Below are 72,089 nucleotides of genomic sequence, written 5' to 3'. Positions count from 1 at the left end.
ATTCAATACGTGTGTAACGCCCCAATTTTCGGGAATTCTGTGAATGTTGGCATAGGCTTAATTATGTTATTGGGCCTCTAGAAGGCCCAAGCTTAAGATAGAACCCGGCAATTTTAGTTAATTTTTGTTTCATAAGAAAAATGGGGTGAAATTATGAAATAGGACCTATGTGAAAATGTTTGAAAATGCTATAGGCTAAATTGAAGTGGCCAAATAAATAGGAGTGCAAAATAGAAGGATTTACATGACAAACCTCCCATTTTACATGAAGTGGCCAGCCATTATGTTGTTGTAGACAATATGAGCACTTGATATCCATAATTCATGGTACAAATTGATAATGGGTTAGGTAAATGTTCCATGATAATGGATTAGGTAAATATTCCATGATAATGGGTTAGGTAAATGTTCCATGATAATGGGTTACGTAAATGTTCCATGATGGGAATTTCATGTCTTTTGTATTAAAGAATTAAATGGATGAAATATGAAATTTTATTAAAAGAAAAAGGGGTGAAAAGAACAAAGTTTTGTCCATCTTAGTTCATCATAGCCGAAAGTTAGAGAAGAGAAAGGAGGGGAGAAAGCTCTTGAATGTTCGGTCACTTGGGGAAGAAAATTGAAGGTAAGTTCATGGTAGTTTGCTTCTATCTTGATGTTCATGAGTTCTTCTTGATTCTACCTTAACTCTTGAAGCATATTTTGATTTTTAGTTGTGTTTTGAGCATTTAGTCATGAATTAAATGAAGGAAATGGTTGTTGTTTCATGTTCTTTTGATGAAAAATGGAAGATAGGTGAAGTTGAGCCAAACAAATGAGCATGCATGTGCCTTAGATGCTAAAGGGAAAAATCGGCTAACATGTTGTGCTTTAAAATGATGAAATGGAGATTATACTTAAGTAAAATCATAGATATGTGATGATTGATTGGTGATATACATGTTTAAATAACATGCATGCAAGTTATGTGTGAAAGAGTGATTTGGTAATAAATCGCTTGGGACAAAGAGCGAGAACGTGACTTTGGAAAATCACCATAAATTGTGAGAGATGAATTAGAAGCTGAATAAATTATGTAATTAAAGCTTGTTGAGTCTAGTTTCAAATGAAATAAACGAGAACATATTTTGAATTCTGTACAATGAGAAATTTGATTCGTAATGAAGAGTGGTCGATTAGTCAAGCAAGTGAAACATGCGAAACTTTGAGAAAAATCGGTATTGATTGGCCAAACCAAAAATTCTAAAATTTTATGGATATAATATATATGAGTTTATTTTCAGGAAAAATTAACGGCACTTGAATGATTTAGTATTTGTTGCTCGGGAAGGCGACTTGCGGTGAAATTATGATTATGTGGTAAACATTGACAAAAATTTGTTAATGAGTTGGTTATTGATTTCTTATAAGCTTACTATGATCTGTAGGTGTGGTTGGCCGAATATTGTAAGGGGTTAATACGTAGTTTGTATTTGAATAGTTAGATTAACGTGTTAGTAATCCAATTGTAGGCGGTTCGTGTGTGGGTCTCGTCAGCATATCGTCACAAACAGGTGTGTAACTAACACCCTCTCATAGACTAGATTGGCAAAAGCGAAAAGCGAAATGCTTAGAAAAGTCGGTATTTTGGGAATTTTTGATGAAAAGAATGCTCGTAAGATAGTTGGGTTTGAATATTTGGTAATCTAAAGTAATAAACTGCAATATGCGGGATTTCGTACATTTTGATAATTTGGGCTTAATGGGCCAAAGATCGGGTTCATGGGCCAACGAGCCCAATTCGTAAGTATCTTGTGATAAGTGTTACGATAGTACGTAAATAGTTAGGTTATGCATGAAAACCCTAAAAGCAGCTAAATTACTATAATACCCATATGTATGGAAAATTACTGTTATACCCTTAGGTCCAACATTACCGTTATACCCCTAGGGTTAATTTTGACTGAAAAGCATGACGATCTGATTCTGTATGATGTATGCCATGATCATATATCTGTTGCATGGGGACATGGGTTATATTATGGAGGAAGCATCCTGGTGGCTATGCCACGATTATCTGATCTGGTGGCTCTGCCACATATATCTGATACGGTGGCTCGCCACAATATTCAGATCTGGTGACTTCGTCACAATATCCGCGACCTCATTGCGATTTCGAAGTGTGTAGCGGTTGGGTGGGTCGAGTTGTCTCCCACACGGTGTAAGGTTGGTACGGGGTGTATACGGTTGGATATGGTTGGGTTTACGCATAAACATGTAAATCATTACGCTACATTTTGGGCCTATGGGCTTTATTCAATACGCTCAGGCTAAGGCCAACTTATTCTATTTCGTGGTTTGAACCGATATAGGCTATGGTTGGGTTAATTTACACTGAGTTTCCCCAAACTCACCCTTTTATTTCCATCCACGCAAGTAATCCCCAACCATAGTGGGCTTGGAGTCGTGAGGAATTGAGTGGCCACCCGCTCAAAGTTTGATTTTCTTCTAGTGAATGGACATCTTTTTATTTACGTTTGAGGTTTTGGGCTTTTAAATGTAATAAGGTCTGCTTATTTATTTTGATGGTTTTATATGTTTTATTAAGATAGGTAATATTTATATTTAACTGTTGAAATTGGATAGCTTTAGGGCACATTTTCAAAAGCAAGAATTGATTTCAAAATAACACGAAAACAAGCAAAGCTTCCATAATGAAGATATTTTCCAAAATTAATCACTTTTCCTAAAAAGGACTTAATCAAATCAGTTTCCTAGAAATATACATGACGTTAAGGTATGGCAATGGTGGTTTGCATGTCTAGGATTGGATCCGAAGGGAGTTTGGTACTTAAGCAGTCCGATGGACTCACCTCCTCTTTTCCGGTTTCCTACCTGGTGCACAGCTTCCATTCACTTTAACCTATAATGAAATCATCTTTTAAAACACTCAGTAAGTTTTCTTTCTGGATCGGAAATGTTTTGAATGCTTCGATGTGGCATGTCGGATCCGACCCTAACGTCTGGGCCGGGTAAGGGGTGCTACATTTAGTGGTATCAGAGCCTAGGTTGCAACAACTCGGCTGTAGAATGGGTTTACAAAAAAAAAACAAAGATTTTCAAAAACAAAAAAATTTTATAAAGATTGCGAAAAACGCGATTTTCAAAATTTAGATCTTTAGAAGGTGGCATTTTGAATCTCCGGCCCAAGCCTGTAAGTATTACTCTGAACTTTTCTAAATATTTTCCTGAATTATCTGTCTATACTGAAATCCTGCTAGGATACTCTAGATAGGATGATCTGAAACCATAGGAAAATCGATAAGAGATCAAAGCGTAGCTAGACTTGATTCTGCGAAAACAAACTCGAACTCTTCATGCGATTCATAAAATATCGTAATAAACACTGGAATATTAATTGATGCATAAAAATTCGTAATCAAGATAATACGATATGAGTACAAGAGGCCGTGGACGGAGCCAAGGAAGTGCTCGAGCGATGTAATACCCTGAAAATTTTTACAGTAAGATATTATCCTTGATATAGTAAAATAAGGAAATAAAGTGACAAAAAGGGAAATTTTGAGTTATGTCAATATTGAGAAGTATATTATGATATATTAATTCAAGAAATGACTAAATTGTAAAAGTGAGAAAAGTTTTGTTGCACAAGAGTAAATATTCATAATTTGAGGGGTTAAAGTGTAAATATGAAAAATTTGAAGGACCAATAGTGTAAATAATTTAAGAGTGGAATGATCTAGAAACTAAGGAAAATGGATGAATTAGGACCAAATTGAATAGATGAAGAACTATGAGGGACTAAATTGCAATTTTACCAAATTAAATGATGACTCAAGGATAGAATTTTAAAAGATAATGAAGGGCAAAATGGTGAATTGGAAGAGAGAAATCTAGAAAGTAATAATGATGCTAGAGATATTTTGATATTTTATAATTATTTAATTAGATAAATATTATTTTATTAATACTTTAATAAGATATTTTATTATTATTTTATTAGTATATAAAGAAAGAAAGATGAGAAATTCTCATCCATATTTTCCCATGCACTAACGTGAGAATTTCTGAAGGGTACTTATTAGTATATAAACTGTACTTATTGGCTAAACCAAAAATTCTGAAATTTTTATGGTAAGAATATATATGAGTCTATATTCATGGAAAATTATCGGATATTAATTTGGAATTCTATAGATCCAGATATAAATAATTTAGTGACTATGATGCAGATAGACGACTTGAATATTCATAAAAGTAAATAATAAAAATTATGGATAATGTTACTTACAAGTGTGTTATCTACATTAAGGATGTGGAATGGAGAGGAGGAGGAGGAAAATATGTATGAATATTCATCTAGCATGGCTAATTTGCATATTTTAGGCTCAGGACTAAATTGAATAAAAGTAAAACTTTATGGACAATTTTGTAAACATGTCAGAAATGACCAAATTGCATGAAATGGATTATTTTATTATTTAAATTACAAAATTGAATGAAATTATTAATTTAGTTCAAGATCAGGGGAAAACATGTTTTAGGGATTAAATTGAAAAGTGTTGAAATTATGAAAAATTCTGATATTTTAGAGAATTCATGGATTGTTATCAATATATATGAGAATAATAGCTAGAAATAAGGATTAAATTGCAAGAATTTTATTTTCCTGACCCTAAAGATGAAATCGTCATTAATTAAAAGTTTAGGGGCAAAATGGTAATTTTGCCTAGAGCATTAGTTAAATGCATTAGAATATGAAATGAATGAAAATGATGACCAAATTTATTTATAAAGATCCGGACGACTCAAATATGAGACTTGATCATGGAAAAGAAAAGATATCAGATTAATGAAATTATAAACACAAACAAGCAATGAGGTAAGTTCCTGTAACTTGAATTATATTCTTAAATGCTTGAGATTGTATGTTACTTATGTGAATATGATTTGAATGTTCATTGTATGAAAATTTATGAAACATTGATAAATTTGATAAAAGGAGAAGAAATCTTGGTTGAATGAAAGGAAAATTCGATGGATCTCTGAAAAGGAATTGACGGTAAAAAGGATCTAGCCCGGACGGGTGATCCTATCCTGATATAGCCCTCCCGAAGAATATGTGTAAAACGAATTTAGCCCGGACGGGTAATCCGAATTAGGGTCGAATTTAGCCTGGACTAGTAATCAGATCCAAGCTCATTAGAGTAATTGTCGTTGCGAGGATTTAGCACGGGTGGTAATCCCGACAATACTCTATGAGTTTATATTACTGAGGACTTAGCACGGATGGTAATCCCACTGTAAGGATGAGGTTCATGAGTGTGCTCTCTAATATGAAATGTGTAAGACCATGGTTGAAAGATACCATGGCAACGTGACATGAAAAGAATAAGACCATGGTTGAAAGATACCATGGCAACATGACAGAAAATGAGTAAGACCATAGTTGAAAGACACTATGGCATCACGTCAAATATAAATAAGACCGTGGATGGGAGACGCTATAACATCTCATTGAACAATTGATATTCGTAAAATGTATCGGATGACGAATGGTTATATGAAATGGTTGTGTGAAATGTTTACAAGAACTGGTCATATGGAAATATATGTACAAAAGCGTTATATGAAATAATTATGAAAATGGATAAACGAAATAAGTATAAGTACATGGATTATAATTTATGTTAAGTTTGATATAAGTCATTACGAATAAATATACATAAAATATATGGAAATGATGGAGCATAAAATATTGATATAATGAAATGAATGGTATATGTTTGTGAAGAAAGCGGTAAGAGCATGATATGTTTCATGACATGTACATATATGATTATCTTTGATATGTTGATACAAGGAAATTATGTAATTGAGACTATTATTAAACTCAAGTGCGACATGTCGAGAAAATAGATATATCAATGTTGAATTTATATGAGATATGTGCAAGTATACTAACAATGTTGTTGTTTGATGCTTATACAAGTGCCAAACTGTTGATTGAATGGTAATATATTTATTTTATATGATGCATCGAATCGGTAAGTATTTTAATTTTTTTAAGTGATCTGCAAATGGTAGTAATGCTCCGAAACCCTGTTCTGGCAGCGGATACGGGTTAGGGGTGTTACAAGCGAGATCTTCGTATTCAAGACATATACCGGCGGGGGATGCACCGGTACCACTGACAACAGAGGTAGAGTCTCATGACCGCGGTGCCGGGGATGATGCCCTATCACAGGCAATGTTTCGTGTTCTGGAAAGGGTTGTCGGGGCAAGTGCGGGCAATGGAGTTCGGGGATCTATTTCTAAACAACTTCGGGCCAACGGAGCGGAGATCTTTAGGGGTGTGACTGGTATCGCCTCGAATGTGGCAGAATATTGATTGGAGACCACAGAACAGATTATGGACAACTTGGACTGTTCTGAGGAGATTGTGAGTGGAGTATCTGTATTAAGTCCTTTGGGTCACTTTCGGTTAGGGTAGACAAAGCGTATAGGGATGTACCCTTAAAAACTCAAGGTAGGATTTTCCCTGGAGATCTGATGGAGTTACCGTTTGGAGAGTTTGATCTCATTTTGGGAATAGACTGGCTTGTTAAGTATAAAGCAACCCTGGATTGTGCTGCTAAACGAATAGTGTTAAGGCCTACAAAGGATGAGGAGGTTATGGTGATAGGTGAGCGAAGGGATTATTTGTCCAATGTGGTGTCGGCATTAAGAGCCGAGAAGTGGATTCGAAAAGGTTGTGAGGCCTATTTGGCATTTGTAAGTCAGTCGAAAGAGGAGGGACTGACAGTGGATAAGGTTAGGACCGTAAAGGAGTTCCAAGATGTTTTTCTGGAGGAGCTTCCAAGATTGCCTCCGAACCGAGAAGTGGAGTTTGGAATCGACTTATTGCCTGGAACGGCCCCACTGTCTATCGCACCGTATAGGATGGCACCGAAGGAGTTAGTGGAGTTAAAGGCTCAAATTCAAGAGTTGTTGGATAGGGACTTCATTAGGCCAAGTGTGTCTCCATGGGGAGCACCGGTGCTATTCGTGAAAAAGAAGGATGGTACGATGCGGATGTGCATTGATTATCGCCAGTTGAACAAACTGACGATTAAGAATAAGTATCCACTGCCAAGGATTGATGATCTATTCGACCAGCTTAGAGGAGCTTCGTATTTTCCAAGATCGACCTTCGATCCGGATATCATCGATTAAGGGTTAAGGAGGCGATATCCATAAGACAGCATTCAGGACTCGGTATGGTCATTACGAGTTTTTGGTTATTCCATTTGGACTGACGAATGCTCCTGCAGCGTTTATGGATCTGATGAATCGTGTGTTTCAACCATTTTTAGATCAGTTCGTAGTCGTCTTTATTGACGATATCCTGGTATATTCTGAAACTGAAGCGAAACATGATGAGCATCTCCGTATAGTGTTGCGAGTGTTAAGGGAGAAGGAACTCTTTGCGAAGTTCAGCAAGTGTGAATTTTGGTTGAGGGAGGTAACCTTCTTAGGACATGTAGTCTCTGCCGAAGGGATTAAGGTGGACCCTCGAAAAATTGAAGCAATTTTGGAGTGGAAGCCACCTAGGACGGTGTCAGAAATTCGAAGTTTCCTAAGGTTGGCAGGGTACTACAGAAGGTTTGTGGAAGGTTTTTCTGTGATGGCAGCACCTCTGACAAAACTCATAAGGAAAGGGGTACCGTTTGTATGGTGAGACCCAGCAGGAGGCTTTTGAGAAGTTGAAGAAAGTTACATTGAAGCACTGTGTTAATTCACCGAGTGCAGGAAGGATTTTACTGTATGCAGTGACGCATCACATGTAGGCTTGGGCTACGTATTAATGCAGGAGGGTAAGATGGTTGCATATGCATCACGATAGCTTAAACCTCACGAAGGGAACTATCTTACTCATGATTTGGAGTTGGCGGCAGTGATATTTGCACTTAAGATTTGGAGACATTACTTGTATGGGGAGAGGTGTATTATATACACAAACCACAAGGGTTTTAAGTATTTGTTGACTCAGAAAGAGCTGAACCTTAGGCAAAGGAGATGGATTGAGTTGCTTAAGGATTATGACTATTCGATCGAGTATCACCAGGCAAGGCTAATGTGGTAGCCAATGCTCTAAGTCGAGAAGCAGATCGATCCGAGAGCAATGTTTGCTCGTCTGAGTCTGTATGATGATAGAATTCTGTTGGCTGAGTTGCAAGTGAGGCCAACCTGGGTGGAACAGATTAAGGAAAAGCAATTAGAAGATGAATCATTGGTCACTCATTTTCAACAAGTTCAGGAAGGGAAAACTTTTGAGTTTGGGTTAAATGGCGAAGGAGTTCTGTGTTTCCGAGGAAGAATTTGTGTTCAAAGACTCGACTTGAGGCGGTATCTGAAGGAAGCTCATGGGGACTTTGTGCCATGCATCCTGGAGGAACAAGTTGTATCACGACTTGCGAGAATTGTCTTGGTGGCTTTGTACTTAAGCGAGAAATGTGAGTTTGTAGGAAATGTCGACATGCCGACAAGTGAAAGTGAGCATCAATTACCTTCTGGATTGTTGCAGCCAGTGAAGATACCACTTTGGAAGTGGGAGAGGATAACCATGGACTTTGTGAGTGGGATGCCTTTGACACCATCGAAGAAAGACTCGGGGTGGGTGATTGTGGATAGGTTGACTAAATTATCCCATTACATACCTGTACGTACTGACTTTTCACTTCAAAAGTTAGCCAAGTTGTATGTGGCAGAGATTGTGTGACTTCATGGAGTCCCAGTTTCGATTGTCTCTGACCGGGATCCCAGATTCACATCTCGATTTTGGCAAAGGTTGTATGAGGCGTTGGGGATGCGATTGAATTTTAGTACAGCTTTCCATCCCCAGACTGATGGTCAATCAGAAAGGGTATTCAAATTCTGGAGGGCATATTGAGGGGATGCGTGATTGACTTTCGAGGTAGTTGGGAGGATTACTTGCCGTTAGCAGAATTTACGTACAATAACAGTTACCAGGCGAGTATTCAAATGGCACTGTATGAATCACTGTATGGACGAAGGTGTCGTACACCTAGTTGTTGGACTGAACTAGGAGAGCGACAAATTCTTGGACCAGAGTTGGTAGCTGATACTGAGGATAAGGTCAGAATAATTAGGGACCGATTAAAAGAAGCATCTGATAGGCAAAAGTCGTATGCAGATTTAAAGCGTAAGGAGATTGAGTACTCAGTAGGCGATATGGTCTTCTTAAAGGTTTCTCCTTGAAAGAAGATATTAAGGTTTGGTAAGAAGGGCAAGTTGAGTCCGCGGTTCATTGGGCCTTATCGGGTTTTGAAGCGAGTAGGCCCAGTGGCTTATCAGTTGGAATTGCCTCCAGAGTTAGACAGGATTCACGATGTTTTTCACGTCTCCATGTTAAGGTGTTATCGTTATGATCCTGCTCATGTCCTGCCAGTTGCAGAAATTGAAGTTCAGACTAATTTGACCTTTGAGGAGGAGCCTGTGCAAATATTGGCTCGAGATGTTAAGGTTCTCGAAGGAAATCTGTCCCGTTAGTGAAAGTACTTTGGCATAATCATGGAAAGGAAGAAGCTACTTGGGAATCAGAAGAGACTATGCATCAACAATACCCTCAACTAGTTGGATCAGGTAAATTTCGAGGACGAAATTTCTTTAACGAGGGTAGAATTGTAACGCCTCAATTTTTGGGAATTCTGTGAATGTTGGCATAGGCTTAATTATGTTAGTGGGCCTCTAGAAGGCCCAAGCTTAAGATAGAACCCGGCAATTTTAGTTAATTTTTGTTTCATAAGAAAAATGGGGTGAAATTATGAAATAGGACCTATGTGAAAATGTTTGAAAATGCTATAGGCTAAATTGAAGTGGCCAAATAAATAGGAGTGCAAAATAGGAGGATTTACATGACAAACCTCCCATTTTACATGAAGTGGCCAGCCATTATGTTGTTGTAGACAATATGAGCACTTGATATCCATAATTCATGGTACAAATTGATAATGGGTTAGGTAAATGTTCCATGATAATGGATTAGGTAAATATTCCATGATAATGGGTTAGGTAAATGTTCCATGATAATGGGTTACGTAAATGTTCCATGATAGGAATTTCATGTCTTTTGTATTAAAGAATTAAATGGATGAAATATGAAATTTTATTAAAAGAAAAAGGGGTGAAAAGAACAAAGTTTTGTCCATCTTAGTTCATCATAGCCGAAAGTTAGAGAAGAGAAAGGAGGGGAGAAAGCTCTTGAATGTTCGGTCACTTGGGGAAGAAAATTGAAGGTAAGTTCATGGTAGTTTGCTTCTATCTTGATGTTCATGAGTTCTTCTTGATTCTACCTTAACTCTTGAAGCATATTTTGGTTTTTAGTTGTGTTTTGAGCATTTAGTCATGAATTAAATGAAGGAAATGGTTGTTGTTTCATGTTCTTCTGATGAAAAATGGAAGATAGGTGAAGTTGAGCCAAACAAATGAGCATGCATGTGCCTTAGATGCTAAAGGGAAAAATCGGCTAACATGTTGTGCTTTAAAATGATGAAATGGAGATTATACTTAAGTAAAATCATAGATATGTGATGATTGATTGGTGATATACATGTTTAAATAACATGCATGCAAGTTATGTGTGAAAGAGTGATTTGGTAATAAATCTGCTTGGGACAGCAGCAGTAACGTGACTTTGGAAAATCACCATAAATTGTGAGAGATGAATTAGAAGCTGAATAAATTATGTAATTAAAGCTTGTTGAGTCTAGCTTCAAATGAAATAAACGAGAACATATTTTGAATTCTGTACAATGAGAAATTTGATTCGTAATGAAGAGTGGTCAGATTAGTCAAACAGTGAAACATGCGAAACTTTGAGAAAAATCTGGTATTGATTGGCCAAACCAAAAATTCTGAAAATTTTATGGATATAATATATATGAGTCTATTTTCAGGAAAAATTAACGGCACTTGATTTGGAGTTTCGTACTTCCAGTTATAAATGATTTAGTGACTGTTGCTCAGGAAGACAGCTTGCAGTGAAATTATGATTATGTGGTAAACATTGACAAAAATTTGTTAATGAGTTGGTTATTGATTTCTTATAAGCTTACTATGATCTGTAGGTGTGGTTGGCTGAATATTGTAAGGGGTTAATACGTAGTTTGTATTTGAATAGTTAGATTAACGTGTTAGTAATCCAATTGTAGGCGGTTCGTGTGTGGGTCTCAAATCAAGATATCGTCGCAAGCAGTGTGTAACTAACACCCTCTCATAGACTAGATTGGCAAAAGCGAAAAGCGAAATGCCGAAAAGTCGGTATTTTGGGAATTTTATGTCTGAATGCTCGTAAGATAGTTGGGTTTGAATATTTGGTAATCTAAAGTAATAAACCGCAAGATGTAGCGATTTCAGTACATTTTGATATTTTGGGCTTAATGGGCCAAAGATCGGGTTCATGGGCCAACGGCCCAATTCGTAAGTATCTTGTGTAAGTGTTCTAATAGTACGTAAATAGTTAGGATATGCATGAAAATCCTAAAAGCAGCTAAATTACTATAATACCCCTATGTATGTGAAATTACTGTTATACCCCTAGGTGCAAAATTACCGTTATACCCCTAGGGTTAATTTTGATTGAAAAGCATGACGATCTGATTCTGTATGATGTATGCCATGATTATATATCTATTGCATGGGGACATGGGTTATATTATGGAGGAAGCGTCCCGGTGGCTATGCCACAATTATCGATCTGGTGGCTCGCCACATATATGCTGATACGGTGGCTATGCCACGATTATCCGATCCGTGGTTACGCCACATATATTCTGCTCGGTGGCTCGCCACAATATTCAGATCTGGTGACTTCGTCACAATATCCGGCGACCTCGCCATGCGATTTACGTAATGTGTAGCGGTTGGGTGGGTCGAGTTGTCTCCCCACGGTGTAAGGTTGGTACGGGGTGTATACGGTTGGATATGGTTGGGTTTCGCATAAACATGTAATATCTATTCGTTACATTATGGGCCTATGGGCTTTATTCAGATTACATTCGGGCTACGGCCAACTTATTCTATTTTCGTGGTTTGAGTGATATAGGCTATGGTTGGGTTAATTTACACCGAGTTTCCCAGACTCACCCTTTTATTTCCATCCACAGGTAATCCCCAACCATAGTGGGCTTGGAGCTGTGAGGGAATTCGGAGTGGCCATCCGTTCTGAAAGTTTGATTTTCTTCTGGTGAACTGGACATCCTTTTAATTAAATTTGAGGTTTTAGGCTTTTAAATGTAATAAGGCCGCTTATTTTTTTTTATGGTTTTTATATGTTTTATTAAGATAGGTAATATTTATATTTAACTGTTGAAATTGGATAGCTTTAGGGCGCATTTTCAAAAACAGTAATTGATTTCAAAATAACACGAAAACAAGCAAAGCTTCCGCAATGAAGATATTTTCCAAAATTAATCACTTTTCTAAAAAATGAGTTAATCAAATCGGTTTCCTAGAAATATACATGACGTTTAGGTATGGCAATGGCGGTTTGCATGTCTAGGATTGGATCTGAAGGGAGTTTGGTACTTAGCGGTCCGATGGACTCACCTCCTCTTTTCGGTTTCCTACCGGTGCATGACTTCCATTCACTTTAACCTATAATGAAATCATCTTTTAAAACACTCAGTAAGTTTTCTTTCTGGATCGAAAATGTTTTGAATGCTTCGATGTGGCATGTCAGATCTGGCCATAACGTCTGGGCTGGGTAAGGGGTGTTACAATGTGTATTATGATAATGGTTTGGGATCTTATAAATGTTTACTCATAATTTCCATTTGACAGAAATGATATTAATTCATGTGATAATTTATTTATATATGGCTTACTAAGCTTTTAAAGCTTACTTTGTGTGTTCTTTCCTTGTTTTATAGATAAATCAAAGCTAGCTCGGACTCGGGGATCATGAACATCGTCACACTATTGATCATCTTGTTGTACTTTTGAAGCGTTTTATATATGGTATATGGCATGTATAGGCTAGTGTCATCTTGGTATGTTTTGGGTTATGATATTAGCCATGAGATTTGGCTTGTAAATGATGGTGTGTATGGCCATTTAAGTTGGCTTGAATTATGTGTTTGATAAGTGATTATGTGATGTATATTTATATATATGGCCTTATGTTTTGGCATATTTTGTGGTGGTTATATGTTTGCTTGTGTAGCTAGTTGACAATTGGTGTATCAATGTTTGGAAAATGGCACGTAGTGGCTTGATTATGGGATGATGAAATGGTATGTTTTGAAGTATGAAATAGATGATAACATGCTGAGGAAATGTAGTTAGAAGTTATGTAAGTTTGTTGATTTGGCATATTGATTTGGTATGTTTTGGTTATGGATTTGAGTAGTGAAATGGTTGATTATAAAATGGCATGAATTGTATATGAATTGTGCATTTGGTTGATGATTTTGGAATGCCTACTATGATGAATTGGTACCATTTTGGTTGTTAAGTGTGCATGATAAAATGGTGGCAAATTGGCTTTACAAATAGCCTATTTTTGTCCACACGAGCAGAGACATGGGCGTGTGTCTCAGCCGTGTACGACACACGGTCATGTTACACGGTCGTGTGTCCCCTGGGGTACCCTTCGAATTTAAGTCAGTATACCCTATAGGTTTGACACGGTCTAGACACACGGCGTGTCTACTGACCGTGTGTGGTACACTGGCTGGCACATGAGCGTGTGGCTGGCCGTGTGACCCAAGTCAGTAACCCCTCCAGTTTTTCCACGGCCATGGCTCACGAGCAGGCGTGTCTTTGACTGTGTGGTGCAAGTTAGTATGTATGCCCTATTTTCACACTGCTTGTGACACGGGCATGTCTGGTGGTCGTGTGAGGCACACGGCCTGTTTACACGGGAGTGTGGCCTCTAAATGTTTGAAAATTTTCTAAGTTTCCCAAAGTTTTCAAATGTTACCGGTTTAGTCACGAACCTCGTTTAAGTATGTTTTAAGGTCTCGTAGAGCCTTATAAGGGACAATATGAATGGGTTGGATGGGTTTTATATATGGATGCATAAATGTATGTGTTATGTATATGAATGATGTGTATTGATCGGTAATACCTCGTAACCTTATTCCGGTGTCGTATACGGGTTAGAGGTGTTACAAAATTACCCCTAATATTTTAACTTTTATGCAATTTAGCCCGTAAACCCGAAGCTTGCAATTTCATCATTTTTAAATAAAAATCCTATTAGCAGAACTTCCTAGAAGGTCATAATAGGCCAAAATTTCCATCATTTCACAATTTTACCATTGATTTTCACTATTTTCTCGAATAAGTTCTTAATTAAAAAATCATCAAAAATCACTTAACAAAATATGTCTATTTAACAATAAAGCTTAATAATCTATCAATTAAATTCAAAAACACTATAAACTCATTCATGGAAAGTCCCTAAATTTTTAACAACTTTACAAATTGATCTCCGGGTTAGCTAGATTAAGCTAAAACGAGTTCAAAAATATAAAAATTACTAAAAACGAATAGAAAAACCACTTACATGCAAGGTTATTGTGCTAGCCAAAACTTAAAGCTCAAAATTTGTTTTTTTTCCTTCACAATTTCGGTGATGAATCAAAGAAAAAAGAAGATGACACCAATTATTTTGTTTATGTTTATTTATTTGGTCATTTACTAAATTACCCTTAAAACAAAGGCTTAAAAATTTACCAAACAATATCCTTAACTGTCCATTAGCTAACTATTTAGTATATTTACCAATTAAACCTATTAATTTAAGATTACTTATACATGTGACCCTTTTAGCTAATAGATTTTCACTTTTGCATCTTTTACTATTTAATCCTTTTCACCTAATTAACTATTTAAACGTTATAATTTCTTAACAAAAATTTAATATGACCCTAGACTAACTTGGTTAACATTAATTAAATAATAAAATACTAACTCACTTATTAGAATCGTGGCCCTGAAACCACTATTTTTGACACCACTGAAAATGAATTGTTACAGTATAAGATTATTGTTAGATTATAAAATAGAATTATATATTAAATAGCTTATTCAAAATAGTAAAATGACTCAATTGCAAGGTGTTTAAACTAGTGGAATTTGATTTAAGAATTGAGCAGGGCCTTAAGTAGCAATTGAGACAAGGACATAATAGAAAATTAGCCATAAATAAAGTTGGATAAGTGGCCTAGCTGCATCTTAGTCGTCCATCTCCATTTAGTTTAGTAGGATTAAATCATGGCCTTTCATCCTTTCTTTCTCAAACCGTAACTATGAAAGAAGAGGAAGAAATAGAGTTTCTCTCCTTCATAACCAAAATGTTTTCGATAAGTAAGCTTTTCATTTGAAGTTTTCATGAATTTTTAATCTAGAAATCATGATATAGCTAGCCCAAGTGTTAGCTTTTGCAATTGTGAAAGTTAGCTCAATTTACCATGGTAGAAAACCTAGAAGAATTGATGCATAAAGTCTTGAAAATGTTATGGTTAAGCTTAGGCTAAGTGAAAACATGTTAGAAACTAGTGGGTAATATTAAGATTGAGTTTGATTAAGCGTTATCTATGGAAGTTATTGTTAAGTTATTAAAGACCTAATTGTAAGAGAAAAGAACTTTGGGATTTCATAATATAAAATAATAGTTTGAGATCCATAGAGAATAGTTACAAAGTCAGATTTTGATCCGATCAGGAGAATTGAAAGATACAAAAATTTTAGAACATTGAGAAAAGAGCGCACAAGTGTTATACGTGTAAGTTTTATAGTTATTAATGAGGAATTGACATTGTTTTATATCAAAATGGTTGAACATAGCTTACAATGGGATTGGAACGTTGAGAGGCTAAGGCGAAAATGGGCGACAAGTAGCTAACTCGATTTGTTCTAACTTAATATGTTCTTTTTTTATGACTTTAACTTATGTTAATTTCATTAATTTAATGGTAATATGAATACCAGTATAACTTATCTCATATGTTTTTTGAATTTCAAATGATAATATAGAAGTTAGGTGGTAACCTCAAGGCTTGATAAGAGAACAAGGTAAGTAACAATGCTTTATGCTTTGTTGAAATTGAGATGATTACTAAGTTGCTATATTTGGTCTAATGAAATTATATAAATTAATTATACGAACTACAATGATGTTGAGATAAGCTTAACGACTTTGATAATATTTGATGAGATGATATGCATGTATGGTTGCATATGTATGATATAGATATAAAGAATCAAACTTGAATTACAATGTTATGATGTTAGGAATTGAATTGAGCCATATATTTGTGTGAATTGAAATGTCCACTAATGGTAATTGATATTGAAAACTGTCCTATTAATGATATCGAATAGAGTTCAGGTATATTTGACATGCCATATGGTCCATTATGTAGGTGGGAGACTTAGCGTTGAGCGCATATTATTATTTGATAGTTCTTTAATACCTTAGGGTTTGAGAATGTATTGCTAGCTCAAATACCCTAGGCATACGAGCGTATTTTGGTGTGTTGGTGGGTTAATTTGTGTATCCATTCTTGAGTTCAAATCGGTTCATATGGGCTTAAATGTGAAAATAAAATGTGAATTATTTACATTGATGATATGTAATAGATTATATTGAGTATTGATTGGGATATATGAAACAAAATGGTTATTTTTATAATATTATTATGTTTGAATTATTTTATTTGCTTATTTGTCTAATATTGTTATGTTTGAATTCAAATTATGCTAGCACCACTGAGCTTGGTACAGATGTGTTTATTTCCTTGTGTAGGTCCCCAAAAAAGCTCTTGAGTAGATTTGAGGATTTGTGAAGCATCAAACACTCAACAGCTTAGCTCGAACTATGTTTGTGCTTTTTTGTTTATAAATTGTTAATCACATGTACCTAGGTTGAGTCTTATATTTAGGTGACATTTTGGAATCTCTTGGTATCCCTTAGTATATTTATTGGACCTATAAGTGTCTTAAAGGTAAACTCTGATGCTTAATTTGGATAGTTAGATGCATGTTTTAACCTGTTTTATGAGTTACTAAATCATGTTAAGGTATGAAATATTCGATGTTATGTTTTAAAGTTATGTGTTTTAGTATGTTAATTTTATGTACATTGGTGTGGTATGGTATTGATGTAAGTTAGGTGACATTTGGGAATGAATTTCATGCTTGGAAGGTTGTATAATAAGTAAATTGGTTTGTTGGTCTTGAGAGATTAGATCATGTCTCAAGACACTAACAACGACATTGACCATTTTATGTATTATTTTAGTAATGGTCTTGAGATATGTTGAACATTTCTTGAGACATGTGCTTCTTTTTCTTGAGACATTTGAACAATGAAACTAAGGATACAAAACAGGGGAGCCAAGTCTCGAAACCTAAGGACCAATGTCTCAAGACAAAGACCTAATTGTCTCAAGATAAGCAAACGCCGAAGCTAGGTTTTTGAAATAGGGGAAGCATGTCTCGAGATGTCTCGAGACACACTATTGAATTTTGAAAAATTGAGTTCGGATTCAATCCTACCTCTGTGTTTGATCCCATTTAATCTCAAAACACTTTAAATGAGATCATTTGACATTCATTAAAACACTTCAAATGAGATCATTTGACATTCATTAAACGTGTTTATGTATATAATTGAATATTTATTGGATTTATTAGGTTTGAATTCTAAGTTATTTAGTGAAATTGGAACCTTTTCTGTGCTTGTTTTATCTGCTTTGCATCTTACCGAATTTTGAGCTCATGGACGGCGACGGATTTTGACTCTGAGTAAAAGATTTCCGGGATAAAAAAACTCGCAAACAAATATGCTCGGCTGGACTCTTTTCTCGTATGTCCAGAAAATGTTGTTTCGATACAACTCAGCTTGCTAAATAGCCTTAGGTCCTTGTTCTGTGTCCTATCCTTCCTTGCGGATTCCCGGTTTCTGAAGGAGTAGCGGCCTGTTAGCTTTATCATCGGCAAATATGCCTCTTTTTCTATTAGCGGGGGTCTTTCTCTACTGCTGTTGGTATCGGCTTCTAGATATGCTTTTGCTTCTACCGAACAATAAAGGATGTCAGTATCGTCCTAAGCAGTTTCGATTAGGAGAAGGCGCTTACCTCCTTCCGAAACTAGTAATTCTTTCCTTTCCATGCTGCTCCTAAAATTGAGATAGTCTGAGTTGCTCCGATAATAAAATGTGACCTCTCACATTCAGATCCGACAACTAGGTTGAATGTGAAGTATGTTTTTACCACATGATTTTTCCAGCAATATCAACAATTTATAACTTAGTTCCATCATTAAACACATTTTAATAGGCAAGTCAACCAATCAAACATAATAAGCTATCATATACATAAATAATATCAAATTGAAGTTCCAATTATCCTTATCAATCATCATTAAGCAATTTAACTATCAAAATTAACAAATAAGTCTCTAAGCAATTATTTAAAAAAATTACAGTATATTTAAAAAATTAGCTAGCACAAACTAAAATCAAACTATTCCTCCATTAAAATCCAACTATTCCTCCATCACCTTAGCCTTCTCTTTGGCCTTTAAACTTTTTATCACTTTTTTCACTTAAAAAAACTCAATCAAAACAACAAATCCAATTATATTAGTAAAAATTAAACATCAAAAGTCCTAAAACAATTTATATGGATGCATTTGTTATAGCGAAAAACACTTATCTTTTTCTAAGAGCTCAACTAAAATCTTCCGAGAATCTAATCTAATCTTACTAAATCTGATTTCTATTTATTTAATGCCTATCTATAATTAAATAAAATCTAATTCCTCACCATAATGTATCAAGAAGATACCAAATAAAAAAAACCCTAATCTCCCTCCCCCCCCAAACTAATAAGGTTGACATAAAAAACAAGAAAAAAAGAAAAAGAGTGATCGAAATCTTGATTCAATATTTTGAAACTCTAAAGATTAATGAATAAAATAAGTAGAATCTAACTTATCTTGCTTAGATCGATTGAATTTGATCCACGATTGATGAAAATTTAAGAGAGAAAAAATTCCCAATAGATTTTCTCTCTTGCTAACGTGAAAATGAGATGAAAATAACTAACTCCCCTTAATTTCAATTAATGGGCATTTAGCTTAAATGCCCTTGGAAAAAATTACCACATAAGCCCCTTTCACAATTCTAATTCTAAAATTTACTCTTAAGACATTAGATCACCTAATTTGACCTTTTAACATAAAAATAGTCCATAACACAAAATTCAAATTCTTTAATACAATTGAATGAAATCTATTAATGAAAACTTACCAAATTATATACATTACATTATATTTGTTCTAAAAAAATATCTAGATTTGAATTCCAGAAACAACACAAATTCCGGATATTGAAATTTCGAGGTGCTACAACCAAAACCTAAGTGTCTCATATAGTGTATTGGAGTATTCAAGAGCAAAGCACAATAAGTTGGATGTTTTAGACACATAAAGAAGGATAGGTGATGAGGGGATCGACTCGTTCCAGAGAAATCTCTAAAGTGTCATTCGCTAGGTAGTCGACTAGGCCCTCAACAATCATAGGTACTGTCCCGGGCCTGAGATGGTCTAGGTTTTGTCTCCTGACTCTGCGGAGAGCCCCAAGGGTTCACGGAGTGGGAGCACCTCGGTTGGTGGAGAGAATACGTACCTGAAAGACGTGTAGATAGTTAATCAATGAAGTCGCACAAGATGTGGATCGAACCACCAACTAAGGCATAACTAGCTTCTTCAAGGAGACATAATACCACTTAAGGGCACCATCCGAAGTAACTTGTAAAAGAGAAAGTTATTAGATCATAGTGTCTAGAGGAAGGCCACTTTATAACCCTCCTCTAGACTCAAAGAGGAGGATATTGTTACACCTTAATCTGCATCAAGACACTTGATAAGCAAAAAGAATGCTTGAGTAGAAAGCCTGGCATAAACAAGTCGGGAGGTCACCTGTGAGCTCACCCTTTCGGGATGACCATTTGAGCAATAGGTGGTCTAATATTCATTGGGAACATGAAGCAGCAAATGTCATGTGAGCTCGACTGCTTTATCCCATCAAGTCAGAATGGATGACAAAATCTGTCTTATCATAGACATCCTCATCCCATCGAAGACATCACCCTACCCGCTCCATAATGATGGCTAGATAGTTAGTCCAATATGTTTATACCATATTTGTAATATCCTGATTTTGGGCCTAGTCGGAATAGCGGTTTCGTGGCCACAAAATCTGAGATAGAAATAATTATTTTATGATTATTTTGAGGTCTATGATATGATTGCATGATTGTGTGAAAATTTCGTGAAGAAATTTTATGCATAAAGTGCTTAAATTGAAATTAGGGACTAAATCGAATAATTTGTAAAACTTGCATTCTAGAAGTTTCTAGTATGAAATTGTTTTGAAATATTAATTAGGAGGTCTTAAATAGAATTTTACCAATTTCTAAGTCTATGGACAAAAATTGGACATGGATGGAATTTTTGGAAAGTTTAGTAGTAAGGGCATTTTGGTCATTTAGGGGTAAAATGAATTAAAATACAAAATTAAAAGCCAATTTTGCTCATCTTCAACCCCATGGCCGAATATAGCAAGGAGAAACCATGGCTAGGGTTTTTCAAGCTTCCAAGCTCGATTTTAAGTCCATTCTAGCCTCGTTTTTCAAGTTCTTTACGTTTTTGGAGTCCCAGTAGCTCGATTAAGCTTATGCTAGCAATAATTCAACCTAGGGTTCATATTTGGAAAAATACCCATAGGTGAAATTTGTGTATTTTGGTGTTTTATGATAGAATATGAGGTTTTAAATTATGTTAGACAACTTGTGCTACTCGATTTTAAGCGAAAACTAGCAAAAGGGCTTAATCGGTAAAAATACCTAATAGTCATAAGTACATGTTAGAGTGAGAATTTGAAGTTACCATAGAAGGGAAAAATGATCAGCATGTCATTAAACATAAGAAAATAGGCTGAAGTTTAATTTACGAGCTTTGGGGCAAAAGTGTAAATATGCGAAAGTTTAGGGGCAAAAATGTAATTTTGCCAAAATATGATTTTGGGTCAATTTGTATAATGTGAGTCCTAATTAGACTATATTTTAAATGATAGAGCAAGGAAAACTAAAATTCGGGCTAAAATAGGGAAAATACCAAGTTGTGGACGAAATGGTAAAAGTAGTCATTTTCGCATACGAGGTAAGTTCATATGTAAATGTTGGTAATATAGTTATTATTTTAAATGTTTTAATGTTATTTAAATGATATGATAATTATTATGAAATATTATCTTGTGATAATTGTTTGTTAATATGTCAAATTATGTGATATACTTGGAAAATGTGAAATACTACCGAGTATCAGAATATGGCATTTCGTAGAAGATGGTTGAGACACATGATTGGGAAAAAGGTCCGTTGAACCTTAGGAATGGATTAGGATACAAGTGACATGTCACTAGGATATTTGGGCATCCAAACTCGTTGAGTTGAGTCCGAGTTCACTTATGGATGCGAATGTCCGAACTCGTTGAGTTGAGTCCGAGTTCGTGAGATGTAACTAGGCATCCGAACTCGTTGAGTTGAGTCCGAGTTCACTCATGGATGCGAACGCCGAGCTCGTTGAGTTGAGTCCGAGTTCGCTTATGGCGGGTTACATAGTAGCTTGGCTACATATGTGGCACTTATGTGCAAACTTTCCATGTATCGAATTATATTCGATGTGTTCAACGGGTAAAATTTTACTCAAGCGGAGGAATACTCGAGATGAAAGGGACGATTGGTAAGTGTTGTGAAATGAATACTTTGAACAGGTATGTACTTAACCCTCGGGTTGAAAACACGATATAACAACAATATGGTAAGATGATAAATGAAAATGTGATATGAATGTCTCGGTGATGATTATGCAAATGATGTTTTATGTTTGCGTATATAGTTGTGTTACTTGCTATTTGCATGTGAGCTTACTAAGCATTTATGCTTACTCCCTCCTTTTCATTCCTTGTAGTGTTGACAAGCCAGCTCGGAAATCGGAAACGGTCGGAGGCACACTCATACTATCCGTATACCATCTTGGCATAATGGCTTGTATATTTTGAGTATGGTATGTATAGCATTATAATTATTTTGTGTATATGGTCTTATGATATGGTTATTGAGTGGTATGGAAATGCTTGGTAATGATTAGCCATTGGAATGGCTAATCATGATCATATTTGGTGTTATGTATGCTAAATTGCTAGCTAATCCATGGAAACCATGAAATAGGTAAAATTTATCATAAAATAGATTCAGACAGCAGTAGTGACGTGAGTTTGAAAAATCACTAAAAATAGTAGAGATACAATTAGATGATGAATAATATATGGAATTGAAGAATTATGAGTCTATTTTCATATGGATGGAACAAAACAGTATATGAGTTATATTTTATAAGATGTTTAAATTTTTGTGAAACAGGGCGAGCAATTTCTGGATCCCTGTTACGACTTTGAAATTCACCATAAATTGTTATAATTTATATGTAAAGATTCCTTATTGAGTCTAGTTTTATTAGAAGCAAACGGTATAGTCATTGAAACTCATGCAGGGAGATATTTGATTCAGTAATACAGAGGTCGAGCAGTCAAACTCAAACAGGGAGACTTTAACTAATAAACTGTACTAATTTGCTAGACCAAAAATTCTATAAAAAAATTATTAAATATATATATGAGTCTAGTTTCAGGGAAAATTTACAGAATTGGATTTCGAGTTTTGTAACTCGAGATATGAATTTTTAAGCGACTATGACGCAGATTGTTAACTTGACTGAAAATTTTAAAAATAAATTATTTGAGCTGTTTAAGTAATGAATTAAGTCTATTAACACCTCGTGTTCGACTCCGGCGATGGTCTCGGGTACGGGGCGTTACAATATTGCACGGGATTTTCACCTATAAATACCTCTACGAATGATGAAGAAATGATCGAATCTTCAAGAGTATCAAGCCTACACTCTATCAACACCCTTTTAGTTTTCAACCTTTATATTCCCTTCACCTTCATTCTCCCTAACTTCCAGCTCTCTACCCTGACTAGGTGAATTGGCCTCTGTAGCAACCACCATTACCTCCTTTGTACTCCTTCTTTGTCGTATCACGGTATCAACAGTAGGTAACCTTTAAGATTATACTTTATTAATTATGTGTTATTGCCTACCTATCTAAGTTGGTTGTATTCGAAGCATGATTTTGGTTTGATTAATTGACTTTGATGAAATCATGTTTAGAGATATTCTTATAGAGATATTCTTAGGGGGTTTGCATTTATGGCACATCTCTTGTATGCACGTCCTTAAGAGGTACGTAGAAAGCTTAACAAATTTTATGACTTAAATTTATATTTGAAAATATTTTCTTTTTTGCAAATAATAATTTCTTAAAAATTCATTTGAGCAAGTAAATTATGATTTTGAGATTTCAATTTTAATTTTGCTTAGAGAAAGAAATTTAATAAACTTGCACAGTTTTGAGTTTTCAATGTCTTTAAAAGTAAGTTTGTAAGACTTTTAGAGCTTAAATGATTAACTTTTTATCTTGAGAAATTATGGACATTGAAGCCAATTAGACATACTTAAAATATGACATAAAACTTTAAAATGGTATTTTAATATATTTTCTCATTGTGAGTCTAAAATTAAGGAAATGTGAGTTTTCAAAATTCGATTTTTAAGATTTCTTTGTTACTAAAGTCATTTGATTACTTCAATAAGTTTAATTCATTATTTGAAAGTTGTAAAAAGGTTCATGTTAGTTAAAATTATTTTTAAAATTTTTACCCACTTAACGGTTATTTTCAAAACAAAATAATTTTAAAGATTTAAAGTTAATCCATGTGAATAGTAAACATTGTAGTGAAATTTAGGATTTTAAATAGTTCTAGGTTTGTATATATGTGCACTATGATAAGTTAATTGCATTATAATATTCCATTATAACTTGGTTAATTGTATTTCATTCTTACAATTTATATAATAAATGAAATCTAAATTTTCAAATTCATTTTACCACACATAACATTGTATAATTTAGATTATTTATATAAATATTATAAAGAAATTAATTATATTCTCTAAAAAAGCATAGTTGTAATATAAGATACAAATATCTTAAATTTCATTTTTAAATAAAATTTAATAATAAGTTACCAAATTTATTAACAGGTTATAAAAATAAGTTTTCTTTTTCTGATCAGATATGATTTTCTTTGGTGTACCCATGTGATTTAACATATTCATTTGGTAATTTTTCCGTTCCTTTTTCAAATTAAGTATTTTTTTACATAATTTTTTTTTCGTTTATTAGTTAATTTTGTAGTCGGGAAATTTTCTAAAAACCCATTTTTAAGGGAAAAAAAATTGTAAATCTGTAATCGTAGACACTATTAGCTGCTGGTACCGTTCTGCTGAAGGATGTGGCTGACAACGGAATTACATTTCTCTCTGCCTATCATTCTTGCTGGTTACCTACCTCACCAAATTTCGCATTTATAAATCCACCTTATTGGCATATTAGTACCTTTGCTTGTGCCACATTAGTTGGCAGGCACCATATCATTTTTTCATTTTCATTTTCAAGTTTCAACACTCAAAAGGGAAAGAAGATTTACCTGCTCCATTGATACTAAACTAACTACAGCCTTTTCCTATTTACTCCACTCATCTTCAGTATTTGCACTGGGAAGGAAGCTCCTGTTTTTCAGACTCAAACTTTCTACTTCTATGCCAGTCTGGTAAATTAAAATTAATTTAACCTCCCATGGTCTACGCAAGAGTATAACTTCATCCTCACCAATCAAAATTTAACAAGCATAACTGGAAAATTTCAAGGTTCCTCCCTGCTTATGGGCAGAAAGCTAATACTAATTCTGATATATAAATGCACAAGGAGCTACTTAAATACTTCTTGATTCCATCCTCTATGGATCATCAAATGATATTTGAGAGGCTTTACCTTGTAGCAGCTCGTGCACTCATGGACGAATGGTACGAGGTGCTCCTCTGTTTCCTGTAAGAAGTATAAACATCATCATATTGACTTGCCTCATTGGGATTAGCTGTTGCTCCGAGTCCTAACCTTCCCGAGCCACAGGATCCTGGTTTCTGCTCTGCGCTTCCGGTAGCATATGTTCCTGAATCTTGGTCTACCTGGAGATTTGGGGGAGGAGGGATGCAAGCTCCTCCCTTACGAATGGGAGGTTCTATCTCATACTCATTATCTTCATCTCTTGAATTAGATTTCAAGGATCCTTCAGAAGGGTTAACCTCTCCAATCTCTTTGAAAAACTTTGATACTCTCTCAAGAATTTCTGATGGTGATGCATTGGATGGAGGTATAACTGTTGGTATATCCAAAGGACTCAGGGGAGAGTAAGGCACCCCACTCCCGATTTGCATTTTTCTAACCATTCCAGGAATAAGACCGGGTGGGAAAAGAGGGTAGGGGGACAACTTCTCACCAGTATTTGCAGATTGTTGGCTAGATGACTGAAGATTAGAATTTAACGGCACAGAGCCTGGAAAAGCCCCAGTAGGGACTGAATTTGGAAGAAATTGCTGGTTTGCTAGCGCTGGTAGCAGGGTATGGGCCCCTTGTTTATCAGGGATCTCTTGGTCAAGCACAGTTGGAATAGAACTTTGTTTGTCAGGCTGCCACATAGAGACATTATTGTGTGCCGTCTCCTGCAATATTCCTGCACGGTAAAATTTTAGGAAATAAAAAATGAAAGAGGAATTAGAAACTCATTAAATGACACATAACGTAAAGCCCAAGTCCTTTATTTAGATAAAAGAGGCAACCTGCAGGTGTTGAGGACTCCACTGAATCAAGAGATAACTCTTTTGGCGGCCCAGGAAAAGAATTAGCTGGTGGTCCACTAATCATCTCATTCTCAAGTGCATATATGTCATCTTGATTGTAAACTTCCTTGGACGCCCAAAACTGCAAAATTTTCTGTAAACGTGACCGGTTTTCCTCGTTTTGAGGATTGTGGTATATTCTTGCTAGCATTGAACCTAGAACAGGTTTAAATGCAAGGGCTTCATTATCGAGGTCACGAGGGTTAACCCTTCTCTGCAAACTGCAAATATTGAAGAGAAATGTCAGAAGGATCTGAAGGAACAATCAAAGAATCAAGACCACAGCAACAACAAAAAGAGCAACCATGCGATGCTAGGGCCTAGGAAGCAACTATTACTTTAGAAGATAATACACTCCAGGTCCTGAAGTGATTGACAGATACAACAGAAGATTGTAAGCCTAGGTTCTAAAAAGGAAGGCTGATCTAAGTTGATTTCTTACAAAGTTGTATAATATGTGACTTAGAATATCATGCAAGTCAAAAAATTATCAAACACTATACAGATGCATGTATGTATGTATGTATGTATGTATGTATGTATGTATGTATGTATGTATGCATGCATGTCTTAGATATCAAAAAGTATGTATGTATGTCTGTATGTATGTATGTATATTTTATTCATTGATTACAAAATTGATATTGATAGGGAGGATGATGTATGATTCTGAACCTTCTGAGTGCTGACTCAATCAATCTAATGTGATTGGATAAACTAAAACACAACAAAATGTCTAATTAAAATGAGAAGACAAATGCCCAATGTCTGAGAGGTAAGTACCACAAGGTCAGATAATCAAGTTTCAGGATCTATATAGTAGTAATCTAGATCTAGAAGAATATCACAGTTCAACTATAATTCTTTTAATTCAATATCATATTAATACAAGTCAACATTTGAAAGGTACAAGAAAAAATAGAAGAAAAAGAATCTAATGCAACAACAAGAAAAGGAAGAAAGAGATAAACAGTACCAAGAGCATACGAGCAAAGAAAAAGAGAAGGAATAGTTGATAAAGCATAAATCATTTGCAAAGAACCATTACATAATCTAAGAATCCATCGTAAACTAAACAGCAGCCATATGCCAAAGAGAAGTACCTGTCAAAAAGGATATCATTGGCAAGATAAATTACATGCAATTGCCTCTCTGAATCATCCAAAGCAAAAACCCTATCTCTAAGTGCCTCAGCCAAAGCTGGTGCAAATGGAGACCTCTGCATGAACCATATCTTGGCACTTTTGATTGACTCTTTGGTACCATTTAGATTGTTAAGAACGTTAGTAAGCTCCATTGCAACATCAGAGGGCAGTGGACCAGAAAGGCCTTTGAAGGACTGACCATAATCTGGCCGGCCAAGACCAACAAAAGGCTGAGGATGCTGATAGTGATGCTGCTGATCATAAAATGGAGGAAAAGCAGGTTGGTGCATTTGAGGAGCAGCAGCAGCAGAGGCAGTGGTGCCCATTGGAGGCGCGTTCAGAGACGAAGGATTCATGACAGGATTTGGAGGAGGATGCATCATAGGTATGGAAGATGGTGGAAAGGAAGGGTAGGGTCCACTTTGGGGATGTGTAGATAGCCAAAGCTTGTACCTGTAGTAACCATTCCCCTCTCCACCAAAGAGAAAATTGTAATCAGGATTATCTTGCTGCTTTTCACGGATCATGGCTTCAAATTCAGGACCATTCTTAGTTGCATATTCCACAAGCTTGTCAATACGCTTTTGGAGATCGGGATCAGATGGGGCAGCAGCAAGGGGCGGAGGAGAATCATAAAGACCATGGAAAGGTGAAGAAACGAGATGAGGAGGCAAATGTGAAGGGAATGTAGGGGGTGGTTGCTGTTGCTGCTGAAGATGAAGAAGTTGAGGGTGGAGTTGTGGTTGGTGTTGTACTTGCATATGGGGATGGTAAGGGAATTGAGAAGGATGTGGTGCTAGGAAAGGAGGAGCATGTACTGTTGCAGGGAACTGTTGATGTTGCGGAGGATACCCGAATTGCTGTTGAATATTGGCTGATTGTCGCTGCTGTTGGGAGTAAGCCATGGCATTGGCAGATGCAGCTGCATAATTGTGGGGTGGTCGATCCATAAGGTGGTTGTTGGAGGACAATGCAAATGGCTGTCACAGAAAAGAAGATATTTTTGGGCTTTAGAAATCCTGCTACAAGAAAGGAAACAGGTTCCATACATCATTATTTAGAGGCATTTTGATTTTGGATTTTCTTTTAATATGCAGCAGTTAACAAATTCCAAGCTGGAAAAAATGAAAGAAATGTCAATGAAAAAAGAAACCGATAGCATAGATCTAATCAATGTTGCTTCTTGGAAGAAAGATATAAAATGAATATCAGAGACAAACAAACAGAGCAATCAGATAAATAAACAAAACAAAATTTATATTTGGAAAAATAAACAAAACCCATAACTTAGAATTCAAGAATTACAACTGGAAATAAATATCAGAAACTTGGAAAGAAAAGGAAGATCTGAAAAAGGGAGAGAGCGAGCTTAACTTAAGGGAAGCAAAGTGATATGTAAGAAAAAAACTGGGCTTTTTAATTCTGCTTTTGGTATTTATAGGAGAAACTCGACCAATGAACTTCAAACAAGGCACCTGTTAGATTAGCACAAATTAGTATGAATGGTTTGGAGTTACAGGGAATAAAATAAAAAGGGAAGCGGAGTGAAAATAAAGTTGCAACAGCCTTTCACACTTTTAATCCTCCCTAGATTTTTGTTTATTTGTTACACTAAATAACTAAAACAGAATCATATAACAGATACAACTATAAGATAAAGGGATAAGAAAACTAGTAGTCGATTGTATTGCAATTCGCGAGTACCAAATACGAATCTGAAACAAAAACCCTAATGTGAACCCTAGTGGGTTTAAGAATTTTTCGTCCCCAGCAGTCGGCAGTCCGTATTATTTGCTTAACCGGAACTCGAAAAGCAATCTTGTATGCTCAATACAACAATAATATTAACAATTGCAATAATTCAATGACGAACGACAGAAATAAGCTAAAATAGTTTACCTAGTTCACGGTGGATAGAGTTGAGAGGCAGAGTAGAGACTTAGATTCGGATTTCCAGTTGAGTCAAACGACAATTCCTTCTCAGACCCTTTTTCCCCCTTAACTTTTAAAAACAAGGTTTCTTACCTTAGAAAAAAGCCTTTAGGAAAGAAAGGAAGTGGCAATGGCCGTTCCTTAATATCCATGGGCTTTTATGTTCCATATCCAACTGATCCGATCTATATCTCATATCCCTGTTTTTGGATTTGATTTGTCAAGAAAAGAAATTAATACTAAATTATGTCATTGTGTATTTTCTTGATTGATATGAATATTATTATTAGTGTAAGATTAATATGAATATTATTATTATTAATGTAAGAGTATGTAAATTTAAGTGTAGTTAAATTCATCATAACTTATTTATCTTTTTTCTTTATTTTTATTTTATAAAATGGTTAAGTTTCATCTTTAGTCACTCTAATATGTTTAAATTTGATATTTAATCTACACATTTTAATTTTTATCATATTTTTTCCATATATTTTATAACATTATTAATTATTTCAAAAATTTAATATGGTTAAACCATTACATGATTATATATAATTAAAATATTACATAATTATATATAATTTAAATACCCTAAGGGTCTTAAAATAGATACATGACTTCTTATTTCTTTTAGATTACGTAAATGTTTATTTTTTTGGCGTTTTAAAAGATAGTTAAATTTTAAATTTGATCTCTCTGTTATGCTTAAATTTGATATTTAAGCGCTACACTTTTATTCTAATGTAATTTGATCTTGTAATTTTGTAATGTAATTATTAATTAGTCCAAATAATTAATATCATTGATTTTTCAATTATAACACTACGTGATTATAATAATTTGAATACTCTAATGTTCTTAGAGATAGATACATCGCTTTATTTATTTTAAATTTTTCGTGCTTCTTTTTCTATATTATAAAACAATGATTAAACCTGAATTTTAACCTTTATACTATGTTGATATTTGCGATTTAATCTATATATCTTATTTTCGACATAATTTGATTATTATACATTTATAATGTCATTAGTTAGTCTAAATATTTAGTCCTCTTAACTATTTCAATCAAAATGCTTATGTCAAATTTTCTTTAGAACACTATTCGATACAAAATAATATTATCAAAGACAAGTTCGGATGAATGTGTTTAAGAAAAATCTATATAAACATTTTTAATGTTATTTTTGTTGTTATATGATTATCAAATGATTTTTTTAATTTCAAAATACTACACCAATAAAATTAATAGAAATTTAATAGTAACAATATTTGAATCTAATTTTTAAATAAAAATAGATAGTTTAAAATTTAAAATAGAGTAAAATTATAGTATATTTTAATTTTTAAATTTGTATTCCTAATTTAACACAAAAATCATATTTGTTTTTATAAAGGGAAGGTCATACACTATTTTATATCACATGCCTTTTTCCTTAATATTTTTGCCCAATAAAAAATAAAATTTTAATATTGATCTCTCTACATCATTAAAATTTAGGATTTAGTCCATATTAATTATTTTAACAAATATATATTACAAATTTAGTATACATTTAATAAATAATTATAATTAACAATTGGTGTTATGTAATAAATATGTTTACAGGAAATTGATATAAATAACAAAATTATAAAAGATGGAAAAGGGTTTAAATTTTATTTTTTATAAAAATAAATTGTGATAACTGATTCATATCACGTCAAATTATGATCAGGAAATAAAATACACTGGTTCGTGCCTTTTACTAAAAAACCTATCCCTAAACCCATTATTTCTTTTTTATCAGAGCCTCTAAACCCTTTCAGGCTTTCTGTTTGTTTCTCCTCCTATCCAGAATCCAATATTAATTTGCAGCAAAGGGTTCAAAGGGAAATGCAGAGGTGCTTGTTGTCTTCTCCTCCTACTAGTAATTGTGCAGCACTGCGTCTTCACCCGTCGTTGATGCCAAAGGTTCTTTTTCTATCTCTCATTCATTCTTTTTTCTTTTTCTGGATTACTGAAAATTAGGTCTTTCCTTTTCTTGTGTCTTAGTTTTTACCATATCATGCACTTTTTTATCAGCAATAATATTTATGTGCTCTTAGCTGTTTGATTGTATAAACTGATTGTGCATTGGTGTTTCAGTTTCAGCTCAAGGTTGTTAAACTTATTTCTTCAATACCATCTCACCCTAGATTTAAGAAACTCAGACCCCCTTCAAGCCTCATGCCTAGCTATCCGAATTTCGCAACTCTTCACAGTGCCTTTACATTTGCTTTGCCGCCCAACCACATAACTTACACACTACCTCGGAATAGAAATGTAATCTCTACATGTGTGACTCCCCAGGCTATGCGATCAACCTCAGCTTTTGTGCCTCTTTTCAAAATGTTTTTTTCTCACTCCCCTCCAGTGGCAACTAAGAACGATGGTATGAGTGTTAGAGATGGAAAGAGTAGTGGCTTCAGCTTCAGACGGTTTCATAGGCATTGGAAGAAGCTAAAGGGAGTGGCTGCTCTCAAAGGGGACAAGGCTGCACCTTTTGAGTCACCTGCTTCAACTTCACTGCTTAACAGTGCTAAACCGGACTCTACTTCAAATTCACTGGTTAACACTGCTAATCCAGACTCTACTTCTACTTCATTGGTTATCAATGCTAAGCCAGAATCTAAAGCTAGTCTGAAAAAGAAAAAGCAGTCGAGAAGCAAGAACAAAAAGGAACAGGTTTCTAGCACTGTTGTTTCAGAGGAAACACCTGTGGCGAAAAGCTCTAAAACTTCTTCTCTAGTAGGGACTTCAAATATTAGCAAAAAAAATGGTCAGCGTCTGAAACAGACTTCAGAGGTTAGCAGCGATTAAATGCTAAATAGAATTTGGATATTTTGGGCTTTCAATATGCATACAAATTGTATACGCAGACACACATATATGCACTATTTTCATCTGCGTGTCTGTGCATGGTTTCAGATCTTGTAAATATTTTGCTAACAATGCATTCTTCCAGAAAATTTCAACTGGCAACTTACTTACTGAAGCTCCTGATGGTTCTGCTTCAACCAAGAAGCAATCCAAAAAGAATAGTACAGGCTCAGGCAGAAAAAGGCAGCCAGTGGCAGATGTTCATGAGCCAGTTCAGAAACAGGTGCAGAAAAATATATCTCAACGAGAAAAGCCGCTGAAGCAGCTATATCCTCCCACTGTGAAGTCTGTTATGGTGGTTGAATCTGTCACAAAGGCGAAGGTTATACAGGGCTACCTTGGTGATATGTTTGAAGTCTTGCCTAGCTACGGTCATGTTAGGGACCTAGCTGCTCGGTCAGGATCTGTGCGACCGGATGATGACTTTAGCATGGTATGGGAGGTCCCTAGTGCTGCATGGACGCATCTTAAGAGCATCAAGGTTGCACTGAGTGGGTATGTAATCATGTCCCTTCCAAGCTTTTATAGTGAAAATTGTGAGTTTTTTTGGTCAGATGTCTTATGGTCTAATTTACAGATGTTCCACTAAATGAAAATACTTTCATGTTCCTCTCTATCACTTGCAATAAATTCTTTGAGATCATATGTTAAGTTTTATGACAAAAGTATACCTATCCAGATGCATGATGTTGCTGAAAGAAGGTATTTGTTGTATTCCTTTCTATCGCTTTTAATGAATTCTTCAGATCAATCTTTTAATGAGAAATCTTATGATATTGTTTAAGTGATACAGACTTATGTTGTAATGTTATCATCCATGATTGTTACCAATTTGTTCAGTTGTGTTTGTTAATATATTTTTCAGTTTCTCATCTTCCTTTCCTTACTCAGAGCAGAAAATCTTGTTCTCGCATCAGACCCAGACCGCGAAGGAGAGGCTATTGCTTGGCACATCATAGAGATGTTGCAGCAGCAGGATGCTTTAGGTGAAAATGTTACTGTAGCAAGAGTTGTCTTTCATGAGATAACTGAGGCATCCATCAAAAGTGCTCTGCAAATGCCACGGGAAATTGATGTAAACTTGGTACATGCTTATCTTGCTAGACGTGCTCTTGATTATCTGATAGGGTTTAACATTTCACCACTATTATGGAGGAAACTACCGGGTTGCCAGTCTGCTGGACGGGTGCAATCAGCTGCTTTGTCTCTTATTTGTGATAGAGAAACAGAGATTGATGAGTTTAAACCACTGGAGTATTGGACTATTGAGGTTCGCTTTGAAGAACCAAATTCTTTCCCTGCACACTTAACTCATTTTAATTCCAAGAAGTTAGGTCAATTCTCAATCAGTTCAGATACAGAGGCAAAGGATGTTCAGCAGAAGATTAATATAGAAAATTTTAAAGTGATCAACTCTAAAAGAAATACAATGCGAAGAAACCCACCTGCACCCTACATAACATCAACACTTCAGCAGGATGCTGCAAACAAATTAAACTTTCCTGCAACATATACAATGAAGGTTTGTAAGTTGTTGATTTTCTTTTTAGTTGTATAAAACCTGTGGAATTTTAGTTATCTTTATCATCTGCTCCCTTTGTGATTAAACTTGGTTTCATAGTCTTGGCCATTTGAAAGTCCAATTTTCCAATTTTTCCTCTTTTTATTGGAAACCTTTGCCTGAGTGGCAATGATATTTTCTTCTTTAAATGTTGATTTGCTATTTTGGTTGGTGTTACTCTATATATAGTTGCTTGGAACTTTTTAGTAAACTATATGGTTGATTGAACTTTTATAACTTGACATACTTTATTTGCTTTCTTTTTTACATGCTAAATTATATGTATGGTTTTTTACATCCTTTTCACTCTTAACTGTTTGCTTCTTCCTCAAGCGCCTCAACATATAACTATCTGGTAGGCTTTTCAATATTTTTACTAGTTCTATTTTCACATAAACAATGCAGCTTGCTCAGAAGCTTTATGAAGGAATTCAATTGTCAGATGGTAAGGCAACTGGGTTGATAACATACAGCAGAACAGATGGGCTACATGTGAGTACATCTTTGGTCTCTATATTTCTTGCTCCAGTTATGCATTGCCTTTCATTTTTTTCCTTAAGTAAAATGGTCTTGAGTGTGCACATACCCTGCACTAGAGGTCTTCATGTGTCTTCCTCTTGCTTTGTAATGGCTTTGAGGAATCTTTTATTTTAATAAATAGTAATAGCAAATTAGAGGTTTGATTGAGCTACGCCGAGGAAGAGGAGATACCTGGTGTAAATTTAATTTGGACTCTTGGGAAGACCATAGCTAGAGATTTCTTGTCCTAAAAGGTCAGGAAAGATGGAACACATTCTAGGTGTCTTCTGCCATCTTGTTTTCCTTGAACAAGTCTTCATTGTTGGAGTTGCATCATCTTGGTTTACTTCAAGTGCCTTAATTGCATTTAATTGGTTGTTTAGGGCATACACTTTTGCTCTTGGCAAGGCTGATCTCTGAGAAATCGAGTATTTTTATACTAAATAGAACATAAATCGAGTTTTATATACAACCTATGACACTACTTTAGGAAACTCTAAGTTAGGAAAGATACTAAATAGGAGATATGATCCCTTAAAATAAGGGATTTTAATAAAAAATATCTACAAAATATTCCTAAAATATTTACGAATATTCCTACACTCCCCTCAAGTGGAGAATATACATTGTATAATCCCGGCTTGAATAGGAATTTATTGAACACGTGTTTTGGCAAAGCCTTGGTAAGAATGTCGCAATCTGTCTTCGAAGGAATGTAAGAAAGAGTGGTTGTCTTTTTGTTGACTTGATCAAGCAATAAAATGCCTATCAATTTCAACATGCTTTGTTCGGTCATGTTGAACGGGTTCTTGGCAATCTGAATGGCGATTGATTATCACACAAAACTTCAAAGTGATCCTCCGATTTGTGCCAAGTTCTTTAGTAATTTAAGTAGCCAAATTCCTTTGCATATCCCCAAAGCTAGTGCTCTAAATTCACTTCAAGACTACTTCTTGAAACAACAGATTGTTTCTTACTTCTCCAAGTTGTAAGGTTACCCCAAACAAAAGTGCAAGACCCACTAGTGGATCTTCTTTCGGTGAGATCTCCACCCAACTAGAGTCTGTAAAAATCTTAACAGATTCATCTTGTGTCTTCTTAAACATTAAGCCGTGTCCGGAGTTTTCTTCAAGTACTTGAGAATTCTATTTGTCACGCCATATGCTCTTCAAGAGGATTAGTCATGTGTTGACTTATCACATTTACGGAAAAGCTATATCCGGCCTTGTCAAGGATAAGTAGATTAGTTTCCCAACTAACCTTTGAAATTTCTCTCTCGTCTACTAAGGACTCATCTTCTTTATTGAATCTCAAGTTTGCCTCCATTGGTGTATCACCGGCTTACGACCAAGAAAACTAGTTTCTTTGAGTAAATCAAGTACATACTTTCTCCGGTTGATCACAAGTCCTTCTTTTGATCTTGCCACCTCCATTCCTAGGAAATACCTTAGCTTTCCCAAGTCCTTGGTTTCAATTCCTGCTTAACAACTTCTTCAAATTGCTAATCTCTTCCTCATCATCTCCAAGAAGAATGATGTCATCCACATACACAATTAGGATAGCTTTCTTATTTGTAGAAGTTACCTTGATGAAAAGCGTATGATCGGCAAGGACCTGCTTGTAGCCATTTTGAAGAATGACTTTAGCGAACCTCTCGAACCAAGCTCGGGTGATTGTTTTAACCAGATAGAGACTTGTTGAGCTTGCAAACCTTGTTGCTACCTTCAATAGACTTTGAGCGTGTGGCAATTGCATATAGACTTCTTCCTCAAGCTTGCCATTAAGAAATGCGTTTTTACATCAAGTTGGTGTAATTTCCAATCGCAATTTACAGCCAAACTTAGGAGTACTCGAATAGTGTTAAGCTTTGCCACAGTGCAAAAGTTTCGTGAAGTCTATCCCATATGTTTGCGTGAAACCTCCGCCACTAGTCTAGCTTTGTATCGTTGGATACCGCCATTGGAGTTATACTTTACAAAGAAAGATCCATTTATAGCCGATGACCTTTTTTCCTTGAGGAAGGTCCGTAATGGTCCAAGTAGCATTTTCTCTAGTGCACAAATTTCCTCTTCAATGACCCTTCTCCATTTTGGATCCTTTAGAGCTTCAACTATGCTTGTGGGAACTCGTTCTTTATCCAAAGTTGCTGTAAATGCTTGAAAAGACGGCATCAATGAATTATAACCAAGAAATTTTTCAATAGGATGCTTGGTGCCTTGTCTAACCCCTTTTCTAATAGCAATAGGAAAGTCATCTAGAGTAGTGGACTTATCGATTTCTTCTTCCATTTCGCAATCGGACCCAAATCCAATTCTCGGCAAGAATCGATTGCAAAAGCATCTCGTGGATATGTCTTCTTTTTCTTGTGTGACACGAAGTTGTTTGGGTGGTGGTGTTTTTGAAGACCATCAATTGGAGTAGGTGTATTTTCGGAAGAGTGTTTAAAGTGGGTGTAGGTGAATTAGTCATAGGTACTACAGGAGAATCAATGGGAGCATTCACGGTGATGATCTGCAGTAATGGCGAACAAGATGGCAATTCAAGGTTGAGAATGAAGATTAGGAGGAGATACATTGTGGTGAAAATCACTCCATGTTTCCCCAATTTCAGCCTGAGTGAAATAGGAATCCGCTCATTAAATGTTATATCCATAGTGGTGAAAAATCGTTTAGAAGGAGGATGATAGCATTTATAACCTTTCTTAAGTGAAGAATACCCAACCAATACACATTTTAAAGACTTAGGATCTAACTTGGACTTATTACGAGCAATATTTTGGATAAAAACAGGCAGCCAAAAATTTTAAGTGGCGAATGGAGGAGATAGGCTTAAAATGAGGAAAGTCTTTGCAAAAATATAGATTGAGGCGTTTGAAATTTTAAAACCTTACTAGGCATCCGGTTGATTAAATATGTGGCGCTTAATAAGGCTTCCCCACAAATATTTAGGAACATTAGTGGTAAATAGAAGAGAACGAGTAACTTCAAGAAGGTGCCTATTTTTCTTTCGGCAATGCCGTTTTTTGTGGGGTTCCAACACAAGAACTAATCGAACTATGCCTTTTTCCTTAAAAAATCACCTAAAGACCAAGCAAAAATTCACCGCCATTATCAGATTTAAAGAGCTGGATTTTAGACCCAAATTGAGTGAGAACCATGTTATAAAATTGCACAAAAACACTAGCAGTTTCAAATTTATCTTTCAGCAAATAAGTCCAAGTTATCCTACTGTGATCATCAATAAAAGTGATAAACCACTTACAATTATCAGCATTCTTCACCCAAGAAGGGCCCCAAATATCACTATGGATCAAAGCAAAAGGGTAAGAAGGCTTGTATGTAGAAGGAAAATAAGATGATTTAGTATGTTTGGCAAGAGAGCAAACTTTGCAAGTAAAAGAATTAGGCCTTTTATTAATGAATAGAGCAGGAAACAATTTTGCAAGGTATTGGAAACTAGGATGACCTAAACGAAAGTGCCATAACATAACAGTATCAACTTTTCCTAAAGCGGTAAATGACTTGGAGATCTCGATTTTAGGAGAGGTAGGGAGGATGTAGAGACCATTATGCAAGCTGGCCTTACCAATCATCTTCTTCGAGTTCAGTGCCTGCAAAGTACAATCACGATCATTAAAAATTACAGAGCAGTGCAAGTCTGTGGACAATTTACTAACAGAGATGAGATTGCACGCCAGATTTGGTACAAAGAGAACATTTTTAAGTGCAATCTGTTCATTGAGAATAACAATTGCCATGTCCTCTATTTTGCACAAGGTACCATCACCGCTTTGTGACTTTACCAAAGGTATGAAAAAATTGTGAAACAATGCCTTGTTACCGATCATATGATCCGTAGCACCGAATCGAGGATCCAATTAGGAGTCAACGGGAGGAGAAAATGCGAGAAGAAAGGTTACCTTCGGATCTTTTATGACCAGATTACCTCACAAGACCCTTGAAACTTTCCAAATAGTTTTTGAAGTTCAACAACTGCATTCTTTAGTGAAACTAGTGACGAGGTGGCAACAAGGCTTGATTTATTATCTTGAGAGTGCTTGGACTTCCATCCTGAAGCTTATCATGAAGCTTCCAACACTTCTCCTTAGAGTGGCGGGCTTTTGCAATGATCACACCAAGGTCTCCCGTTTGGAAGAGGGAGATGATTGATGGGTCGAAGAAGGCGATCTTCGAAGTGGAAGATGGTTCATCGACAAGATCACACACCTTGGCTTTCTTCCTTCTTAACCATAGAAAGCCTCTCGAAGGGAGGAAGAGGAGAAATAGCCGAGACCGCCGCGAACCTCGTCCAGGTTGGAGAAATTGAAAAAGTCTTCGTTGAGTAACAATTTGCTGATAAAGAGCAGCATCTCTTGGATCTACTCAATCATAATGTGCATACAAATCTAATTGTTGCCAAAGAGCACTAAGGGTATTGTAGTAGAGAGTAACAGCATGGTTCCTTGTTTAAGAGTGGCTGCTTGATCTTCAACATGATATAATTCAGCAATGTTATCCGTGCTAGAGTAGGTTTCGCGGACTGCACTCCAAATTTCAGCGGCTGTGGTGTAAAGAAGAAAGTTTCGCTTATACTCGGGGTCATGGAATGAAGGAGCCAAGTCATAACGACCATTGTCACGCATCCACTTAGCAAAACCAGCATCATCACAAGAAGCTTCTTGATTTCACCAAGAACGTAGTCCAATCTTTCTCTGCCCAAGAGAAAAATCTTAACCGATTGGGACCATTCAAGAAAATTGTTGCCATTCAATCGATGGCGGTGATAGTCGACCAAACGAATCTGATGGAGCATCGGAACTAGAAAAATTTTCTGGATTTGAAGTAATCTCCAAGTAGGAGAAGGAGTTTGGACATGGTCTAGGTTGAAAAGAAATCGTAACCTAAGCTGATACCATGTAGAAATCAGAGTATTTTTTATACTAAATAGAACATAAATCAGAGTTTTTATATACAACCTATGACACTACTTTAGGAAACTCTAAGTTAGGAAAGATACTAAATAGGAGATATGATCCCTTAAAATAAGGGATTTTAATAAAAAAAAATATCTACAAAATATTCCTAAAATATTTACAGAATATTCCTACAGATGCCTTATATTTGGTTCATATTCTCGTTCAATAGAGTACAACCTCTTGCTATTAATTAGTTGATATGCTGCTTGTCATGTGTACTGCTATTCTGGTACTTGATCCATGCTACTGTGGTAGAACATGAACTGATACTGACGACCATGGTTTCAGTTGTATGGATATTTTGTTTATCTTGTTCTCTTCATTTACTTGTCTTTCCTAAGTCTATTTTAAATTTTCTGCACTAGTTTCTGATATGGTTGGTGATCTTTTGGGTTTATAATACTCTTTCTGTTTATTTTGTTAGATTTCTGATGAAGCTGTCAAGGACATTCGCTCCTTGGTTATGGAAAGGTGACTTTTCGTATCTGAATTGTTAGCTAAAAAAATATTATCTTCTTTTACCTGGATGCTGATATCCTGTCAATATGCCTATGCTAACATTTTTGCCATGGCAGTTATTGTTGCATATCTATAATGTAACTTTAATTCTTATATATTTGTGTATCCTACATTTTAGGTCTGGTTGCTTGTTGATTGTTATGATCAAAGTTTATTATCTATATCTTCCTTTGAAGTTCTTAGTGCAGCAAAATAAGTTATTGCATTTTCCATTGATACACCAATTTATTGTAGGCTGCGTTGTAGCTTAAAGTCCCTGTTTAATATTTGGCACTTTTGCTCCTTTTAACTTGCTGATTGTAAAGAAAAACTTAAATTTCTGCAGATATGGGTCCCGGTTTGCCCCAGAAAATGCATGTAAGTATTATAAGAAGGTCAAGAATGCTCAAGAAGCACATGAAGCGATTAGACCCACCAATATTCGGAGGTTACCATGTACGTAAACAGACTTTGTTTGTTCTATCTTGAGAATATGTTATGTTTTACTTTGAACTGTACTACAGATATTTTATTTCTAGTGTGAAATCTCACTACCAGTTATCAACTGAATTGTCCTTAATGCCAGCTATGCTTGTTGGAGCACTTGATGAAGATTCATTGAAGTTATACACTCTTATTTGGTCAAGAACAATGGCATGTCAAATGGAACCTTCAATCCTAGAGCAGGTTGGAGTTTAAATTCCCTTCTTATGTTTATATGATGATTTTTTGATTCATTAACTTCAATTAGAATAAGCTGGCTTGATTACTTACCATCTTTTGGTGGCCATTGTGCTTCTTAGCAGCTGCATTGATTTGTTCCTCAGGCAAAAATCTTCTTTTTCTTTTTTTGCTTTAGTAATTGCATTTACTTGCATGCGGTTTATTTTCTCTTTCTTCTAAAAAAATTCAGACATGGATAGATTAGTATTTTTCTTTATCTGCATGGTTGTGGACCATTATACTATCATCTATATAACATTCATTGTCCTAAGCAGATACAACTTGAAACTGGGAATTGTGATGAGTCCATCATTTTCCGATCTTCATGCTCAAGAGTAGAGTTCCTTGGTTATCAGTCTGCTTATCAGGTATAATATACAGTTTTTCCTGTACATTTGTGCAGACTGCATACATTTTCTGGCTGCTCCTTTCAGTGTGTAATGTGGATGAATGTGGGAGATCTTTGTGCTCAACACAGAAAATCTGAATGCTTTGTGGTCTGTTGATGGTTCAATCAAAGTTTTCCTGTTTCCATCTTTATTTGCAAGGTTGTCTACTTTGTGTGTGTCTATATTGTAAATGTACGGACAGTGGTAAATTTTTTCCTTGGACATAAAATGGCATCAAATGTTATTTCATTTCCTTTTTACTAGATTTACTATATTTTTGTTGCTTATAAGGTTTATGCATTATCTATTGATGTTTCTTAACTCATGGTAAAATCACTTATAACTGAGTAATGTTTTTGATTGGCTATTGAGGTAGGCATGACTCAAATCAAAATCAAATGCCAAATCTTGTGGGATTTCTTAAATTTGCTTCATAACTATAACTAAATCTTCTTAATTAAAATGAAACATTTTCACTATTTTGTGCAAAATCTCCATTTTATACGAATTTAAGTTCATAATAAAAGGTAATTTATGGGGACAGAAACGTGAAATTATCTAGGACTATATTTTTGGTTTACAGGCATAATTGCAATTTGTACATAGATATATAAGGTTATTTCACTGTAATTAGTATGTTACATCATTTTCATGTATCGTTTGAGTGTTATATTTGGTGTTTTGCCTTTTATTAGGGTTTAGGGGGTTGTTTAGTTATAAGTACCCATGTTAAGTTTTTCGAGGTGTCGGATTTACATTGCTATTTCAATTAATTATTGAAGTTTCACAATTTTGATTGAGATTTTAGATTATTTCTTTGGTGATTTGATTTTAGAATACTTGTTCTACATTGGAAATGCATGAGCAACATGAAGATTTACTTGTAACACATTTAACATGATTGGTAGCATGTCTTAAAAAATTGACTTTTTGTTTCCTTTTTCTATTTATGTTATTTTAATTTTCTAGGATGTGGAATCTGGAACAATCAGATTTAAGGATAATGAAGCCAGCCATACTGCTGAGGCTTTTGGCATTCTTAGTTCCTTGAAGGTACTCAATTTTCATTTTATTTATCATTTATTTTGAATTATTTAATATTTTGATTTCCATGATGCTTGTTAGTCCTTCTATTTCTATTATATAATGTTCCTCAGTTGGCCTTTAGGCATGGTCCCTGACAGAATTTTAACTGCTTCTTCCTGTGGTCTCAGTGTAGTTTTTAGCAGTGTCGACGTTGCCCCCAAAAAAAAAAAAAAAAAAGAGAACTCTTGAAGTTAATGTGTCGCTATGATTTTGAAAGTTTTGGTAATTTTTTGTGTTCCTTTTTCAGTTTGTGCCATCACTAACTAATCTGTTTTGCAGAAGGGGGATCAATTATGTATTGGTGAAGTAGAAATCAAGCAGCATCATACTCAGGCACCACCACGGTATTCTGAAGGATCTTTGGTACATCTTCTCAACTTACTTCAAGTGCTTGCTAGCAATTTTCTTACTCAGTTAATTATAATGTAATCATGCTTCAGCCATTGCACTAAAGTATGATGTCTAGGTGCTATCATATAAAGTACACTAAGATACTTTCAGCTTTTGGACGAAGTATCCAAAATTATTTTTCAAATATTCTGTTCTTTCTTTCCTTCATATATGTTTCTTTGGTGTTGATGTAAAATATCTAAATATCATCCTATTCACTTCTTGCAACACGGGCTGAGGAAGGGAAACAGTTAATCAATTATGCTCACTTTTCTTCTTATGCAATGGGCTGGCCTTAACTTCCTAATGCTGCATTTTAAAGGTTAAGAAACTGGAGGAGCTTGGAATTGGTAGACCTTCGACATATGCCTCAACATTGAAAGTTTTACAGGTAAAAATGTAGAAATGGTCAATTTTTAAATTCACCCAAAAAGTGATTAAAATTAAAATGAAGCTTGAGGTTTTAATTTCAAAAATGTCAGATGCATGAACATTATGTAAACAAAGTAAGCTGCCCAGTAATGCTCTTTTTAGAAGCTCTGCATTAATACCATGCATTCATGTGCATGCTCAGTAAGGTATGTTTTTTTTTTTTTTTTTTGGGGGGGGGGCAATAACTCAGTTTAATTAGTGTGGTTGCACAAAAAAGTTTCATTTAAACTGTAGAGAATTTAACCAAATTGGAATTGTTTAGATTGTTGTGAACATACTGGATTTAGTTTGAAAGACATGATTGATTTCACTAAGATATGACATCAAAAATTTAAAAAAAAAAATTACCAGGAGTTGGGAGATTTCAAATACGGCAAGAATGGTTCGCCCTTTGGCTAATTTAGTATTACCACCTCAAACAACAAAGCCAAAATATTCACTATACACACCAGAAGTAAAGTTGTATCCCTTTAGAACGAGATAATTAACTGCTAAACTTCCCAAGCAAACTCAACCAAGAAAGTACTTTTAAAGAAAGCCATAAAAGATAAAATCTCATACCAATTTACTCTTTGGGTTGTCACTATGGCCTATTTCTGTAAAGAATGCTTATTTGAAAACCTGCTTGAAGTTATTACCTTGTATGGGAGTCTAGTAATTCCAGAAGGAGCTTATCCACTAAATTTTCAAGATCAAAAGAAATAATTATTATGTAGTTTGATTGTTATTCTTTCATAATTTGATGCCATTGATTTTATGATATGTTGCAAATTTTCCCGCACTTTTCCTTGCAACTGCTGCAGTTTGTTGGTCTTATTTACCATCAACTTTCATGTTGACTAGGCATATTCTAACGTCACATTCTTCACGTTTTGTTACATCAGGATAGAAATTATGTGACAGTAAAAAGTCGTGTACTGTATCCTGAATTTCGCGGTCGCATGGTATGTTATCTCCTTCCTACTCTATTTGATTTTCTGTACTTAATATTTTAGCATAACTTAATATGTTAAATAATTTCTTGCACTGCAATAATAATAATAATAATGATAATAATAATAATAATAATAATTGTTTATTGCTGTTATCCTTCATTTGTCAGTATTGGGATTTTTTATTAAAGTTGGGTGTTCCACATATCGCCAACTAAATTTAAGTTAGATGCTTAGCTTAGCATGCTGTCAGAGCCAGGTTTCAATCCTAGGACCTGTGTTATGGCCCATCCTTAGGGAGTTTTTCCCTGAGTTGGCCTTTGTTTAGCTATGCATGAGGGGAAGTATTAAGTTGTATTGTCTAACATCTACTAAGTATTGGATTTATTGTGGCCTTACATAAGTTTGAACCCTCCATATATTAGCAAATGATTTTAGGGTTTGATGCAATAATCATGTAGATATGGGAAGGCATAGGTAATTATTATTTCAAGTAAAACTGGCAATACATAGTTCTTGCCTCAAGTAGTGATAAGTAGCTGTCCAAGTAGCCAACAAAATGGGAAATATGATTTCATAGCTGAAAGTGGAACCAGTTGAAGTATATTATAATATATTGGTAGTTTGTTTTGGGATTTTATTGAATTTAAAAAAATCTACCAGTTTCAAGTAATTAATATATGTAAACAAATTGAGATTCTATATCTACTATTCTCTAATACTTCTGGGATGATGTCTAGGTCTCAGCATTTCTCTCTCACCATTTTTCTGAGGTCACTGATTACAGTTTTACAGCTGATATGGAGACAGAAGTAAGTGGCAAGCTGCTCAATTGTGGTAGCTTAAAGTCTTGTTAGTTTGTTAGATTTGAAATATTTGGAATGTGGTTCTTTCTTTGTTACAGTGGTGTTATTAACCTGTTTCACTTGTTACTTGTATTTGCAGCTTGACAATGTTTCTGTAGGCTTAACTGAATGGAAAGGGCTCCTTAGGGACTACTGGACACGTTTCAGCTCATATTGTAGTTGTGCTGAAAGTGTTCACATTCATCAGGTATTCCAAGGTTTTCTTATCCCATACCCAAGCTTCCCATATATATATTTAATCTTACAATATATTGGTTTCAAGTTTTAGTTAAGTTAGTTTTAATTCAGGTGGAGAAGATGTTGGAAAAGACATTTGGGGATTTCTTGTTCGCTTCTCTCCCTAATAAAAGCAGGACATGTCCAAGGTATGTTATTCTGTCTTTTTTGCTTCCGTTGGCTTCAGTTATTAAATTTAAAAAGGAATATAAGATAGACAAAAAGAAAAGAATATGAAGAATAGCAAAGAGTATTTAGTAAGATAAAGATGTTGCAAACCTCCTTGGTGAAAAGTGTTTGAGCAGGACCCTAAAACCTTTGACAATATCCCCAAGGGATTTGGTAACATTGGTCTGATTGTTTAGGATAACTTGTTTAATATAATATGTACCATTATTTTTGGTCTTTTAGTAGAAGAGTAGAGAAAGTTGGTTATCTGAATGGAATTACACAATCCTATGGATGTGGAAAGGAGTGGATAGGGTTAGTCATACATAAATCAGATGAAGGCATTTTAAGCATGTGCAAACAAAGAGCAGATTAAATCAATGCAATTTGCTCATCAAGTTTGGCTCACTTTATTTATCTTTGAACCTAACCTTTGTTCAAGTTCTTAAGCTTGATTTCAGCACTTGTTGATTAACTTAAAGGGAAATGCTCAGCAGATATTGATCCTTCCACAATCTTTGCCAGCTGTTTTTCTTTCTTTCACCTATTTGCAGCTTATTGCTATAGTATGATACGGACCTTTGGAGAACCACACGTCAAAATCTAACTATTGAGGTTGAAGAGCCTAGGTTGATATAAACCATACTAGGAAATCCCTTACTTTCCTACGTGGGATACAAGTCTCATACCTTGCAATTGGCACATAATAATATTGTGCGACATTATTATTTAATCTAGCCCTGGGTGAACACTATAATGCCGACATCACCGCCCTGCACGATTGCAACTGGGAAATATGATGGTTGGCTCTGATTCCAATTCATATGAACCTTTGGAGAACCACACTCTAAAAGCTAACTATTGAGCTTGGAGGGCCTAGGTACATAAATCCCATTAGGAAATCCCCTACTTTCCTATATGGGATCCAAGTCCCATACCTTGAAATTAGCACATAACATAGTATTTGCCCAACTACCATGTGATATGTATTTATTTGTTTATTTATTTTTATGGCTCAATAAGGAGTTAAGTAGGGTGAGAAAAATTCGATTCAACTCGAAAAAAATCGAAAAAAAGTTCGAATTTTGAATTATTCGAATTGAATTAATCAAGTTAATCGAATCAACTCAATTTTGTTTCGAATTTTGAGTTCGAATTGAGTTGAATTTTGGAATTCGAATAAACTAAAATATCAAACCATTTTACTTGCCCCAAAAAATTTACTTCCTTTCAAACCCTCAAAACTTTTTTCCTTTTATTTTCCTTGTACTTACCCTAAAAAAATTTACTTCCCCTCAAACCCCAAAACCTTTTTCCTTTTATCCCCCCCCCCCCCCCGAACTTTTAACTAAAACTTTTTTCCTTTTGCTTTCCCCCAAAACTTTCACTTCCTCTTAAACCTCAATTTTTTTTCAAATTTATATCTACTATTTATATTATTGAATTGTTTAATCATGCTAAATCTTTATAAATTTCTGTTAAAATTAAATTATTGATGATGTCAAAATTTTCTGTTGGTATAATTTCACATTTTATTTTTAAAATAACTTTTAATAAAAATCACATTTTTACATTTAATATATTTTTAATTTCAAAATACATGGTGACAAGAATCGAAGATAATTGAAGCAACTAAGCAAACAAAGAAGCTAACCCGTATATAAAAGATTAATGAATAAATTATGAGGGGATTAAAGTTAATAACAAATTTGATTACGATGAGAAAATTTCATTACAGTGAGTGGCAGTGGCTACAATGACCCAAAGTCATTTTTTTTAATTTAGCTTGAAAAAATATATTATATTCGATTCCATTCGAATTCCATCTCGCTCGATTCGGTTCTAGAAAATTTCAAATCAAGTTAGATGATAAAATAAGATTCATTAACTTGATTAACTCGAAATTTTTTCATTCGATTCGATCAAACTCTCACCCTTAAAATAAGTACAGTGTTACAACCCATCTTGTTTCTTTAAACCTGATCTAGATAACCTCCAACTCTATATTGAAAAGTATGGGTCTAAACTTGATGGATTACCTAGTGAAATGGATATTGAAGATAATAGACTATTGTTAGTTCTTTTATTGCGCAGTTTTTTATCACTAAAGACATGCTTCGTTTATATGGGAGTTGTTAGCAGATCAAGCTTAGCTGCTGGAATAAAATCGCAATTGAGAAACCTAGGCCTTAATAAGAGAATAGAAACTAATGGCCTTTCCTAACCTAGTTTGGCCCGCGAAGCATCCACAACATTACTCCCCTCTAGGAGAAAGAGCTTGTCCTCAGACTTGATGTCGGGATATACTTGGCAAAAAGTACCTTCCTCAAGAGTGATTGATATTTTTTAGGTGCTCACACATCCATCGATCATTATTGGAGTCGAATCAAAGGTCATTTTATCAGATAAAACAATCACTACTACCCATTATTCCTTCCCATATCATTTATTAGCACCATTGAATAAACCACTTCGAACTTGTAACCAACATTAACAATTTTAAAAAGTAACCCAGCTAAGCTTTCTCTATCAGCAACTCCCATAAACCCAAACATGTCTTTAGTAATAAAAAATGCACATTTGTAAAAGAAATGACAATGGAGTCTCTATCTTCTCCAATATCCATTACACTAGGTAGTTGTTACGGTCCCGACTAATGGCTCTTGTCACCGAACGATTCACAGGCAATCCGTCTGTCTTGTCAGGGCTCTTTCCCTGATTTTTACCTCTTCCTCACGAATGATCTATGTTGAACAAGTGGAGCTCGTCGAAGGGAATTCTAGACCTTCAGACTTGTTGAAGAATCTTAAATCTCGTAAAATTTCCTTAATCTGGCTTAATTTTATTGCTACCAATTGGCCTCTTAAATAGAGGTTACATAGGTTTACTTATTTGAATAAAAGACTTATAAGCTAAGAAAAATAAAGACTATAAAGCATGAAAGACTCCTTATCTCTCTAAAATACTTTTAATTAAAAAAGATCTCTTAAAATACCCATGAATAAAATCTCCTAATAAAATATAATGAACTAATCTAATAATAATTAATTGACATGCAACGGTAGTTCATCAAAGAGAGCCTGAAACCTTAGGAGTCCTTAGAGAGAGACCCAGATCTCTTTAGGGTTTTGATAAAAGTTCAACTTAGGTTTCATTATTTCATTTGTCTTTTGTATAAGGATCAGCATATTACATAAATTGGGAATCTACTCTAGAAAGGAAAAAAAATCAATTGAAATAAAATCTGAATGAAGAAACCTAAAGAAAGAAATCAACTGAAATCGAGAAACCTAAGCCTTAATTAGATAAGTGAAGTTAATGGTCTTTTTGAACATAGGTTTGACCACAAAAGCATTCACAACATACATGCATCATTTTAAATGGAAGGAAATACTCTAGTAGGACCTGTTTCTTGCTAATAAAGTTGATGTTTCTCTAGCTGCATAAATGGATGTAATTATTATCTAATGAAGTTTATGTCCTAGGCTATTTGTTGCAGCATTTATTGTTTTTTGTATCCATGCATTCATTTTCCTCAGACCATTTGTCTTGTTAGCGTGAAACCTATCAGATTATTCATGTAAATTTAGTGATAATAGCGGGTATTATTGCAAATATCATATGCCCACTGCCCACTATTAAAGAACTATAGCAAATGGGTGAGATATGGGTTCCAACCAAAGCCTTTCCAAACTCTATTCATTTAGAGCTAAAATGTCCTTTAAAGACCTAGCAAGGAATATTATGCCTTTTTTTGTTTTATTTTTGCATGTATAGCATATCAATTTGTTACAGTATTACTCACAATTATATACCTTGAATTATATATTATATATTAATTAGTTCACCAGTCAAATAACGCTCACCGTTTCTTATTACTACCTTCTTCAGTTGCATGGAGGGAACGTTAATTTTCAAAGTAAGTAGGTTTGGCGCAGGCTATTTTATAGGGTGTAACCAACATCCAAAGTGCAAGTAAGTGTGGAGCAGTACGATAATCACTTTATTTTGATGTATACATGCATTACACTTACGAGTACATGCTTGCATGTGCCTTTTGGTAATTATTTGTTTACAATTAGTAAGAGCATTGTGATGATGTATTTTCTATTCACTATCATCTTTTGAGTTTTTGTAAATGATTGATTTTTATTTTTATTTTTATAGATATATTGCTAAGACATTATATGGTGATGAGGAGGAAGAAGAGAGCCCTCAAAAGAGCAACACTGTCGAGGAGCCAAAACTGTTAGGTCTTAATCCAGGGTCCAATGAGAAGGTTTGCATTTAATATTGGTCCTAGTATCAGTGAACAAGGATTTTTATTTTTATTTTCATTTGAATATTCTGTTACCATTTGTTATAACTAGACACTAAATTGTTTCTTCCATACTCATTTTTAATTCCCTCGCAGGTTTTGTTAAAGAATGGCCCTTATGGATACTATGTGCAGCTTGGAGAAGACAGGACTGGTTATTTACCTAAGCGGTCCTCTGTTTCTCATGTATGGTTATATCTATTTTACTTTTTGCAGTGTTTCATACTTGTGGTGGTTTATATTTCCTGAAAGGAATCATTTCTCTTGTTGCTACAAAAGCACTCAGTTAATGAAATACCAGCTAACTAGAATTTTTTTTATTCATACCACCACCTTTATGCTGAGAAGGAAAACAATACTTTGAAAAGGTGAAATGGTGATGTGATCTAGTATGTGAAACTACACAGGACAAGCCAGTTGTATACGGGGGTCATTACATGGATTAATGCCTCTTGTTTAGCCTAATAGTGACCAGTAAATACTTTTTATGTTTTTTAGATGGTACTTGTAAGTACTGCTTGATATGTCACAACCTGGTTAAAAACAGATCTGCATCTTGTTTTTTCATTCAGATAAAGAATGTGGATACCATCACCCTCGAAGATGCTCTTGAGCTGCTGCGCTACCCTGTAACATTGGTACTTTAGCCATCTTTAAAGAGGGTTATGTTTTCTTTATGCTGCAGAATGTCCAACTTAAACTTTTACACATCTTGGCAGGGAGAACACCCTAAGGATGGGCACCCTGTGATACTGAAGCTTGCAAAGGTTGGATTCTCAGTTCGCCATCGACGCACCACAGCTTCTGTTCCCAAGGTTAATGGTGATAGAAAATTATTTCTTAGTTCTTAATTTGTTTGCCATTGATAATTGGGCATGGAGGCTTCAAAAATAATGGTGCTTGATATGGTGTTATTAGCATAGGAGACAGATAAACATAATTCCAGTACTGGGGCACCAATTCTTGTAGAGACTCCCATGGAATGATTTGCGGGGGATGTAAACAAAGGATATGGAAATGGAATACCGAAACAAAAAAGAGTATCCCTTATATGCTGGCCAACAATGTTAAAACTGTTAGAAGTTGTAGGAGATAATGTATTCTAACACTAAAAAGCTAATTCCAATGTCATGGTTTGATTGGATATGATTGCAGAGTATGAAGCCGAAAGATGTCACCCTAGAGAAAGCATTGGATCTTTTGTCAAGTAAAGATGTAAGAAGATCTGGGCGACCTAGGAACAAACCAAAGGTTGAAGAAGCTATAGAGAGCAGTAATGTTGTAAACTAGGGGAGCAGAAACTTAATTTTGGGATGAATAAAAGGTTTTTGGCTGCTTAGTTGGCTTCATTTGACAGCAAGAGGAATGGATTGTCAATTAGCATAGATAGCAATTGTAATTTAGGTTGGAAGGGGGCCCGATTTTGTAGGGATTGGCTTTGGTATAAATTGATAGTAATAGAACTGTCCATAGGTTGGGTTATTCACCTGTACTATAATATTTTTGAGAAGGTTTGGGTAAAATTATTAAACTAAAATAGGTTTGAGAAAAAAAAATTAAGTTCATTTAAAATATAGGTTGGAATTAAGTTTGAACATTCAAGGTTTCTAAAATTCTAATATATTATGTTTTTTTGTATAATACGTAATTTACAGCACATACAAACATTAATTTGAAGTAATGTATAATATCATAATGTAAACATTAATAAAAGGTTAGGATGTTATATACAAAATTTTAATAATGGAAATATACATAAAATTATTAAATATTAAGTCCATAATAATATAATTTTATTTTCAAAAACTTAAAAAAATGTGGATAGGTTTTTATAAGTATAAGTGGGTATGTGCAAAATTTTAGTTTTATATTTAAGTTGAGTTGAGCTTGAACAAGTATAAATTATATTAGTGGCATAATTAAGATGGTTTTAAATTTGGTTGGCCATTGAGCACTTTTGCCTTTGTGTACCCAAGGAAAATTAAAAAAAAAAGCTATAATCTAATTGTTCTTTTACCATAAAAAAACTATAATCTAATTGTACAAGTACCGACTTGAAGTAAAGAAAGAAGACTCATTGGTGGGATGTCAAAGAACACTACACCTGTATCAATACACTGTCCAAGGTTAACAAGGTGATCGATATATTTATTGCCTTACCTTAGTATGCATGATATCTTAACCCAACCTCAAGCAATAAAACGAGCACAACCTTGTACAGGGGTACATAGTGGGTGAGAGTTGTCCCAAGATTGGTCAAGAATAGGGCGACTGCTAAAGCATCCAATTCGACAATTAGATACATAATAGACAAACTCTTTCCAAATTTCAGAACTGCTCTAAAGTTTCACTTGCAAGCTATTTGGGTTTTTGACCTGCTCGTTTTATGTTTTGTTAGAATGAGAATGAATTTTCTGCTTAGGCAACGTGGAAGGTTTCGGCCTCATGGATAGTTGTTGTTTTCAGCCTTCAAAGTAATAACATGTTTGACAAAATAATAGGTGGAGTTTGACTAGGACTCTTCAACTCTTTAATTGATCATATTAAGAAGTTTAAAGTGTAGAAAATATTTATCCTTATCTTATCTCTTGAAAGAGTTTTGAAGCTATTAGAAGATTTATTTATGAAGGTTTTTATGTGATAAATATTCAAGAATTTTAATGAAATAATTTCAGCCTTTAAAGGAGTCTTTCAAGCTTATCAAAACACTAGTAGTTGATCACATTGGACAGCCTATAAATAGCTACTTGTGGTGTCACTTATTGTGCAGTTTTGGAGTGACATTGTCGACAGCTTTGTAGTGTTTTCTTGTGGTTATTTGGTGACACTCTTTTAGATAATTTTTTGGAGAGCTTGTTGATTATATTATGAGGTATTTGAGTGAGTGATTTGTGACAATTTAAGTCGATATTGAGGCTAAAATTACTTTTTTGTGTAAGGGTAGACTGGGCTTAAGCCAATAGGTGATTTAGATGATTGTTGAATAAAATTATTTATTGAGTAAGGCTCTGCAAGGTAGGATTGGTGAATCCGAACTTTAACAAATATCGTGCATTAATTCTCTCATTATTTTGCTCTTTGAGTTACATTGAATTTAACATTTCTATTCGTTTCTATTCTAATGATAGTTAGAACAAAATTATTTTTGAAGTGTGAATTGAAGGTTTTTTCAGTTGGTATCAAAGTAAGATTCAAGAGTTATTTGGGTGATCCTTTGTTCGATTTGTGATCATAGGATCCATCAAGGAAGTTAGTTTGATTACTTAACCCCCATTGCTATTTGGTTAAGCAAACTATGCTTATTAAAAGGGTTGTACGATGGGTTTCGTTATGATTGTCAACGAATCAACTTGGGAAGCTATTGAAGATGGGTGGACTTGACCCACTGTAACTGCTACTGATGGCACCTCAATCCCTAAAGAAAAAAGCAAATGCATTGATATAGAAAGAAAGGGATTTTCATGGAAATTCATAAGCCCTAGATGCCATTTTTAGTAAAGTTGACTTGGACGAACTTAAAGTCATTTTTTTATGTAAATATGCTAAGGAGGCATGGACAATCTTGCAAAACTAACATGAAGGAAATATAGTACATATGTCAAGACTTCAGAATATAACAAGCAAGTTCTAAAATTTAAAAATGTTTGTATGAAACTAGCTCTGAGTTTTATGCAAGATTATGTGAGATTTCCAATAAGGCTTATTGTTTTGGTGAACATTTTTCTAAGCATAAATTGGTAAGTAAAGTGTTGAGATCTTTACCTAAACAGTTTATGTTGACCCAAGCTTTATTTGATAAAAATATTTTGATATAACAAACATTATGTGTTGAATTTTAAATAAACACTTGGCAAAATTGTACTTCAAATTATTTCTAAAATACAAAAATATCAAATTTATACTTAGAAAAATTTTCAAGGCCAAGTAAATTAAAAACAATACTTCAAAACATCTTTCAAACAAGTAAAAAGTGCTTTAGGCTAAAAAGTATCGATCCACTATTGATACTGTCAGGATCCATAAATTTCTAGAAATGGATACCAAAATAGGCTACTGACTTGCAAACAATTTGCCAAGTATCGATAAGGTATCAATACCTTTTTGTTAGGTATTGATGGATTTCTAGAAATCGATACCAAAATAAGCTACTGACATGCAAACAATTTTTCAAGTATCGATACAGTATTGAAACCTTTTTGTTAGGTATCGATGGATTCTAGAAATTGAAACCAAAATAGGCTACTGGCTTGCAAACAATTTGCCAAGTATCGATACAGTACCGATACCTTTTTGTTAGGTATCAATAAGTCTTTAAGTGGTATCGATTTTGACACACTTTATTGATACATTTTTCAGTATCGATACAAAATTATCATTTTGCCTTTTTGAGATATTCATTAAGTATTGATCCATTATCAATACATTTTGTTTGGTATTGATAATTTTATCCTGATATCGGATTTATCGGTTTTAACAGTCTCTGAATCAAGACATTAAATGTTAAAATTATTAATACTTTTCCAAATAGTATCAATACCTTTTGTTGCAGGTGAATTAAATACATTGGTATTTTCATTCTAACAGCTCTATTAACTTCCACAACAACCCCAACAGTTGGAAATTAATTAGAGGGTATAAATACCATCTTCCAAAGGTCCTACAACAACAAGAAAGAATATTCAAGCAAAAATATCAATCAAACAACCTTTGTGCCAAATATTTCCACACGTTTCTTTCATACACTTACGAGCTTTATTTCATTCTATTTGCTCAAGTGTTTTTCATTTTAGTTGTGCTTAATTTACAAACACATTGATCTTATAAGGATTATTTTTTTGTTTGCTTCATTGTATCTTTTTGCGAGGGTTTGTGTCTTAAGGTTTGAGTAGAAACCTTAAGGGAGTTTGTAAGGTTAAACCTTGTCCACAAAGGTTATCAAATTAGTGAATTTGAGAAAATCCTTAGTTGTGAAAAACTAAAGTAGTGGAGTAGGCAATTGGGGCCGTACCACTTTAGATTCTTGTGTTCAAATTTTCTATCCTTTCTCTTTAGTTTTCACAAAAAATTTAAAAGGCCAATTCACCCCCTCTTGGTAATTTCCTTTTGATTAATTGAGCTGACAATTGGTATCAGAGCTAGTTACTTTTAATGGTCTAACAACCAAGAGAAGATCCTTGAAGTAGCTCAAGTTTTTTCAATTCAATCTACATAAGATGACAACCATTTACAGGTCAGTTTTCTATGGTGAATCTCAATCTATCTCTAAACCTTTATACTTCAATGGAGTCAATTACTTTTATTGGAAGATGAGGACACTAATGAACTTATTGCTTTGGACATCATCATGGATTGTACTTCCATCCTTAAAAAATAATAAGAGCTTTTGGTGCCAAAAAGTAAGGAGTGGAATGAATAGGGTATATGGAGCATTTAACTTAATGGTAAGGCTATTAACACTTTATTTTGTGCACTTGTTTTAGAAGAATATTATCATGTTTCAATGCCAAGGAAATTTGGGACAAGTTAGATGTCACTCATGAGGATACTAGTAAAGTTAAGAAGTCTAAAGTGGGAATTCTCACACTTAACTGCGAAATATTCATATGAAGCTCGAGGAAGACATCAAGACTACGTTTGACCGATTTAAAATTATCATTAATGGGCTCAAATCTTATGAGAAGACTTATCCCAATGTAGAAGTTGTGAGGAAAATCCTTCGAAGCTTGTCAAAGTCATAGGAAGCTAAAGTGACTGCCATTGAAGAAGAAAAAAACTTAGAAACACTCTCATTAGACGAGCTTATTGTTTCTTTTCTCACTCATGAGATGTGAATTAAAGAATGGGTCGAAGAAGAAAAAGTTGAAAAGAAAAAGGTCGTATTGTGTAATATCCCGAATTAGGGCCTAGTCAGAACAGTAGTTTTGAGACCACAAATTCAAAATAGAAATAAATATTTTATGATTATTATGAGGTCTATGATATGATTCCATTCTTTTTTGAAAATTTCATGAAGAAATTTTATGAGTAAAGTGTCCAATTTGACTTTAGGGACTAAATTGAATAAGTTGTAAAACTTGTGTTCTAGAAATTTCTAGCATGAAATTACATTGTATCATTAATTAGAGCTCCTTAAATAGCAATTTGACTAAGTTCTAAAATTTTGGACAAAAATGGGCATGCATGGATAAAATTTGAAAGTTTAGTGAAAAGGCCATTTTGGTCATTTGGTTAATAAAATAATAAAAAGGGAAAAATCAAGAAAAATTTACTCATCTTCTCCATGCCATAGCCGAAATTCTCAAGATCTCCATAGCTAGGGTTTTTCAACTTTTTAAGCTTGATTGTAAGTGCTCCCTAGCCCCGTTTTTTATGTTCGTTGCATTTTTGAAGTCCTTGAAGCATTATCTATCCATTTCTAGCCATATTTTGAGCTAGGGTTCATGTTCAAAAACTTACCCATGTGTGACATGTTTGTATTTTGATGTTTAATGGAAGAATATGAAAGTTTGATGTGTGTTTAACATCTTTTACTAAGTGATTTTTGATAGAAATGCATGGAAAGGACTTGTTTGTAAAAAGGTGTAAAAATGAGTAGTAAAATGTGAAATAAAGGAAAATGTGAGCTGATATAAGCATGGAATAGGTTCAGCTAGGCTTGGGTAACAAAGAAAATGAACACATTTCATTTTACGAGCCTAGGGACTAATTTGTAAATATGTGAAAGTTTAGGGGAAAAACCATAATTTTTCCTAAATATAGTTTTTGGACTGATTTGAATAATGTGATGATTAAATGAGCTATTATAGATAAATAAAAACAGAGTTTGGACCTAGACCGGGGAAAGAAAATGATTTTGAACTAAATCGAATTAATTGTCCATATTTTGTATCGAGGTAAGTTCATGTGTAAATAATGCAATGATATATCATGTTTTAATATTTTATTAATGTATGAGTCACTATGATTAATTATTATGACAAGTGTATGAACGATATTATAGTCTATGAGCATGACATTGTGAACGAGTTTGACGAATATGTGATATCGAGAAAAATCCCGTTTGAACCTTATGAATAATTTAGGATACAATGTGACATGTCACTAGGAACTATGTGATTATGAGCTCATGAGATTATGTGTATATATGAATCCGGATGCTAGTCTTGTATGTTCTACCGGTGGCTGGGTAGCTTGGCATGTGTTGCGGGTACCTGTCAGCTTGTGGGAGTAGCCCGAGTAGTTACGTCCTGACTGTCAGCTTGTGTGAGCAAGCCCATGATTAGCTCGAGAACGAGTAATGTGTGATTGTGATATGAGGTAGCATGTGGCTACGTTTGAAGCACTATGTGCAAGTTTTCCATGTATCCGATGGTATTCCGATTGTTCAACGGGTAAACCTGTTAATTATTCGACAAGTAAGTCATTGATGAGGAAATGTGACAATGTGTTACGAGTTGGTACAGGTATGTACGAAAAACTTATATGAATGAGCTCGGTATGTGATGAACTTTTGGTAAGATTGAGATTGTGTAAGTTAAGCCTATGAATTTATAATAACACATAAGTGAACTATGTTATGTCATTGGTATTTATATGTATATGATTATGTTGCCATTTGTTTGCATGTGAACTTACTAAGCTTTATGCTTACTCCCCTTTCTTTTTCATTTTCTTATAGTATCGCCAAGCTAACTCGAGGATCGAAGGACATCGGAGGCTCGATCACACTATCAACTGGATATTTGGGTATAGTTAGTCTCAACATTTTGAGTATGACATGTATAGGGACTTGGTCTTTTAGCTATGTGTCATATTGATTAGCCAAAAGTGTTGACTCATGAAAGTATTATGATTATTTTGTATATGGCCATGAGAGGTGGCTCATATTGATTATTTGTGTTGTAACCCTATTTATTGGTGCATGCATGCAAATGTGCTTAGGCTTTAATGTGGTTATGGTTAATGAGTGTGATGGATGGCATGTATGCTTGGTGTATGAAATATGAATTAATGTGTAGGACAATAAAAGTGGTGCAAGTGGGTAACTTGAAAATAAGTTAGTAGAGATGATAGATAAATATGAAATTGGTATGGAATGCCATATGAAAGCATGATAGCTTGAATAGATGATATGTGAACATTACCAAGTCATGATTTAAACATGAATGTGGATGCTTGAGCATTTAAATGTGCCATGTTGCATGCCATGAAGTGAGAGTAAGTATGTGAGTGATTAAGGGTGGAAAATGGCTTGGAAAATAGCCTAGAAATTGTCCACATGGTTAGACACATGGGCATGTGTCTAGGCCGTGTGTGACACACGGTTTGCCCCATGGGTGTGTGATCCGGCTGTGTGTCACTTGCACCCTAATTAATGCAAACAGAATGCCCAGTAGTAAACACACGGGCAGAGACACGGCCGTGTGTCTCAGTTGTGTGGAGGACACGGCCTTAGGACTTGGGCGTGTGCCCAGGCCATGTGAAGTTTGTACTTAATTTCGAGAATTTAATTCGCAACACGGCTTAAGCACACGGGCGTGTGACGTGGCCGTGTGACCTTATTTTATTGATGATGTCATAGTCAAAGAGTTATACGGGTTGAGGGCACAGGCGTGTCCCAAGTCACACGGGCGTGTCCCAAGTCACATGAGCGTGTGTGACTACACGGCCTACCCACATGGGCGTGTGACTCTCCAAAGTATAAAAATTTTTCTAAGTGTAGTAGAAGTTTCGAAAGTTTTCGGTTTAGTCTCAAACCACTCCCAACGTATGTTTTGGGCCTCGTAGGCTTTTTTAAGGGACAATTTGCATGTGATTGAAAAGTTTTAAATTTGGTTGAAATTTTATGGCTTGGCATCGTATGTTAGTTTACGTTTAATTTTGGTAATGCCTCAAACCCTGTCTCGGCGTCGGATATGGGTAAGGGGTGTTACATATTGCCCTCAAATCTACAACAATTGAAAAGAGTGATTCTAGTAATGATGTAACACCCTATACCTGGCCTAATCCTCGAGCCCAGATACCAGGATGCCACACCATCGTCTCACATCACACACAATACAAATGAGCTTCTTCTTAAAGAAATCACTATAGTAACAATTTCAAGCATAGAGAATAAGTCTGAGCAATAATCAACATATCACAATTCAAATATGTAAATCCTAGGAACAAATAAGCTTTGAAAGCATCCAACATATCATGGAAAATACCAACAAAAAGTCTACCACATTGCTTTTATTTCCCAAATCATAAACAAATAATAAATCACCTATGAAGTATTACTAGAGTCTCGCTTGGATCAATCCCTTGGAACCAAACAACTCACACCGAAATGCTGCTAATCTGTAATGGATTAAAAGGAGTGGGTGAGCTTAACAAGCTCAGTGAATGCCTAGAACATCTACCACGCTAACAATTCATCAAGCATCAACGATACAACCGTATAGTACAACTTCAACAGTTCCAACTCTAGAGTTATGTTATATACACTTAGGCATTATTTATTAGTTCATTTACATGGCAATCACATTCACTTTTAAGCATATATCACATTACACAAATAATCACATAACATTTAAGCATATATCACCAATAAACATATTTATAGATAATCTGACACTTGAGCTATGAAATGTAAAAGTGGGCTTTATCACCACTCATCTGATACACGAATCTCCAACATACCAAATGACTTATAGAGTCGAACATATCACAAAAAGTAAAGTATATAGCTAACACTCTCCATCACACCAAACATGTCCCCTTGAATGGAGCTTAGCTCACATTTCCTTATCTCTCCAACATGTCCAAGAGGCTCAATGCCCAAATCACATAACACATATAGGTGAGTACTCACAATCCTATGACATGCCAATTATATCCAATGGTCTCAAGGTTCACAAGGCCAAAATATCTGTTATTAAACACATATTTTACTTATCATTTCTGCACTTTTTCATTACACAATCATACTATATTCATGCAATGATCGCTGTCATATGACACGTATATCATGCGCATAATAAACTCTTTCATAATAAACATCATAAGCTTATATCACATGTCATAATATCACAATTTAATCCACAAATTCACAACACATTCACATATTAAATCAAGAGTATGAGAAAGCTTACGCTTGGAATTTAGAGTAGGGGTTTAGGCTACTACTAAATTCCAAATTAACGCATTGAATCATGTCCAGAAGTAACTATTCTAAACACTCACCAATATGCTTTCGCCGAAATACCAAAACTCAAACTAGCCTTTCCTTAGCTCGCAGAAGGTCCTAATAAATCCGAAGCTTCAACACAATAATTCACACAATAATAAAATCAACAATCAGCTAAGGACTCACATCAAGCTATCAAAAACACAAGCTTAAGCTAAATTCTCACGTAACTGAAACCTTTGATGTAACAAACTTGAAATTAAAATATTTTAGTAAATTCTTAATATTTTTGTCCAAAGCGAATTCCATTCATCTAATTATTCACCTACAACTGATTCTCTACCTTTAAACTACACAAAACTACTCAATTTATGGTATCGAAATTTTTGACATGTTTATGACAATTTTTACGAAATTCACTAAAACCTAAGAAATTTTTAACGAAACTTCAAAGTAAGTTTAGAAACCTTCTTATAATGTCAATACTAATTGTAAAACACTTTGAAACCACATTTTTACCCAAAATCTTGAAATTGACTATTAATGACCCAATTTTTTACTTTTATTTAAAACATGCAATTATTGGCTAGAAACTTAGTTTTAAAGACTAGATAACATTAAAAACTAATAGAAAGTCGAACAATTACCTTTGATGATGAAAAATCGAGCATTTGATCAAAAATTTGTGAAACCCAAAAAAACCAAAAGCTAAACAATGGAAAAATCTATGGTATTTTTGCTATTTTTCTTGAAATACTATGGAAGTCTTTGGCTTAAGTGATGATAAGAATCAAAAGGATGAAGGTTTAGCAAATAAAATTGAGGGAGAGAACTTGGGAGAACAAGGGACAAAAAATAGAGTAATTGAGAGAAACTAACATGAAAAACTGTAGGTGGGGGTGATATTAGGTTGACTTTAAAATTTTGGTAAAACTGCTTCGTAACACACAAAATTTTGACCCTTTTACATATCAGTCCTTATTTCAAAATTGAAAGCCTTTTCAGTATCTTTTTCAAAATGCGATTGAATTTTCAAATGCAATAGACAAACATTTTGAATACCATGCCAACGAAATTTCTGACCTTACTAGAGCTAAAATCCCTAAAATACCCCTATAACTCTTAGGCCTAATTTCGAGGTGTTACAATTATCACCCTCTAAAAAGAATTTCATCCTTGAAATTTACTTAAGCTAAATAAATCAGGATATTGTTGTCTCATCACATCTTCAGCTTCCCAAGTAGCCTCATTTTTCTTGTGGTTGCGCCACAAAACCTTAACCAATTGAACCCTCTTATTTCGTAAAACCTTCTCTTTCCGAGCTAGAATCTCAATCGGTTCTTCCTCATAAGTTAGGTCGGTTCGAACCTTAATCTCTTCTATTGGCACAATATGCGACAAATTTGAACGATACTTTTGCAACATTGACACATGAAAAACATATTGAATTTGCTCAAGTTCTGGCAGCAACTTGAGTTGATAAGCTACCGAACCAATCCTCTCAACAACTTCATAAGGGCTAACATACCTTGGACTCAATTTACCCTTCTTTCCAGACCTAAAAACCTTCATCCAAGGTGAAACTTTCAAGAACACCTTATCGTCAACTTGAAACTCTATATCTCGACATTATAAATCTGCATAAGGTTTCTGCCTATCAGACGTTGCTTTTAACCTCTCACAAATAAACTTTACCTTCTCTTTAGTCTTACAAACTAAATCCGGGCCAACAACATGCTTATCATCTAATTGTATCCAACTGAAAGAAGTTCTACACTTCCTTCCATATAACGCTCCAAACTGTGCCATACAATTGCTCGCTTGAAAACTATTGTTGTAAGCAAACTCTGCCAAGGGAAAATATCGCTCCCAAATACCATTGAATTCAATCACATAACTTTGCAACATATCCTCCAAAACTTGAATTATTCTCTTTAACTGGCCATTAGTTTGAGGATGATAAGCCGTACTGAAACTAAGCTTCGACCCCAAAGCCTCTTGCAAACTCTTTCAAAATCTTGAGGTAAAACGCAGATCCTTACATGAAATAATCGAAACTAGAACCTTATGAAGACATACACTTTCAACAATGTACAACATTGCCAACTTCTGCAAAGAATAATTGGTACGCACAGCCAAGAAATGTGCACTATTCGAGAATTGATCAATTATAACCCACACTGCATCCTTCTTCGACGGAGTTAAAGGCAAACCCGAAATGAAATCCATAGTAATCCTTTCCTACTTTCCTTCAAGAATCGCAACTGGTTGCAATGAACCTGAAGAAATTGATGCTTTGCCTTAACCTTTTGACAAACCAAACATCAAAACTCAAAATCTGTAACATCACGCTTCAAACCAGGCCACCAATAAATCTCTCGAAGATCATGATACATTTTACCACTATCTGGATTCATAGTGTAAGGGTACTAAATGCCTTAGTAAGAATCACTTGCCTCAAATCTACGTCACTCGGTACACATAGTCTATCTTGAAAATTCAAAATACCATCACTGCGAACATCAAAATTTCCCTTAATACCTTGGTCAACTTGTCGAATCCTATTTAACAAATCCCCATCTAATAGTTGCTTCTCTTTAATATACTATGAAAAAGTCGGCCTCACTTGAAGTTCAGATAACAAACCTCTACCACTAGCTAAGCTCAAGCTAGCAAACATAGCTCTTAACTCCGTCATTGACTTTCTACTTTAATCGTCAATAGCAATATTTGCATTGTCAGGATGATACTCTATAATGCAATCATAATCCTTCAAAAGCTCAATCCAATGCTTTTGCCTTAAATTCACCTCTGTTTGGGTGAGGAGATACTTAAGGCTCTTATGATCCATATAAATGACACACTTCACTCCATAAAATTAATGACGCTAAATGTTAAGCGCGAATACCCCAACAACTAATTCCAAATCATGAGTAGGATAATTATGCTCATGTGTCTTCAACTATCTCAAAGCATAAGCCACAAATTTTCCCTCTTGCTGAACACACAACCAAGTCCCGAATACGAAGCATCACTATAAACCACAAAATCTTTTCCAAGCTCTGGTTGAATCAACATTAGTGCCTTAATCAAAATTACCTTAAGCTGTTCAAAACTTTATTAGATCGTTAAGGGTGAAGTAATAAGAGAAAACCCTTCAATGAATCTAGAATAATAGCCAGCCAAACCCAAGAAATTTTAAACTTTAGTAACACTTCTAATCAATTTCCACTTTAAGATCGCCTCAATCTTTTTTGGATCCACTTGAATCCCTTTTGATGACATAACATGGCATAAAAACGCCACTTCTTTGAGCCAAAATTCACATTTACTCAACTTTTTAAGTAACTGCTTATCTCGTAGAATCTGCAAAACAACTCTTAGATGCGTGTCGTGATCCTTCTCAAAAAGAGAATACACCAAAATATTATCGATGAAAACAACCGCAAATTGATCTAAGTACGAATGGAATACTCGATTCATCAAATCCATGAATGTGGGAGTGGCATTAGTTAAACCGAATGGCATGGCCAAAAACTCAAAATGCCTGTACCTAGTCCTAAAAGCAGTTTTCAATACATCAGACTCCTTCACCTTCAATTGATAATTCCCAGATCTAAGATCAATCTTTGAAAACACAGTTGCACCTCAGAATTGATCAAGCAAGTCATCAGTTCAAGGTAAAGGATACTTGTTTTTGATAGTCAACTTGTTGAACTACCTATATTCAATACACATCCTCGTCGAACCATAATTTTTCTTCATAAACAAAACTGGTGCACCCTATGAAGATACACTCGGTCGAATGAACCTTCTATCAAGCAACTCTTGCAACTGAACTTTCAACTCATTGAGCTCTTGTGGTGCCATGTAATAGAGCACAATAAACATCGGTGTAGAACCAGGATAAAGCTTAATACCAAAATCAACTTTACGTTTTGGTGGAAAACCTAACAAATCTTCAGGAAACATGTCAGGAAAATCCTTAATAGTGCAAATATCCTGAACTCTCAACTCTTTACTAAGTGAGTTCATCACATAGGCTAAGTAAGCCTTACAACCTTTTCCCATAATCTCCTCAGCCTTTAGAGCTGAAACCACATTAGGCATAAATCTTGGTCTTTCTCCAACAACAACAATCTCTAATCCAAATCTATTCTTCAAAGTAATTCTCTTTATCTCAAAATCTACCTTAGCCTTATGCTCAGCCAGTTAGTCCATACCAATAATCACATCAAATCCATAGAACGATAGTTCAATAAGATCAACAGAGAAAACATGCCATTGAATCATAATGGGACATTTATGATAAACTTTATTCACTACCATACAATTGCCAAAAGAACTAATAACAATCATACCCAAATCAATAGTCTCTACTGGAATCCCTAACTTACAAGCTAATTCACTCAAGATATACAAATATGTAGAACTAGAATCAACCAAAGAAAACAATAGAGTTGACTGCAAAGTGAAAGTAGCTGCTATAACATTAGTCGTGTCCTTATCCTTCAATTCCCTAATAGCATTAACCTGAGTTGGACCTTTAGATTCAACCTGTGAAGCAACAGCATGAGCAACAGTCCGCTGCCCAACCAGTCTCCCATGACCTCTACCACGACCGACCTCTAGCAGACACAAAAGCAGGTGTTGAACTTTGAGTTTGTCAAACCTCAACTCTATTCGGGCAATCCCTCAAAAAATATTCTTTTAAACCACACTTAAAATAACCACCTGTCAACTTATGGCACTCACCAAAATGCCTACATTAACAATGTGCACAAAGCAGCCATCCAGAACCACCCGTGAACCACCAGTACTAACCAAAACACTACTCTATTGCCTAGACTAACTTGGTTGAGACCCATGTCTCGTACCCCTACTAGAACTGTGATTGTCATTCCCTCTCTTAGGCGGTCGACCAGATGCACCATCAAATTTCCTCTTACTAGATTTAGTAACCACATATTGAGGTGACTCAATTAATGTCTCCTCAACTGCTTTAGCTCTCTTAACTAACTCATCAAACATCTCCACATTCTGAGCTACCAAATAAACTTGAGTCTCATGATTAAGCCTAAATTGAAACCTCTTACAAGGGTCCTTCTTAAAAAGAAACATCTCAAGAGCATACTAAGTTGCATGAATTCTGCCTCATAGTCAGCCACTAACATATCACCTTGAACAATATCCAGAAATTCCCACTTATGAGCCTCCTGTAAACTTGAAATGATATAGGGTTTTTCTATATTTTTTACCACCTTTTTACTTAATTATTATGTTTATCTCAAGTGATTATTATTGAAATAAGTGAATTTTACTTAATTAGTAATTTTAGACATGAATTTGGAAAGTATGTGACATTATGCTTAATTATATGATTATGTGCAATTATGCTTAATTATATGATTTTCATGCATATTTTATATTAATTCATGTTAATTTATTAATGCATGTATTTTTCACTATGTAGGTAGGCTATTAAATAAAAGATGTTAATGCACAAATTATCCATGTGGATGGCAAGACAATGCAAATTTAGGCATATGGTTGGCTACTTGACCCAATAAAGAAGGTGATAAAAGATGGACATGTCTACTAAGTTATTGGACTGAAAAAACCGTTCAACAAGCTGCCCAAAATGTGTTTTGGTATATTTAATGGAAGGTCTTTGCAGTTGGAAAATAATCACAATTCAGCCTAACAACTTCCCTGTTGAGACCGTCCACTCTATCACTATTTTTAGCTTGAAAGTTGAACTCAAATTGAAAAGACATAGTCATCCCTTTTCCTTGAAACATGGCCAGTCACATCAGAAAGGGAAGGAAGGAAATTTAAACCTATTTTTAGTAAACTGAAACCTTTACCTTCACCTTTAAGTACCTTGCCATTTCTTACTTTTCCATCATTCCTCATCACTCAACATTCCTCTATCACTCTCAATAATTTTCTCTGAATTCCTTTTTACTTTTTCCCTTGCATAGCTGTCGATCCCCTCTCCAATCTTTAGCCTCAAATTTTTTTTCAAAAACACTCTTTAGCCGGCTGCCTTCTAACTTAGCAAAAGAAGCTTCAATCAGAACGAAGGAGCGCATCAGTCAGAATAAATCCGAAAGGCTGCTGAACTGAGTGGAGTTTACTCTTTCCTCTTGTCATTTATTTTAAACATGTTTGCTTTGTGTTTTATGCTTCGGACATCAACTATGAAGTTTTAATTCCTATATTCTAAGATGATTATATTAATTTAATGAGATTTATTTAATTCATGTTAACATGTTTTGTGCCTTAGTTGATTATGTTTTTACTTAATATCATGATGCATTTCATTCATACGTGATTGGGTGCATTAAGATTAGCTGAGTGATCCTAACCAAATGACGGCTAGTAGACGCATAATTGAAAAATGCAATGCTTAATTTAGGTCATTAAAATCGACTAAGTTAAGGTTCATAATATCTTTAGTTAGCTCTATTTCTTGCATGATTTTTAGATTTATGTAACTAAACTATTGTAAACGTAAATGTTTTTGTGACCTTGCATAAATGCTAAGAAACCCTTAGTCTAATATGAACAGTAACATGCATATTTAACTAAGTAAAAGATCCAAGAGGACTTAATTTGGTTTCCAAACCTATAAGAGATCGAATTTCCATAGAAGTAATTTTGAACATGTTAGCATGATGAATGTACGTTGATTTGATTAATATAATTTTCCTAGCCCATTTTATGTTGATTGTTTTAGTTGCTAAAGCCATTCATTCATACATTTAGGTAAATTGCATCTAGATTAGAATTGCATAGGGATCAATCTTTGCATCTAATTAATTTTACTTAGTTTAATCACCACCATTCAAATTATTGAATGTTTATATCAAATTGTGAAGTTATAATTTTACAAATATTTGGTTAAGCTTATACAGTCCCTGTAAAGACGATAGCTCATTTTACTTACTTATTACTTGAACAACTATATATACTTGCGTAAACACGTTACAATTTGTTACACCTCCATGTACTACTCGCCTATAAACTTCCTCTAAAAGACCTCAAGATAATATCCCTAGGTCAAACAATCAACAGTAGTACCTCTCTTAACTATATTCCACCAACGATAAGCCTCATCGTCAAGTAGGGACACAACACAACCCAACTTCTCCTCATCAGAATAGGACATCTGCTGGAGGATCCATTCAACTCCTTTCAACCAGTACTTTGCTATGGTCGGTCAGTACCTTTTACCTTAGAAAACTCTTTACTACCCAACGCCTGAAGATGTTCAAGCGGTAACCCTTGATTAACAAGCGCAGGATTGGTAGGTGCAGAAGCAAGGTTAGCACCAAGAATCCACTGAAATGCTCCAACATAGCTTCTATCAGAGGGCCTACACCCTCATCAAGTATGTTCGCTATACATAGTGGCACAGGAGGTGCAGAGGATGTACCATCCTCTTGAGCACTAGCTCTCACATTAACATGTCTAGATGGCATATCTAATAATCTAACACATAAACAAACAAGAAAAGGTGTGAGTGGCAGGGGAAATGATCCAAGTCACAATCCTGCAAGCAAACTTTAGGATTAAAGGAAATGTGTTCCCATTTCTACCCCACATGCAATTTAATCAGATATATTTTAAACAAATTCACACATTTTCAGACAATTCAAACAAGTAGAGAAATTCAGACACATGGATTTCTAGATCCATAGGTTATGAAACCCCAATTTAAATGACAATCACCTAGGTCAGAGTGTTAGTGAACCTAGGCTCTAATACAAACAAATGTAACACCTTATACCCTACTCAATTGCCGAGTCTGAATATTAGGATGCTACACTACCATCTCACATAACACACAGTACAAATGTGATCATTCTTAAAGAAACATCTTCCATTTTAGCATTTAGACGAGTTTGAAGTCAAATATACTCCTAATTATCATTAAGACTTGCTAAAAACATTTTAATTAATCATATAATAATAGTTACACATACATGAGGGTCACTTAGTAAAGTTTTAAAATTGGCTACGTAGGTATTAATACTAGAACATGAGTATCGATACCAATTGAAAAATCAATACCAGAAATGCATTCTGTTTCTTGCTCAAAAATGAAAACCAAAAATTATCGATACCTTCCAATAAGTATCATTAATTTTACCTCAAGTATCAATACTCATGATAAGGTATCGATACCAATTTACAAAACTGACTTCCTACATATTGAAATATCATAGGGGTATCATTTTTGAAACTTGAATATCGATACCTCCGCTCCAAATAGTAAAAATTCAGCATATCTAAGAATACAAGTCATTCCAACACAAGTCATGCATCTTTACCATATCAAAGAAATGTTAAAATGACTATAGTAATAGTTTCAAGCATCGAGAATAAGTCTGAGCAATAATCAATTTATCACAATACAAAATTTTAAATCTTAGGAACATATAAGCTTTGAAAACATCCAAAATATCATGGTAAATACCAAAAAAAAGTCTACCACATTGCCTTTATTTCACAAATCATAAACAAATAATAAATCACCTATAAAGTATTACTAGAGTCTCGCTTGGATCAATCCCTTGGAACCACACCACTCATACTGGAATGCTACTAATCTGTAATGGATTAAAAGAAGTCAGTGAGCTTAACCAGCTCAGTGAATGCCTAGAACATCTACCACGCGAACAATTCATCAAGCATCAACAAAACAACCATATAGTACAACCTCAATAGTTCCAACTCTAGTGTCATGCTATACATACTTAGGCATTATTTATTAGTTCATTTACATAGCAATCACATTCACTTTTAAGCATATATCACATTACACATATAATCACATAACATTTAAGCATATATCAATAATAAACATATGTATGATAATTTGGCACTTGAGCTATGAAACATAAAAGGGGGATCTATCACCGCTCATTGGATATGGATATCCAACACACCAAATGACTCATAGAGTCGAACATATCCCAAAAATTGAAGCATATAGCTAACACTCTCCATTACACCAAACATGTCCTGTTGAATAGAACTTAGCTCACATTTCCATATCTCTCCAACATGTCCAAGGGCCTCAATGCCCAAATCACATAACACATATAGGTGAGTACTCACAATCCTATGGCATGCCAACTATATCCAATGGTCTCAGGGCCAAAATATCAGTTATTAAACACATATTTTACTTATTGTTTCTCCAAATTTTTATTGCATAATCACACTAAATTTATGACATGATCACCGCCATATGGCACGTGTATCATGCCCACAATCAACTCTTTCATAATAACCATCATAAGCGTACATCACATGTCATAATATCACAATTTAATAAGGTTGCTCAAGGATTTGACCATTTTAAAACACATTTTGAGGTAGTTCTTTTTTGTTATTTTGAAATTTCATTATATGTTTTGTTAAACTATTGTTTTGGGATATTTTAGAACCTATTTATTGTGTTTTTCTACAAGGGGTTTGTAATTGACCACCTCTGGGTGTACTGACGTCCAGTGTGTGAATAATACAATAAAATAGAGAGTTATGAGGTGATATCCACAAGTATATGAGTCGAGTTGTAATATATATTTTACAAAGAAGTAGGTGAGTACTCTGAGGATCGTACCCAAGGGACGCGAGTACGAAATCAATCTTAACTTAAACAATTAAAGATCTAATTAATACTTTAAGTCAGTTATAGTACGAGAGTAAAATAAGAAGTATTTTTATGGTTTGTAAAATAATGAAATAAAATATCATAAAAATAAATTAAAAATACAACAAATAGAGATAAATAAAGTAAATCAAATCTGAGGATGGGTGATCAACTCGCTTTGGTAATTCCAATTAACTGTCATCTTAGGTTCCTCGTCAACTAACTAGTCACTACCCTAGCAAGATCTTTCGATCTTCTATTAACATAATGAGTCAATAAGAACTACTTATCTTCTGACCTCATAGTCCAAACTGGCTTGGGGTAAAGGTGTTCACGAATGGGCAATACCAATTTTGGGTTAATTCCCACCTTGATGACTTCTTAGGGTTCTCTTAATGTTCTTCCTTTTTCGAATAGTTGATCTATTGAGTAACCCTACAAAATAGTTAAGAGATCATGCCTCCACTTGCTAATCCCCCATAGAAGGATTAGCTCCTTATGGATTTCATAAACAACATGGAAAGAATGGAAAAACTAATTATAGGGAATTGATTGAAATAGAGAGTTTAAGAAAGCATAATTGATATTGATGATTAGTGTGAATCCACAGGAGCTGATCTCATTTATAATCAGATCTCTTGAGGAAAACAAATAACCAAAACTATGAAAACCTAAGGAAGAAAGAAAACAAGTCTAAATTTGACAAAAGAAACTAGGTTAATGCTTCAGTGTCCTTAATATGTGCTATAAGTGACTATTTGTAATCTTCAAGTTGTTGTCATTCTTAACCTTTGGTGAGCAGACATTCTCGAGCTTAAAGTTTGATTGTGTAGACTAGAATGCCCCTATTTTTTGTTTTATTCTTACCACAGAGTCTATGTCGCAACACATGAGGACCTGTGTCGACACATAACAGCAAGTATGTTCCTCTGTAGCCATGTTTAGGGGTATATAGTGACACGTTCAGCTTGTGTCGTGACGTTGAAGGCAGTTTCTCACTTTCTCTATCTGCTCTCTATGTTGCAACGTCAGAGCTCCCATGTTGTGAGATAGCATCTAATATTGACTCAAAATGCCTTCTAATGGTCTCTTGCACACTCACAAAGTATGTTAGCTCTCCCTTAGGCCTTATTTGGCCCTTAAGTTTAATAAAAGACTTAATGTGCACATTTTATTGAATGTAAATATAAAAGCAAAGGAACTTAATTAAAACATAATGAAAATGCTTGTATTTAAGCTCCTTTAATGTGAAAACTAGTTTAATTTGCTACACCGAATCACGACAGATTAAACTCCTCCACACTTAAGTCATTGCTTGCCCTCAATCAACATAAACAAAGATGACAAAATAAAAATGATGATCCTTGAGCATGTAACACCCTATACCCGGCCTAGTCGCCAACTTCGAATATTAGGATGCCACACCACCGTCTCATATCATACTCATAATAAATTGCCACATTGTTAAGAAATCATCATCTTTATCAGTGATCTTATAAATTTTTAGTCAAACATATATCAATCATCATTAGAATAAGCCAAACATACTTTAATTAATCTTGTAATAATAATTAAACATGCATAAGGTCCATTTAGCAAAGTCTCAATACTGACCACTTTGGTATCGATACTGAAGGTGAGGTATCAATAATTCTCTCAAGTGGTATCGATACCACTTGGAAAATCGATACATAATCTGCTTACTGTTTCTCACCTAAAAACCTAAACCTAAAAAATTATCAGTACCTCTACCAAAGTATTGATATTTCTACCCCGAGTATCGGTACTCGTGATAGGGTATTGATACCAATTTACAATTCTAACTTCCTGCACATTTCAAAATCACATAGGTATCATTTTTACAACACGAATATCAATACCTCTACTTTAGACCAAAAAAAATGTAACATACTAGGCATATAAGTCATTCTAACTTGTACCAATTTATCATGCTATCATATCATCATCAATTAAAAATCAATACAACTGTAATACTAGTCTCAAACATCAAAATTAAGTCCAAGCTATAATCAACATAATACGAAACAAATCTAAAAAACTTAGGAGCATATAATCTATGGAGGCATCCAAAACATCATGACAAATATCAGTAAAAGTCTACCACATTGTCTTATTCCGAAAATGTAAACAAAAAATGATAGCACCTACATAAACACATAAATGGACTTGCTTGGATCACCCCTTGGAACCACACTGCTCACACTGGCACTTAACTACTCTACAAGAGTTATAAGAAAGGAGTGGGTGAACTTAACAAGCTCAATGAATGCTTATAATAACCACAATGTACACACAATATTAGAGGTTAAACAAGAGCATAGTACAACACGATCAAAACCATATTCTAATCAAGTCAAAATATCATATACACATTTCATTAAATCATAAAACTAACATATAATCCTACATGCAATTACATTCAACTCACTTATAAATAATTCATTTAACAGTAATTCATCAAGACTTAACAACGAATACATACTTTAATAACTTGTGTTTGAATGTTATTTGATGAATTTGGCATGTATATGTTATTTGAATTGATGTACTTTTGGTACTTTTGATGCCTTGTTGGAATGTGTTAAAATGGATAAGTTTTGATGCATGTTTTAATGACCAATATGCTATGTGATAGAATAGTTGCAAAATGGTCAAGATAGGTTATGTTTTGGAAAGGCATTAGACTTGATGTGCATGATGGAAATGTGGTATGTTTACATGTTTAGGTAAAATATGAATGAATGCATTTGTGGTGCCTTGTATGGCATATTGGTTGTATAAATTTGGTCTTTTGAATTGGTCATTTCATTCAGGTATTGTTAAGGTTTTGAAGCTTTGAAGGGGTGCACAAAATGCTTGTAGGTACATGTTAGGGTTGGTGAGGGAAATGACTTGGTTTTGGCCAATATCATCTCCACATGGCCTGAGACACGGGTGTGTAACTCAGTCGTGTGTGACACATGACCATACGACACGATCGTGTTTCTCCTGTAGGTTTCAAGGTTTACAAGTCAAGTAGGCCCGTGTGCTAGGCCATGTGACCTAACTTTGAAAGTTACACAGGCACAGACATGGGCTGGGACACGGTCATGCGTCCCTATTTTGAGTGCTACACGGCTTGAGACACGGGCGTGTGTCTCAGCCATGTAAGTGACACGGCCGTGTGACCCTTGCTGTAACACCTCGAATTTGGGCCTAGAAGTATTGGGCCTTGAGTGGGGGTCCGTAAGGAGGTTGTAT

General features: G+C 34.8%; 3 protein-coding genes across 9 annotated transcripts; 1 reads left to right on the top strand and 2 right to left on the bottom strand.

Annotated features, from left to right (window-relative positions):
* Positions 1-24,774: 24,774 nt before the first annotated feature.
* On the bottom strand, positions 24,775-29,237 carry LOC108486378 (uncharacterized). 6 transcript variants are annotated; one of them, XM_017790412.2, is made up of 5 exons: positions 28,983-29,236; positions 28,458-28,558; positions 27,042-28,105; positions 25,879-26,159; positions 24,775-25,772 (listed from the first exon to the last, which is right to left on the bottom strand). In XM_017790412.2, the coding sequence occupies exons 3-5, from the start codon at positions 28,031-28,033 to the stop codon at positions 25,030-25,032; spliced, it is 2,016 nt and encodes a 671-aa protein (XP_017645901.1). In that variant the 5' UTR covers positions 28,034-28,105; positions 28,458-28,558; positions 28,983-29,236; the 3' UTR covers positions 24,775-25,029. The 6 variants fall into 6 exon arrangements, with proteins under 6 accessions (XP_017645901.1, XP_017645900.1, XP_052885767.1 ...); XM_017790411.2 differs by having other exon boundaries at positions 27,042-28,102; XM_053029807.1 differs by having other exon boundaries at positions 27,042-28,063.
* A 1,467-nt stretch (positions 29,238-30,704) lies between these two features.
* Positions 30,705-50,631, top strand: LOC108486102 (uncharacterized). Of its 2 annotated transcripts, none has more exons than XM_053029530.1 (22): positions 30,705-30,969; positions 31,348-31,842; positions 32,003-32,412; positions 32,809-33,439; positions 33,884-33,970; positions 39,397-39,443; positions 39,817-39,926; positions 40,057-40,157; positions 40,469-40,561; positions 41,552-41,635; positions 41,948-42,031; positions 42,381-42,449; positions 43,375-43,434; positions 44,163-44,234; positions 44,368-44,475; positions 44,577-44,653; positions 48,564-48,647; positions 48,840-48,951; positions 49,087-49,176; positions 49,563-49,628; positions 49,710-49,805; positions 50,146-50,631. In XM_053029530.1, the coding sequence occupies exons 1-22, from the start codon at positions 30,892-30,894 to the stop codon at positions 50,278-50,280; spliced, it is 3,189 nt and encodes a 1,062-aa protein (XP_052885490.1). In that variant the 5' UTR covers positions 30,705-30,891; the 3' UTR covers positions 50,281-50,631. The 2 variants fall into 2 exon arrangements, with proteins under 2 accessions (XP_052885490.1, XP_017645416.1); XM_017789927.2 differs by having other exon boundaries at positions 30,706-30,969; positions 31,144-31,842.
* Positions 50,632-62,944: 12,313 nt separating this feature from the next.
* LOC128293802 (uncharacterized) lies at positions 62,945-66,648 on the bottom strand. Its single transcript, XM_053029334.1, has 6 exons — positions 66,421-66,648; positions 66,248-66,335; positions 64,026-64,206; positions 63,896-63,924; positions 63,385-63,789; positions 62,945-63,303 (listed from the first exon to the last, which is right to left on the bottom strand). Exons 1-6 carry the CDS (start codon positions 66,646-66,648, stop codon positions 62,945-62,947), a joined length of 1,290 nt encoding a protein of 429 aa, XP_052885294.1.
* Between the last annotated feature and the right edge of the window lie 5,441 nt (positions 66,649-72,089).

The sequence above is a fragment of the Gossypium arboreum genome, chromosome 6 (genome assembly GCF_025698485.1).
Source record: "Gossypium arboreum isolate Shixiya-1 chromosome 6, ASM2569848v2, whole genome shotgun sequence".
Classification (NCBI taxonomy): domain Eukaryota; kingdom Viridiplantae; phylum Streptophyta; class Magnoliopsida; order Malvales; family Malvaceae; genus Gossypium; species Gossypium arboreum.
The sequence above is the reverse complement of the archived record's forward strand: the minus strand, read 5'-3'. Positions and strand labels throughout refer to the sequence as shown.

What these genes read in the sequence shown, in the direction of transcription:
- LOC108486378 (XM_017790416.2), bottom strand. Translation starts at nt 28,033, where the DNA reads ATGGATCGACCACCCCACAATTATGCAGCTGCATCTGCCAATGCCATG. An exon ending in AATGATATCCTTTTTGACAG is followed by an intron (nt 26,160 to 27,041) that starts GTACTTCTCTTT and finishes CAATATTTGCAG; the next exon opens with TTTGCAGAGAAGGGTTAACC. An exon ending in GGAGTCCTCAACACCTGCAG is followed by an intron (nt 25,773 to 25,878) that starts GTTGCCTCTTTT and finishes TTTACCGTGCAG; the next exon opens with GAATATTGCAGGAGACGGCA.
- LOC108486102 (XM_017789927.2), top strand. Translation starts at nt 30,892, where the DNA reads ATGCAGAGGTGCTTGTTGTCTTCTCCTCCTACTAGTAATTGTGCAGCA. An exon ending in CTGCAACATATACAATGAAG is followed by an intron (nt 33,440 to 33,883) that starts GTTTGTAAGTTG and finishes TAAACAATGCAG; the next exon opens with CTTGCTCAGAAGCTTTATGA. An exon ending in CAGCTGATATGGAGACAGAA is followed by an intron (nt 44,235 to 44,367) that starts GTAAGTGGCAAG and finishes TTGTATTTGCAG; the next exon opens with CTTGACAATGTTTCTGTAGG.
- LOC128293802 (XM_053029334.1), bottom strand. Translation starts at nt 66,648, where the DNA reads ATGCCATCTAGACATGTTAATGTGAGAGCTAGTGCTCAAGAGGATGGT. An exon ending in TGAACATCTTCAGGCGTTGG is followed by an intron (nt 66,336 to 66,420) that starts GTAGTAAAGAGT and finishes ATCCTCCAGCAG; the next exon opens with ATGTCCTATTCTGATGAGGA. An exon ending in TGAGTGCCATAAGTTGACAG is followed by an intron (nt 63,790 to 63,895) that starts GTGGTTATTTTA and finishes TGTGTCTGCTAG; the next exon opens with AGGTCGGTCGTGGTAGAGGT.